Source organism: Pogona vitticeps, chromosome 4, assembly GCF_051106095.1.
Source record: "Pogona vitticeps strain Pit_001003342236 chromosome 4, PviZW2.1, whole genome shotgun sequence".
NCBI classification, from domain to species: Eukaryota; Metazoa; Chordata; class Lepidosauria; order Squamata; family Agamidae; genus Pogona; species Pogona vitticeps.
Window position 1 is genome coordinate 15,359,328 of NC_135786.1, and position 72,089 is coordinate 15,431,416.

At 42.0% G+C, this 72,089-nt stretch overlaps 1 long non-coding RNA gene across 1 annotated transcript; it reads left to right on the forward strand.

The window, feature by feature from the left end:
- The first annotated feature begins 8,573 nt into the window (after positions 1-8,573).
- On the forward strand, positions 8,574-53,042 carry LOC144588764 (uncharacterized). The gene is made up of 2 exons (XR_013544453.1): positions 8,574-10,443; positions 50,282-53,042. It is a non-coding gene; the product is annotated as an uncharacterized LOC144588764 (long non-coding RNA).
- The last annotated feature ends 19,047 nt before the right edge of the window (positions 53,043-72,089 follow it).

Below are 72,089 nucleotides of genomic sequence, written 5' to 3' on the forward strand. Positions count from 1 at the left end.
TGTAGAGTTTTGGGGCAAACGAAAAGGCTTGCAGCACTGGCTCACCTGTCTTGTGTTTTACAGCATGTTTTTCTTTGCCACTTAGCATAGCTTATAAAACTGTACTGATCTGGAAATAGGATTCTCTTTGAGCTGTTGCATGAGGCCATTTTGTGGAGAGGTTGAGCAAGTGGACTTGCCTTGCTTATTCAACAGTCCTTTTGCCTTCTCGAACAATTTGCCATTTCTTTTTCCTTTATTTTACAAAACTGAGGGCCCACTGACAACCCTCGCCTCGCACTGTGGTCCTAGGATCTCCTTTAAAAAGCACAATGCAAATTTTAGCGAACTCATGAGGCATGTGTACGAACGGACTGCTGTGCCGGGTTTTTGTGTGTGAGTTTTTCTGCTCTCCTGCCAGAGGTCTGTCCATTTTGTGGCAGATGTGGAATTGATTCTTTGGAGTGCCAAAGAATTGATTCGACATATGTGGATGCTCTGCTGCTTTAAAAAAAACAAACCTTCTTTCTGATACAGTGCTATACCAGATAGCAAGAATTAAAAATAAAATAAAAACACAACTCCTCTACCACATGTCTGCTGGCTCGCCCACCTGTCCATCTCTCAGTCACCTGTCCTTGCACCCTCCCACCCTCATCTATGCCCCCTCTTTCCCTTCCCACTCCATTTTCCCTCTCATCCTCTTCCCCCTTCCTTCTCTCCCTCACCCCCATCCAATCACCCACTGCCCAACACCTTGTTTTGACAGGCCATGTAGGTGGCAGCAGTGGCGTCGGTAGGCCTTCTCCTAGTTTAGGGATTGCCATGGCTGCTTCCAAGTGGCCTCAAGCAGCCACAGGGCCAACCATCAGCTGTTGGGTGCTGGCTGGGAAGTCGTGAGAAGCTGAGGAGCCAAATCCCCCAACTACTTCGTGCACTGCCAGAGCAATGCCAAACCGCTGACGGTCGGCCCCGCTGGTAAGAACACAAGAAGCAATTTAAAAACAATTTCACTCTCACGTGGTTTTGAATCACTCCCATTTGTGTTGCTGATGACAGTGATGCAAATCAGCCACCTAAATTCGCCCTGAGTTTAGTTTACTGAACTTGACTGAAAAGTATCATTTCATTATTGCACTATTGGGCCTGAGTCTGTAAGTGATGGTGGAAGGGAAATTTCCAAATAGGCTTTGATTGGGTTGTTCACAGAACAACAACATTGGTTCTATCTTCCTTTCATTCCTTGCTTTGTTTTTCTTTTTCTGTTTTTGTTGTGGTGGTGCCAATATTAACCGCCACCATCATTATGTGCTGTCAAGTTACTTCTGACTTATAGCAACCCTTTTTAGAGTTTTCTAGGTAGAGAGAAGTGGTTTACCATTCTTTTCTTCTGGGGGCATCCTGGGACTGTGAAGTTTGCCCAATACTTTTCTTAAAGGGATGCACAGTGAGGAAATGAAATCCCAAACTCTAGCTCCTGAGCCAGATTCACAGAGCTATCTAGGCAGCTAGTAGAAATCTGAAAACTGACAGATCGTGTCAGAGATGCTGGTCAAAAGGGGTCAGAATGTCTGTACACTCAACAGCTGGGTACAAATTGGGTTGGGGGAGTTGCACACATGTCTGAAAATGATTTGCATCTCAGAATTACTGGGTCCTTTTTGTGCCCTCTTCATTGCTTGAGCATTGAATATTTGGATAAGTGCATGGATAAGTGGGGGTGAGGAGAGATCCTTCAGGTCACATTCCAAAATTTTGGGTGAGTCCCCCACTTTGCTCAAACCGTGGACCACCCCAGATAAAAGAAGCTGGAACAGAGAAAAAAGTTATTAGTGGTGCTTGGAAGTGCAAAACTACATACGCCGCTGGGGAAGCACCAACCCTGTTATCTAGCACAAATTGCAGCATCCTCAAAATCTTGACAGTCATTTAATTAAAAAAAAAACACACAAAGACATTTCCAGCCGTTATAGCTCTTGGTAGAACTTCAAAGACTTGTTCACCCCTCCTTTGCCAGCTGCAATGAACAAGACGCCAGGTGTGGCACAGAAGAAGTCATGGGGGATGGTGTGTGAGAAATCATTATGTAGGACTAGTGTAAGAATGAGAGAAGAAGCTGAGGCTGCTTGTTCTCCTGACACTCTGGGGAATTGACTTGATGCCACATGATCATCATCATCATAGATATAGATATAGAGAGAATAGGGGTTGAATGTCCAAAGGGCTTTCCTGGAGTCATGACTCCAGGAAAGCCCTTTGGACATTCAACCCCTATTCTCTCTATATCTATATCTATGATGATGATCATGTGTTATCAAGTCAATTTATGGTGAACCTTTTCAGGATTTTCTAGGTGTAGAATACTCAAAATTGGTTTGCCAATCCCTTCTTCTGGAGGTACCCTGGGATTGTGCAGTTTGCCCAAGGCCACACAGGCTGGCTCTACTTACAGGAGGCACAGTGTGGAATCTGCAGCTAGCTCACTGAGATATCCAGCCATCTATATCTATATCTACTGAAGGAAGTCCTGGACCCTTTGTTCACAGCAGGAGAGGAAGCTGAATACCTTCCATACGCATTGTCTCCGACACATTTTTGGTATCACATGGCAGGACAAAGTTCCCAATAGAGTAGTCCTAGAATGAGCTGGAATTTTTAGCATGTATACATTACTAAAACAGGGACGTCTACATTGGCTTGGGCATGTTGTGAGAATGGCTGATGGTCTGATTCCAAAAGTTCTCCTGTATGGAGAATTAGTGCAGGGAAATCGCCCCAGAGGGAGACCACAGCTGCGATACAAGGACATCTGCAAGTGGGATCTGAAGGCCTTAGGAATGGACCTCAACAGATAGGAAACCCTGACATCTGAGCATCCGGCCTGGAGGCAGGTGGTGCATCACGGCCTCTCCCAATTTGAAGAGACCCTTGTCCAGAAGGCCGAGGCAAAGAGGCAGTCCCAAAAGCAGCAAAATCAGGGAGCTGGACAGGGGACAGATTGCATTTATCTTCAGTGTGGAAGGAATGGTCACTCTTGAAATGGCCTTCTCAGCCACACTAGACACTGTTCCAAGTCCTCCATACAGAGCACGTTACCATAGTCTCTTGAGACTGAAGGATGCCTAGTCCTATATATATATATCTATATATTTGGGTATTTCTGGGGTTGAGTCCTGGGGTTACGGATTTGTTTATAAGTCAAGAGATGCATTATGTGTTTTGAGTGTATTCTGTGTTTCTGCACTTCGTGTGGTTGTACAATGTAGGCTCATACAATTTCACTATGCACATGTTGTGCATTGACAATAAAGGTTATTATTATTATTATTATTATTATTATTATTATTATTATTATTATTATTATTATTATTATTATTATTATTATTATTATTATTATTGTAAGCAACATACCCTCTGCTGTATCTACTGACCTTGTGAACAGCAGAGAACACAGAAGTTGGTCACCACTGAAACTGTCCTCTTCCCAGTTTGCAGTGATAATGGCAGGATAGCATGTTTAGTTTTGTTTAAAGAAGCGCACTGGAAATGCAAAATGATTGTTCAGCTTTCTGGCAGGAGTTAGAAGGTTTTTAAAGTAACTCTGACAACCCTGGAAAATGGGGCAGTGTTGGAAGCATTAACATGTGAACCTAAAATGTTTCTCACTACAACATCCCATCAAACATGTGACCTCATGACTAGGGGCTCTGTCATATGATGGTGGAAAAAACCCAAGATCTCACACATTCTGAGGCCATTTATTGCTATTTGGAGAATTTCTTTTAGCAATGTTGCAGCTTCATTTTCAGACACTGCACTGGAATGAGTTTTGAAGATCCAAAAAGTCCTTCCTTCTGTCCTTCCTCTTCTTGCAAAGCTTCATGCCTTATGTCTTGAAACCAAAAACATCATCACACAGGAGTGAAAGAACAGAACAAACCAAATCTGTTGTCTTTCATTGTCTGGACTTCTAACAGGTGTACGGAAAGGGTAAGAATTTGACAGACTGCTAATTCAAGGACTCAGCCAAAACCACAACTCCTCAAAACAACAACAAATACAGTGCCAAGTCCTTCCAAGGCCCCGTCTATTGGCATTAGGAAAGGAGCTACAAACACTATACCCAAAAAAGCTCTTCTCTCTTTAAAAAATTCTCTGCTGATGCTGCTTTTGCTGGGCTGAATTTTTGCAACATGAAGCCATTTGCTTTGGCTTAGAGCTTGGCTTATATCTTTGAAAGCCCACACCCTGAGCACAAATTAATGGTGGAGATTACTCCCTGCCAAATGTGAACTTTAAAGAGATTTGTGATGTGGATGTTCTTTTGTCCTGTTCCTTGGGCCCCTGAGTGAGATAATATCCTGAGGGTCGTGATGAAGTATTATTGAAAGGAAGCAAAAAGTACAGCATGCTCTACTTCTTCCACATGTGGGCTTGAATAACTGCAATTTTTTTTTTCGGGAACTTTCCATGTTATGCCTGCTCTGAGCTTTAGAGTCTGCAAACATTTCCTTTATATGCAGCAACAGCGGCAGGGAGGGATTCTCAGAGAGCTAAGCCACGTGAAAAGTTGAAGTATGTGCTGTAGCTTTTGCTGGATGATGGCCACTTCAAGAGTGCCGATGGAGGATCACCTGTTTGAACGCCCTGACTTTTTTTGTTATCACTGCACAAGACTCCAGTAATGATCTTGTGGTAGTCGAGCAACTCAACATTCCACAAGGCAATTCTAAAAATGAGGGCACCACAAACAACAATTGTAACTTTTAAACTGGGCTTCAGAACGGCACCAAATTTGGCACAAGTATAGCAGACAGTTTGCTCTTGCTTTGTGCCAAATATTAATTTTGGACAAAGGGTTTTCAGGTTATAATTTTTTTAAAAGTACACCTGTTTTACTCCCTCCCATTCAGAAATCGCTGACCCTAAACATCCCCCAGATTTAGAACAGTTTATATGAATTGGTCACACTGACTTTTTTTTTTAACAAAATGGCTGCAAGGGGGATTTATCCACAGATGTTATTATCCAAAGAGTTAGGACACTCTTGGCTCCTGAAAATAGGTGCTCAAGATTAGCAGTTAAATTTATTTATTTTATTTTTAAAAAAATATTTTTACCCTGCTTTCCTCTTTAAAAGGGATCCAAGGCAGTTTATAACACTACAAGACAATGTTTGAAGCTAAAACAGTGAGTATACAAATACTAAAAAAGATCAAACAAATACCACTTTAAGAAATGGTGAAAACAATACCAAAAATCACATTCAAAACAATAAAATGGCAGGGTTCCAAACACCACTCCACACTAGGGCATTCCGTGTTGACCACGAGCACTGAAAACCGAGTAGACGTTGTCTAGAGGGGCGGGGTAAAAATCGAATAAATAAATAAACAAAACCGAAGATGAAAGATTGTGCAAAAGCACGCAACATCCCAGTTTGTTCTGCTTCTTTATTGTGAGGCCAGTTTGAGGTATTAAAGTCTCTTTCCCAATGCATCGTTGCCAACTCTGCAATTCTATTAACATCTTAAACAAAATTGAGGTGGAAAGAAGGATCCAAATGTTAATCGCGTTACTCATTATTGAACAGGATGGACTCAGTTAATGTCCTGAAAACAAAATTGTACAATCGTTCTGATCAGCCAAATAGCAGAGAGGAAGAACTGCGTATAACATAGCAACTGTACTTGGCAGGATTCACGTCCATAAATACACAACCTGCCACCTGCCTATTTGCATTTCCACTGAGCTTTTCTTTTTACTGAACAGTGTGCTGGGCTTGAACCAAACCCATGCAACCGAACACCTCCCGTACGTGGGCCAAGATTTTAGTTTTTCATCTTGGCTCGTCTTGGAAAGTTGAGCAACTCCCCAAGTTCAACGTTGTAGCAAACGTGTCGGGTTTCTTGCAGATCTGTGCCAGACCACATCTCAGCAAAACCCTCGCTTATAATTGACCCTAATATCATTCATAACTGTTCCCAGATTCATGCCTGGAGCCTGTCCAAAGGGATTGAAGAAGAAAAAGAGAGAGAGACTCCAACAAGGTCTGAAAAAACGATGCACTTTATACAATTCCAGGAGGGTTGCTTTGAGATGAGTTGAGCCAAAAGGTATATATTCTGAATGTCAGCCCTCCTGCCCACCCCCCTTCATTAATGTGCAGCACATTTTGCTTAGCACGTCCTACTGAAGAAGTGTCACTGAAAGGATGAGTGGAAGATGCACAGCTAGTGGCTTTGAACCCTTTTGGCTCTTTTCGGTTGTCCAAGAATGGAAACTTCCCAGGGAAATGTGCTTTGCAGATCAGATCAAGATGTCACCTTCTATTATAGTCTGGAACAATGGGGATGTGTGTGTGTGTGTTTGTGTGTATCACAACTCCCAGAATCCCTTAACCAGCATGACCAGTAAACATATTGGTGGAATAATTCTTGGAATTGCCTTGCAATTCCCCTCCCCCCACAAGTTGTGCCTTTGAGAAACATCCGAAATCAACTGCCTTGTCTCACAACAGAGATATTTCACGTTTTCAGCCTTCTGTGGCTATTTCAAATGGATTTGGGCATCAGCAGTGAACATAATGTAACACTTATCATGTTGGCCAAGAATGTTAAAAGCTAAAAGAACCCCCTGCCAACCCCTTCACTTTCATTGATAAGGCCTGTTAGCAGAGCTTCTCTGGCATTAAAATAAATTGAAATAAATGTCTTTGAAGTTCCTTCATTTACATAGTTTTACCGTCCCCCTCCCTCTCCCCTGAGACAGTCTGATGGCTCCTTATGCAGGGATAATGTTAAACTAGAGCCGAGCAGCCAATTTTCGGGAGAAATATAGATCATCTTGTTGAATGCTCTGGGCGTAAAATGCAGGATTTCTGCTTGACATCCCAGAGAAGTAACAAAATATCTTCAGGGGACTGATTTTCAAAAACTTTGCTCTCTTGTTTGTTCAATTTGAAGTCCTCATGGAGACGTAATGGCAGGAAGGTTTCTCGTGGCTCAAACCCCTTCTCAAGAAGATGAAGCATGAATGTAAAAAAGCAGTTCTAAAAATTTACAGATTCACCAAGGGCTGGGGAAGAAACTTGAGATTTTTCTCCTAAAATGATCCTCGTGGCGCAGTGGTTAAACCGCTGTACTGCAGCCAAAACTGTGCTCACGACCTGGGGTTCAATCCCAGGTAGCCGGCTCAAGGCTGACTCAGCCTTCTATCCTTCTGAGGTCGGTAAAATGAGTACCCAGCTTGCTGGGGGAGGGGGCAATATGTAGCCTGCATAATTAACTTGTAAACTGCCCAGAGAGTGCTTGAAGTGCTATGGGGCGGTATATAAGCAGCACGCTTTAAAATGAAATAAAGACAGTGTTCTTCTTGTGCATGGCCATATGATCAGCATGTAGGACCAGACAAAAATATGTTGAGGCTCTAAACTATGAAGGTTTTTTGGGGGGGAGGGGCAAACTTAGGAGGTGGCTTATACGCTGAAGCCCAGAACTGTACTTACTTAGAATTTGCATAAATCCAACACAATAAACATGGGGTCCACCCTTAAGATCCATGAAGGAGAGATGTAGAAAAGTCAGTTTCAGATAATTGCTCACTAGCCAATTGGTTCAAAATTGGGAAAGGAGTACGACAAGGCTGTATATTGTCCCCCTGCTTATTTAACTTATATGCAGAGTACATCATGCGGAAGGCTGGACTGGAGGAATCCCAAGCTGGAATTAAGATTGCAGGAAGAAATATCAACAACCTCCGATATGCAGATGATACCACTCTGATGGCGGAAAGTGAGGAGGAACTAAAGAACCTTGTAGTGAGGGTGAAAGACGAGAGTGCAAAAAACGGTCTGAAACTCAACATCAAAAAAACTAAGATCATGGCCACTGGTCCCATCACCTCCTGGGAAATAGAAGGGGAAGATATGGAGGCAGTGACAGATTTTACTTTCTTGGGCTCCATGATCACTGCAGATGGAGACAGCAGCCCCGAAATTAAAAGACGCCTGCTTCTTGGGAGGAAAGCAATGACAAACCTTGACAGCATCTTAAAAAGCAGAGACATCACCTTACCAACAAAAGTCCGAATAGTCAAAGCTATGGTTTTTCCTGTAGTGTTGTATGGAAGTACGAGCTGGACCATAAGGAAAGCAGACCGTCGAAGAATTGATGCCTTTGAATTGTGGTGCTGGAGGAGACTCTTGAGAGTTCCCTGGACTGCAAAGAGAACAAACCTATCAATTCTAGAGGAAATCAACCCCGAGTGCTCATTGGAAGGACAGATCCTGAAGCTGAGGCTCCAGTACTTTGGCCATCTCATGAGAAGAGAAGACTCCTTGGAAAAGACTTTGATGTTGGGAAAGTGTGAAGGCAAGAGGAGAAGGGGACGACCGAGGATGAGATGGTTGGACAGTGTCATCGAAGCAACCAACATGAATTTGACACAACTCCGGGAGGCAGTGGAAGATAGGAGGGCCTGGCGTGCTCTGGTCCATGGGGTCACGAAGAGTCGGACACGACTAAACGACTGAACACACACAGCCAAGCCTTAAGCATAATCAATCAAGAGGCTGGCTGATCATTCACAGTACAGGGACTGGTTATTGAAGTTAATAATAAAAGTAACTTGGCAGGCTTTGGTCTATTCATAGTAAAAAAAAATTCTCTCATTCCTTCCATCTCTCTCCCTCTTTCTCTGCCTACACACACATGCATGTGCAAGAAGAATCTGAATCTGAGAGAACAGAGTGATCTCTCTCTCTTTTCTCTGCCATGACACTTTTTAAAATCCTAGCTGAAACTGTAGAAGTCCTCATTGGACACAGGGGTAAAAGTGAGCTGATATTTCTCCATCATGTGATTGAAGCAGTTGGGTTGGAGAAGCCAGGAGTGGGAAACAGGGGGTATAACTGGAGATTTTAGTTCCTGAGTGCAGGTCTACACTCCAAGAGATGCCTAATTTATCCTATTAATTGAAGTCACAAAAACTGTGTGTGTGCTCTGTTTGTTTGGATCTAGCTGAGATCTGTGGCTAGTGTAATTATACAGTTTAATCACAGTGTGGCAGTAGACTTGGGTTTTTTTTTCTGTTAATTGATTTTAGGGATGTGGATTCAGAACATATTCAGATAATGAAGTGAACCTGGAGTACTTTCCTGTTTCTGAACCAATCTGAAATGCAGAAAGAAAGCCTAAAGTGAATCAAATTGGTGTTCTCCACACTGCCGTATTTTGCTTTGGCACATTGGAGGTTAAACTATCCAGAGCAATAGCCTTCTTTTCAGAGAATACAGAGGTGAATAACAACTGGGCAATATTCAGATATAAATCAAATTGGATGGGCAAAGCTCTCCTCCAACACCATACTTCAAATGAATCTGTGTTTCCCCTGTCAGCTTTCTTTACTGATTTTATTTGGTTATGTTTTGTTTTCTATTTGTTGTGGGGTAGAGGTTGGTGGGATTAATATTTTTTATTTTTATGTTCTGTGTGAAGACCGCCTTGGTTATCAATTGGCTCAAAGTGAATCAGTTGTGATGTGTAAGACCAGTCCTTTGGACCACGTTTAAGCAGATGATATTCATGGTCCCCTAGTTAATTTACTTTTTAAATCAATCTATTGGTTAACAAAAACAATCCTTGAATTAGAGACATCTTTATAGAATGGAGTGAAATGAAACAATGCCGGTACCTTCAAATACAATATTTCCTGCAGTGTCTTTTGTTGTCTTTTTGCTTCTGTTGCTTCATTTATTTTCCAATTCCCCATTTCCTGTTTAAAATAATATGAGCGGGGGAAAACCACCATCTTGAAATGTAATATTCCAAAAAAAGGCCATTTTTCCTATAAATTGGTTTTCAAATAAGTTTTCTCTTGCTTTCCTTATTTTATATTACAATTTCATCTTTACCATAATATTACATATTCTTAAAAACAAAACAAAATAAAAAAAACCCAAACCATCCTGATTTGACAATAATGTTTCCTGAGTCAAAGCAATTTATAGGATAAAAATTTAAAACCATAAAAAATGTAGTTAACTAGAAGTATAATTAATAGCAGCATAAAAGTTTAAAGTAGCAGCAACAGTTAACTGCAGTTTATGAAAGAAAGATATGCATTCATCCATGTAAAAGCAGCTACAACCTCCAAGTCTTTAGGCCTGTGTGAAAAGCTGGGAGGGGGGAACCATACATTCCTGCTCCATAGAATTACAAGTTGCTGTCTAACTGCTGAGGTGTGTTTGCTAAGCCTTCCATGGCAGGTGATGACTCAGCCAGAATAGTTTCTATGAAATATGGGGCAAATTCTTGGAATATGTATTAACGAGAGGAAAGGGGAAAGCTCCAAATCAAGAATCAATGCAGTTCTGGAGAAGAGAACAATAAAAGAAGAGGAAGAATATAAATGGAGAAAGAAGATTATAGCAAGAGGTCCCATCTGCGCTGGTGGGGAACACAGGTATATTGTATTTTGATTTGTGTATTTTATGTTTATGTTGTAGATAAATAAAAACTTTAAATTTTTTTTTAAAAAGGACAGCAAAAATGGGGCGAGGCTAGCCTCCTGTGGGAGGGAGTTCCAAAGTCTGGGAACAGCAACAGTTGCCTATAACTAGTTACTTCGGCACTCTGGGTGAAAATAAAGACGCTAGGTAAGCACAGATGTATGCTTTAATATCTGGAACAGACAAATCCAAACTGTACTCTTAATGCAAAGATGCACACATCCTCAGGCCATGCTTCCATACGCACTTAAGCATGCTCCGGGCATCTCAGCAAACTTTACTGATTATTTTAGTAAGTCATTTAGATCTTGCCCTTCAGTGATTCCACTCTCACGGAGCTTGCTAAATCAACAAAAACATTATAAGACGGTACGTAATTTAAATAAATCACATAATAGAAAGAATGTATTTTTTTTAAAAAAAGAGGAAAACAGCGGGGGTGGGGGAAAGGGAAAAGTCAGTGGAGATATAAACATAACATCATTAAAATGCTGGGTGAATAAATAGGTATTCTGCTTGGCCTCGGGAAAAACAGCCACCACTGCAATTTTGTGCATGCCTTTTCAGAAGTATGTCCTGTTGCTCTTCAGTTAGATTTGTTTCTAGATAAAGCTGTTTAGGAAAACTCCACCTAGACAATATAGTCTTGTACTGTTTACTTGGAATTAAACCCAATTAAACCCCACTGAGTTTGGTGGGGTTTACTCAAAGTTTATTTGGTATAGTTCACAGAGAGTCTGAGAGAGAGAGAGAGAGATGGGGAAAAGATTCATTAAACCCTGTGAGGTTTACATCTAAGCAGACAGTTAAAGGACTCTACTGTGTAAAAAGCCACCACCTGAACTACCCGTAGAATAATCCCATAACAAAAAGCCCCCCCTCTCCCCATTATTTGCCTAGAGATCCCATAGCCAAAAAAAGTAACTTTGCTCATCTCTGGAAAGGTGCTGTGCTCCACAGATACTACTTAGGCTTTGCTTCTGTCACAACGGTGGTCTGTTGCATCCTCAGACCACACACATTGTTGCATTTTTTCAGGAGGAGGGACGCAACCTCATTAATAGTATGTGTATATAATTATGCCTGGAATGGGCAAGGTTTATACAATTATGCCTGGAATGGGGAGAGGAATACACACACACACACACACACACACACACACACACGGACACACACACGGACACACACACGGACACACACACACGGACACACGGACACACACACGGACACACACACACACACGGACACGGACACCCTGGAAGTAAGCTGAATAATGGAATATTCAGGAGGCAGAAATGGTTTCTTCACGCAGAATTTTTTCACAAAGTGGTTGAAATCCTGCTGCGCAGTTACACAGAAGGTGTAACCTTTAGACTTGAATTGTCACAAGTTAAGAAATCTCCAAGTTGTACGACTCAGTATGCGACAGACAATGCTTATGAAGATTTCATAATCTTCAGCAATTTGCCTCCAAAAAGTATGCCTTTTGCCTAGCAGAGCAACAGGATTTCAACCAGTGCCTCGTTAAATGAGAGAATTAACTTTGCAAACTAGCTGGCTTTGTTTTGTAATTGGTAATCAGGAAGTAAGTACAGTACTGTATAGGTTTTGTTTGCAGCTATGACAGCTGAGTCATGAAAGAATGTCTAAATCCCACTGTTGAACCACTATATTTTGGAACTTTTCAGGACACATTGAGAGGCTGTGTAGTGTAGTGGATAGAGTGTCAGACTAGAATTCAGGAGACCTGTATTTGAATCCCCACTGGGCAATGGAAGGTCACTGGTAAGTGGCAATAGTAAACCACTCCTTGAACATCTCATATACCTTCAAAATCATACTTGGGTTGCTGCCATTTGGAGCAACTTGGTGGCCCTTAACAACAATAATAAGGGAGTATAATAGCCTGTAGTGATACAGTGGGGTCTCGACTTACGAACGGCTCGACATACGAACGTTTCGACTTACGAACCGCTCTCATAGGAATATATGGACTCGACTTACGAACTTAGATTCGAGTTACGAACTCTTTTTTTCCCTTTTTTAAAAAGCTAAGTCATCTTAGGTTAAAAGGAAAAAAGAAAAAATATCCCCCCCTAGTGGCAGAAGGCGGAATAGCAGCTTCCCTTTAGTTTCTATGGACGAAAAGACCAGATACGGATTAAATGGTTTTCAATGCATTCCTATGGGAAATGCAGATTCGACTTAAGAACTTTTCGACCTGAGAACTGCCTTCCAATACGGATTAAGTTCGTAAGTCGAGACCCCACTGTAGTTGACATCTTTTCTAACTTTAAAGGGAATTGATCAAATTCAGGGAACAGGGCTACTCATGTCTGCTAATCATAATGGTAGTAAATTACCTCCAATATGAGAGACAGAGTACTGTTTAACACCAGGTGCTACAGAACATTAGAATTGTAACTTCTCTCTTTGTGCCTATGGGCTTACCCTAGACCAGGGCTCTCCAAACTATGCCCTGTGGGCCACATCTGGCCCACCTTGCTGTTTTACCCAGCCTGTTCCCTTCACCTGGTGCGTGTGCGTGAGGGGGCTGGCATGTGGCAGTGGAAGTGCAGACGGGGGCATGCCCATGTGTGCAGGCAGGTGGGTGTCCATGCAGGGTATGTGTGCATGTGTCGGTTCCTTCAGCCCTTAACTATGTTGAAAATATATATGTGGCCCTCACACTCAAGACCCCTGCCCTAGACAATAAACTGGTAAGTGTGGGAACAGAATAGAGGACTAGAGAGGCTGTTAGTTTGACTCAGGATGGCTCCTCTTTTCCTCTTCTTTCTGCTTTTAATACCTCCATCATCTCTACCTAGTTTGGACTAAGCTTCAGTTTCTTGGACTTTCCTCCACCCGTTACCATGCTTCCGTGTCAGCCTGAGACATGTTCCTGTTAGAGGCATGAGAATACTCCACCTCTGACTGACTGTGCAATCTAGCGAAGTCGGTCAGATTGGCAATTGAAATCTTTCTTCACCACTGGCAGTGAAGCAGCACTTACATCCCCTGAAAGGATCAAGCTATTGTAGGGCATCCAAGCCAGGCATTCTGGACTACACTCCCTTGTTCTCCAGTGTCGCTGAAGGAACCGACAACTAGAGGACTTCTGTCCCCACTGTATCTCTGATCTGGTTCAGACCTCCCATTGCTGCATTTGAAGGGCAGGGAGGAGCTGAGATGTTAGAATCATCAGCTAGATATAAACAAGGTGAAAGAAGGAGCCTGAGGCAAGGGTGGGGCCGAGACAGCAGACATGAGAATCCTTAGAGATTGTGGGTGATGGAAAAGGAAGAAGCAATACTGACAGAAAGAAATATGGAGGACCCATTCTTCCCTACCAATCCAGTTGACACCTGGACCACAACTTCCAGAATCCCCCAGCTAACATGGCCACAGTGACTATGCTGCCTGAGGATTCTGGGAGCTGTCATTGAAAAAAAGTAACATTGCCATGCTCTGATGTGGCTGTGTTTTCAGACACGTTCCCCAATCTGATGGATATTTCAATAGGTTAGGATTGAGGCTTTCCGGTGAACGGTAATAAAAAAAAACAATGTTTAGCCGCATGGATAGGAAAGGCCAGAGATTCCAAATATATTAAATTAGCATCAATTTTCATTCTCAGTCGCTTCTGTGAAAAGTAACTGGAAATATGGGTTCAGTTGAGTTCAAGACAAGAGCTTTGGGCCATAGCTGGGTCAGATGCAAAGATTTAAAAGTGTTGATGAGCTGATCCTTCCAAAGGGGCTGATTAGTGCTGCAAATTGCAGAAGGATGTTTTAAGGTCTGATTTTGAACAAAATATTGCCTCAAGCTTTTCTAATGCAATATGCATTTGGTTTTTTTTTTTGTTTTTTTTTGTATAAGCGTACAGCTCTTCCATCAACAGGGCAACAAATCTGCACACAAGAAATTAAACTTCAAAAAAGGAAGCATGCTTGCCACTCTGATGCGAAAAGTTAGAGAAGTATGGAATTTGCTCCTGCATTTTGCAAAACAACCACACCAATATAGGGGACATCAAACAAGATCCTCTTAAGAGTTGGTGTTGGTCAATACTTACATTGCTTACAAACAGAGAGAGAATCAAGAACCTAGACAGTGAAGCAAACTAATAAATATACATGTCTCTCCCTCCACCACCCCAAGGGTTGATCCACAGAAGAGTTCTGATTAAAACAAGTAATCCAATGCTATGGCTTGTTTTCATTTTGAGGATGGGTCAATTTATGGCTTCGCTGATAGAAATACAGAACACAAAATGAAACCAGCTATGATATGGATAATAACTAAAGTGCTATGCTTGGCTTTGAACTTCAATTCATAGGTGGTGCACCTTGTAAAGCAATCAAAGGTCAGTCAAACCGCTGTCCTGCTGGTTTGAAAAGCAGGTCCGAGGGGGTGGGAGTAGCATTCCAATTTTTATCTCAGCAGCTCATTTCTAGGATGAGTTGCACTGCAGCCAATGACAACTTTGGCTTTCTCATGTTTATTTGCAAAAGCAACAGTGTCTCTGTGCTTCTCTGACTCTCCTCTTCTTGTCCTCTGGTACCAAGACCTCCCTTGGAAACAAGCAGGAGGAGGAATGAATGAGTTCCATTCTTAGGTTCTCCTCAAACCTAGAGCAGACAGAAGAAAATAATAATAGTATAGAGAACATATTATGTGATTATGAATAGTAGTTACGAGATTGTGGATGTGCAAATGACAGGCAGATCAATGATAAGGACTATGTGTCATGCCAGACCTCAGAAATATTACTTTGAAATGTAACATGCTAGTGTTACTTTATATCAAACTCATTTATTGCCATTTCTATAGTGATGGATTACATTACTAAGATAGCACTTATTTTTAAATTTCTTTTTAACCTCCCCAGAACAAAAATAGCCAGTATCTCCCAAAATGATCACCCTCAAAACAATACTGCTCACGATTCAAAAACTACAACCACAGTCTTGTTATCCTTAAATTGATGACAAGTGCTACTGTTGGCCTTTGTTGCTAAAAATATGTAATGTGTAATGTTGTTTTAACCTCGTATGCCCAAGCCTTGGTTGGCATATGTTGCTGCATTTTGAATTTTTGGTTGAATTCCTCTAGCTGAATAACTTTAAGTTTCCCATGGAAGACTAGTCTTTTCTCATTTACCGGCAAAGTTTCAAAAACTCACTCTGAGACACTGATGGTACAAAAAAATAAAAAGTGGTTCATTTACTTATAGACCAAGAGGAAACTGAAAAACACGACTGCTTCAACAATGGACTTCAATAGACTAGAGAGGGGCGAAAAAAGCACTTAGCAGATTGGAGGGGGGGCTCTCTTTGAATTCACAGGCAGGGAAGGAACGATTGGTTAATGCTGGATATACTGACAATAACGCCAGCCCAGAAAAGTCAGTCCTAGCCAAACCCACTAAAGGCAGCATGCAAGGCTGCCAAAACTCCAACACTATATGTAGTTGTGTCCAGAGTTTCCACTTTGCTGCTGTTCTGATATTTTCAAAGGGGGGCAATGTCCTTGCAAGCGTCTGAAAAGCATACAATCTATTGGAAAGAAAAGTAAGATTCATACAAGACTATAATTTCACTTGAATGATGGCTATATTGAGTAACATCACGATAAGCAGAATGAATTAAAATGATATATTTCTCCTTATATCCTTCTCTATGTCTGTACAGATGTGTGTGCTATAAAGGTTATTTATAAGGTTCATTTAAATTCCACATCTTTTCCCGGCTCATTTTTCCACTTTCTATTTTACAGTACTTACATGTAAAATCAATACTCTCAAACAGCTTTCCCTCTCTCAGAAAATAAAATAAAAAATTGCCTCGGCGAGATTTGTAACATGTTTCTGTGGAATCACTTTTCATGGGAATGTTTCAAAGACAAACCTGGTCTTAATGTAGTCAAAGATTCATGTCTAGTCACTCTGGGTTGTTTTCCAAAGTTTTAAATAAAAATTACAAGCACTCAAAAAGTCTTCAACATTATTTCATTGGCTGAGTCTCCTCCTCCATCTTTTCTTCAGTTTTCTTCTACTTCTGTAAAATTAATACAGTACTGGTGGCACTGCGCCATACAGTCATAGAAAACTGAAGTTGGAAGGGGCCTGCAAGGCCATCAAGTCTAACCCCCTGCTCAGCAGAGGAATGCAATCAAAACATATCTACCAGGTGATTATCTAAGTTTTTCTTGAATGCCTCCAGTGTTGGAGCACTCACCAACTCCTGAGGTAACTGGTTCCACTGTCGTACTGCTCTAATAGGAAGTTTTTCCCGATATTCAACCGAAATCTGGTTTCCTTAACTTGAGCCCATTGTTGCGTGTCCTACAATCAGGATGGTTGAGAACAACTCCTGCCCCTCCTCTGTATGACAGCCTTTCAAATATTTGGAAAGTGCTATCATATCACCCCTCAGTCTTCTTTTCTCAAGGCTAAACATGCCCAATTCTATCAGCCTTTCCTCATAAGGCTTGGTTTCTAGCCCCCTGATCATCCTTGTCGCACTCCTCTGAACTTGTTCCAATTTGTTAGCATCCTTCTTGAAGTGTGTTGTCCAAAACTGGACACAAGACTCAAGGTGAGGCCTAACCAGTGCTGAATAGAGGGGGACTAGCACCTTGTGGGATTTGGAAACTATGCTTCTATTAATGCAGCCTAAATTAGCATTTGACTCTCTCAACAAACCTGGAGTATCTCCTTTTCTGGGCAGGGACAGGAAGGTTGTCATTGTCACCACCATCATCCTCATAGAACTGCATGGATTATCAAGACCGGCCCCTGTCAAGGAGGCACCATGGCGCATCGAACTCCCACCACTGAGCTATCCAGCCGTCTCATGGCGTACTCCCTGCTGCAGCAGTTCATATAATTTTGCCCTCCCCCTGCAATTCCCTAATTAATAAAATGTTTCTGCCTTATTTACCACATACAAATGAGGTGGTAAATCTCCAGAGACAGTTGTGGGACAACACTGACATAACTGTTCAGCTCTACAAATCATTCTTGCTGGAAGACCAAACTCCAAAAGGACCTTCAACGGGATGAAACCGAGCCATGCAACTCAAAATGAGTCAAAAGAGATATAAACAAGCTGGAAGGTGTGTAGAGGAGGGTACCAAGATGGTAAAGCATCTGGAAATCAAGCCCTATGAGGAACTGCTGAGGGCATTCGCTTTTTAGCTTGGAGTAGACAGAGGTACTATAATAAAAATAATAGTTTTAGAACTGCACAGCTGGAAAGGACTCTGGATCATTGAGTCCTGTCCATGTTAGGGAAGCACAATATTTATTTATTTATTTATTGGACTTATATACCGCCCCATAGCGCTACAAGCACTCTCCGGGCGGTTTACAATTTAATTATACAGGCTACACATTGGGGAATCAAACTCCCAACCTCTGGCTCCAGAGCCAGATTCCTAAACTACTGGGCTAACCAGCACTTCTTTCCATGTGGAAAAATGGAGCAATCTTATTTCCTGCGGATCCAGAAGGTAAAGATGGAACCAATGGGTTCAAATGACAAGAAAGGAGATTCTGACTAAACATTAGTAAGAACAGTCAAACAGTAATAGTTGGTCAAGAGTAGAACAGATCACCTCAAGAAGGTGGTGGCTTCTCCTTGCTTAAAAGCACTTAAACAGATCTGGGATGACTGCCATAGATACTTTAGTTGTTGGCTGCCTGTATTGGTAGGGGTTGGATTAACTGACTTAATGTCTCTTCCAACAGTACAATTCTATGTTTCAGTGAAGCTTAGTGCAGCCTAAACCTGATTAAGGCTTGTAGTGAGTTATTGGCATTGTTATTGTGCTAACTAGTTGTTTCATAGCTTGGAAAAGTTAATTTTATATCTGCAACTCCTAGGATTTTCTGCCAACATTTCCAATACACATTCCAATTGAGGCATTCTGGGAGTTGCACCCCCCCCAAAAATGCAAAATTTGTGATCTCTGATTATTGTATATTTTATTTATTTATTTATTTATTTATTTAACTTATATGCTGCCCACACTACCCAAAGGTCTCTGGGCGGCTTACAGCATTTAAAATACAATAAAAAGGCAAAATAATAGGGCAAAATAATTAAAATGCAATTAAAATATATATTCTAAAAATTGCCATCAGACCTACAGCTGACTGGCTGAGGGTGGTGGGAGTATTAAAAAAAGATAGTTTTTCTCTATAGGCCAGTATGCAGCAATTTTTTTCTTGGCAGGCCACATCATGGGAAATAAGACAAGTGTTTTGTTTGTTTCTGAATCATTTAGCATTGTCCTACCCAGTGCCTCTTTGCCTTGAAAGAGGAGGAGGAGGAGGAGGAGGAGGAGGAGGAGGAGGAGGAGGAGGAGGAGGAGGAGGAGGAGGAGGAGGAGAAGAAGAAGAAGAAGAAGAAGAAGAAGAAGAAGAAGAAGAAGAAGAAGAAGAAGAAAACAAAGATGAAGAAGTTATATTATGTAAAAAATGTAACTTGCCAGCCTCCAAAAACCGGTGGGAACATCAGGTAGAGAAGGTGTCAAAAAATGAGGAAGTCAAGATCTTGTGGGATTTCCAGATCCAATCTGAAAGACACCTTGAACATAACACATCGACATAGTAGTAACAGAACAAAGAAATATCGGAATCATTGACATTGCAGTTCCAGGGGATGCCAGAGTTGAAAATAAAGAATTGGGAAAATTTACAAAATACAGAGACCTGGCAACTGAAACTATTCACTTGTGGACTTCAGTGGTCCCCGTAGTCATCTGAGCTTTGGGAACAATATCAAGAAATTTCATGCAGTACTATAAGCAGTTGCAGATCTCAGAAATCACACCATCAGAGCTACAACAAATGGCAATATTAGGAACAGCACACATCATGTACCGATATTTAACTGATAGTTAGGTTTTTGGTTAAAACTTGAATCTGTTGTATAATACCAGTCAATGTTTTTATAATTTTCATTGACTGTGACTGGTATTTTTGAATAATAATAATATACCTGGGTGCACAAAGAAATCAGTAATTAATCCAGCATACGGCAGAGTGGCTTGTCCTCCTTCTATAGAAACACTGCATTTAGGTAGGTATGTGTCATATGGCTGTCGACATTGCTTAGGCACAAAGGACAGGATCTGTCTGACTCTTTCAGACAAGCGTAGGAAAAACATTTGACATTCCCCAGCTCTTTTAAGGCATAATAAACTATGGCAGGCCATAACATTAATGGACAAAAAAAAAAGAAAAGAAAAGAAAGAAAGGGAGTTTAAAAAAGGAAGTGGATGAGTATGGAAAATCGCCTGGTACTTTATTCTAGACTTTAGTGTCTCTCATATTTCAACCCATTTCTCTCTCTCTCTCTTTCCTTTTTGCCCAGCTGTTGACTTGACTGTAGGAAAATGTGGCAGCTATTGCTCCGAGCTCACGCTTCCTTCCTCTCCACTATGCTTCTTGTAGATCGTCTGGTACAAATGTCTTTTTTCTTACATCGGTTATGTCTGGGGGGGATAATGCGGAGGAGACCACGGCAAATTCTTCATTCAACCAGACACTGGTGAATCGAGGCTGCGGCGAAGCAGCCTTTTGGAAAACATTCAATGCTGCTGTCTAGACAGAGAGAAGATATAAGGGCTCATCAAGGCCCCCTCCCCTTAAGCCCCCCGGAGCGTCATCATAGAGCTGTGTATGTCTGCTCATTAAACTGGAGGGCACTGCGTCTTCTTTTTTTAATGGAGCCGCCCCCCCCAGGAGGGCTTCCTCCCCGTCTTTCTGTGGAAATGTAGGTCATTTGATTGACATGTGTATTTTTCATCATCTTTACCTCAAGTGAGAGAGTTCTAAAGGAAAAGAGGGTGGGTGGAAAAAGCCTAAAACAAGCTGTATTGGAAGGCCAGGAAGACTTGAAGTAGAATATAATGGAATTTGTTATTACATAAAGATTTGTAAAAAAAAAAAACCCACTTAAAATAAGAGTGCATCTTTGGGGTGTTAAGAAAGAAAAAAAACTCTCCTTGCCTAAGTAGTTATAATGCAATGTTACAGGGGCAAGGTGCACCGAGGCATGATTAGAGCTACTGCAATTCTTGGCTTTTAAAATGCATGTTGGGATTAAACGTTTGTGACATTATGTTCAATATTCATATATGTGTGACTGTGCTAATGGGAATGCTAATTTGGGACTTGAAATCCTTAGCTGCTGCGAAGAAGTTGCTTCCAAACTCTACATCTCTTGGCAGCCAGATGAAAACTTCCTCGAGCATAAGTATGTCTCTGGACCAGACATCTCAAAGCTAAATTCAATTGTTAGTTCAATTAGAGTCGACATATTAATCAAAGCCCTTTTGTTTCCCCACCCCACCCCCAAGTAGTAGAGCAATTGCAGATTTCTTGGCAAATTGAGACTAATGAATAAAGTGCCAGTCACACTTGTGGCTGCACACCACATTGTACATGTGGCATACAATCAGGCATGTGGCTGAGATGTCATTAATTAGTCTCTGCTCAGCCAAGGAAAGGACGTGGTGGCACTGCAGGTTAAACCACAGAAGCCTCTGTGCTGCAAGGTCAGAAGACCTGCAGTTGTAAGATCGAATCCACGCGACGGAGTGAGCTCCCATCGCTTGTCCCAGCTCCCGCCAACCTAGCAGTTCGAAAACATGCAAATGGAAGTTGATAAATAGGTACCACCATGGTGGGAAGGTAATGGCGTTCCGTGTCTAGTTGCGCTGGCCATGTGACCACGGAAGATTGTCTTTGGACAAACACTGGCTCTATGGGTTGGAAATGGAGATGAGCACCGTACCCTCGAGTTGGACAGGACTGGACAAATTGTCAAGGGGAACCTTTACCTTTAACAGCCAGGGAAAGTTGCTTGTGTGTGTGTGTGTAACTAGTAGGACAATCTTGGAATATTTCACTTACCTGGAAAACCCTATTAGGCTCCCTATAATTTGGTTCCATTTTGACAGCTCATAACATAACAACTTTTGCACTTACACAGGGTATTTTATCCACTGTGCAACTGGTAGGCAGAGTGGATCAACAGAATGGTGATATATTTAGAGGCTCAGCAGACTGGTGGTACAGTGGTGCCTCGCATAACAAGCGCCTCGTATAGCGACGAATCCGCATAGCGATCCCTTTTCCGGGATCGCTAATGCGGAGGCATCACGTCGGCTCCAATGGGTGAAACTCGCATAGCGAAGATCGGTAAGCGTTTCGATTGCCGATCTTCGCTTTGCAACGCCCGAAAATCAGCTGTTCGGCGTCTCCAAAATGGCCGCCAGACGCCCGAAATGGCCGCGTGCAGCGTTTTCACGCCCTCCCCTCACTTACCGAGGGCGCGAAAATGGCTGCCGGACCCAGGAAACTTTGCTAAACTGTGAGTTTTCAGCCGATTTGGAACGCATTAAACGATGTAATGGCTTTTTACTTTCCGTTTAACAAAGTTTTCACATAGCGAAGGTTAATCCGGAACGGATTAACCTCGCTATGCGAGGCACCACTTTATTCTGAAAAGAGAGCAAATTGTTATCAATTGGTTACATTTTCATTGCCAGAAAGAGAGAGAAGTGCTTGTGGGACCCCTTATGTGGGAAAATAACTTGATTGATTTTGGGTGTTCATCACTGTAACTGAAATAGACCACCATTGGCTGCTAAGAGTTTGAATTCTTTGTTGAATTTTAAGGGAGGCACAGTCAATGGAGAAAGCAAAGGAATGATCAACCACAGGGTAGCATCCCGGCACTATAACTTTTTAACATTCACATAAATGATAAGCCACCCCAGGGCTTTCATCTACACTGATGATCTTGCCTTAACAGTCTAAGGGGAAACCTTTTTAGAACATTGAGTAACAGCTAACCTCTGCATTAGATCTTTCCTTATATTATAAAAACAACCAACTGAAACCAGACCCTTTAAAGACATGGCTCTATGCCTTTCACTTAAAGACCAGAGAATCAGAGAGGAAGCTCCGAGTCAGCTGGGAAGACATTGAACTACCCCGAAGTATTTGGGCATCACTGCGGATTGAACCCAGACCTACGAAAAAGCATTGTCCAATTACCAAATGGAAACTTTCCATCAGAAATAGCATACAGTACTTAAGAAACTGTCTGGGACAGACTGGAGTGCACGCCCACAAACAATAAGAGCAACAGCTTTGGCCCTGAGCTACCCCACAGCAGAATATGCTAGTGTCATATAGTATAAATCAGCACATGCTAAACAAGTAGTTATTAAAGAAACATAAAGGAGTACTACTGGCCGCCAGAAACCTACTTCGATTCGAAAAAAAATGATGATTTGGCTGACATTGCCACTCCAAAAGTCATATATGTCAAGAAGCTCTAGCAAATATTTTGTTCAACTTAATACAGCACAAAACCATCCACTTCATGAATCCCCAACCCCTAGATGACAGCTAAAATTGAGGAATAGCTTTCATGCTCTAAATACTAAACCAGGCTAAGCTAAATCTATAAAGAACAAAAACAACACACCTAGCCAAACGGATGAATGCTGAAGAGTCTCCTACCACAACAAGACTCTGGCTGGACCATCTGGAAGTCACTGAATAAACTTCAAAGCAAAGTAGGAAGTCTGAAGACTAATCAAGTAAAGTGGGGCTACTCAGACACAGGACAAATTTTCCATGACTGTGAAGAAATGCACTCAATGCAACACTTATGAGCATGCAACGTCTGCCTCACAATGTGTGCAAAAGAAGATCTAGCAAAGCGCCAAGAAAACACTATTGAAGTTTTCCCTTCTGGTCAAAAATAGTCTAATCATCTTAGCATTTTGTTTTTAATGTTAACTATATTTCATATACATGCATAATTTAAAATGGTGGAACACTCTGATACTAATAAAGAATAAAGAAAGTAAGTAAAAAGGGATTTAATGGGCGAAATCCTGTTGTGTGACTCCTTCTGGACACAAATGTACTTATATTAATGTATATCACATACATTTGTGACTCAGTGCACAACAGGTAACGTCTATGGTGATTTCTTAGTGACTTCTTATGCAATAGATAATGTCTGTGTTGGTTTCTTAACTTGAGTCAATTTGCCTCTGAACATTAGGCCATTTGTGTTACAGCAGCACAGCTAGGCAAGAGGAGTTGGGTCAAAACTGCTTTACAAGGCCTTCAGCTATACACTATAGCTATAAAGATTTATTTATTTATTTATTTATTTATTTATTTATTTATTTGATTTTTACCCCGCCCCAGCTAGATCCTAATGAATGCTTTTGCTACAGACTCTTGTGACTGTTTCTGCTACATACTTCCACTCCAAAATATTTTTCAGTTTTCCAAAAGCTATAGGACACATCTCTGTATCTTCTAATGTTTGACTGACTGTGTTTTTGTTTAAGGCATTCAAACGACTGAGTCAAGATTACTGGTAATACACTAAAGAGGAATTCTGTAATGTAAACCAACAACATTTAAGATGTCTGCTCTGGTTTTCCCCGTTAATTATATATTCCAAGTGAAATGCTTTTGATTTTGATTTTTGATACTAAATTCCCATCAGGCCCCATTCTGCAGTAAAGAAGACACACCCATCGTGCTGTCAAGGGAGGGGGGCATTTGTGTCACATTAATTCAAGCAGAAAAATGACAGAGAACTTTTAAAACTAAGCCAAGACATATGGATGTTTGAGGCGAAGGAACAACTGAAGGCAAAGCTGTGCGCCTCCAAAATATTATCATTAATCGTGGGCTGTGAAATATGATGATACGATGAAAGGCAGGAAGAACAATTAAGGCTGATACATAGCATATGACAATCATAAATTGCCCCACAATGTGGCTAATCTAATAGAGTAATGAAAGGGGATGTCACAGAAGACAGACGTGGAAAAGAAGGAACACATGAAAACTATTAATGTGACTGGGAATGGTTTGATTATCTTCATTTACTTTTTTTGGGGAGAGAACCTAATTTGTGTTATAAAAATATAGTAAGAAAGGGAGAAAGTAAATACAAGAAGAAAATAAACAGGCTGACTGAAGAGTTTGTTTCCTTTTATTTTATGCAAAGATGGAAAGTAATTAGTTACAAATAAATGAGATATATGGTTAATTCTTCTTTTGTAATAATGAAGATATCAGTACATTAGATGAAGTTCTTCCTTAATTTGACGAGGGATAAAGTAACTCCGTATGCGTCTAACTGTGACATTCTTCTTTTTATTATTATTGTGAGGTGTGACTTGGTTGAATGGTGGAGAAGGATCATCACATGGTTCTACAGCAGGTTTTTGCTGCACCTTGGGCTCTTTTGTGGGCATGGATCTGAGGCCCAATGGGTGGGAAGAGTCTCTATTGTGCACCACAGGTCAGCCACATGGTAGTATCCAGATTTTTAACCCTTAATGATTGTTTCCGTTGCTTTTGAGAGGCAGGAACACAAAGAGTAACTTTAGATACATTTTGAGGGGGTCCGTTGCATTAGCTTGTTGCTGTAAAAACAACTAAGAGTTGTGTGGCATGTTAAAGATGGGCGGGCTTTTATTTGGCTGAAGCGTTCATGTAGCCCAGGTGCATTTCTTCAGAGGTCTTCAATATGAAGAAATGCTTATTGCAATAGTGGACAGTTGAATTGACGTAGTAGTGAGAGATTTTCTGAATCATAGAAAGAAAATCTGGTCTTATTTTTATTATGAGATTCCTGAAGTACAGTGATTCTTAGCCTTGATGTTCTTGGACTAAAACTCCCAGAAGTCCACACTACTAACTGTGCTGGCTGGGGTTTCTGGGCGTTGCCATCCAAGAACATATGGGTTACCTCTCTGCTATTTGGCTTATTAGAGTGATTCTGCAAGATATTAACCAAGTTAATTTTCAAGACTAACTGAGTTCAATAATGATCAACGTGATCAACATTTGGATCCTCCTTTCCACCTCAGTTTTGTTTTAAACATTAATAGAACTATGGAGTTGGCAATGTTGCCTTGTGGAAGAGACATTTATACCTCTAATTGGCCCCACAACAAAGAAGCGGAAAAAACTGGGATGTTGTGTGCCTTTGCACAATTTTTCATCTTTAGTTTTCAGAGCTGGTGGTCGACAAGAAAGCTTGTAATACCCTAGTGTGGAATGGTGTTTGAAATCATAACCTTTAACTGCCCATCTGAAGCACCTCACTTCATGACATTACTCTAACTCTTTGAGAAAACAAAGATAAGAACATCTGTGGACAAAGGGAATCCTTTAGATTATAGATTACATAGTGGACAAGGCAACAAGTTCTGTCCAACTGAGGACACAGTTACATGGTGAAAATGAGTTGGAAGCTGGACTGGAGTTTTTAAAATTGGGTGAAGTCACATGGTAGTCATATGATATTTGGGTTGGTGTGTGCATCCTCTCAGGAAAACGTTTCATCTATTTTTAAGCTGTGTTGTGTATCAGTTGAAGGGGCTACACCGGCTTTAAAAATTGTTGCAATTGAGGCTTTGCCTTGTGCCTGCCCACCTGCCTTCACACTATCCACTTGCCACTGCTGCCGAGCTGTTATTTTAAATGTTTTTTTTGTTTCTTCAAAACTGTCACATTGCTGTCAGTATTACAGATGGAATAATAAAAAACAAAAACGTAGTCAGGGGGAGTGGGAAAGTACTTCCTACTTCGCAAACTTAGAAGCTGCTGGGCTTTGTCAAAGTCGGTGGTCGATTTCTCTTGCCTTCCCTTTTGCTAGCTGGTTATCTGGACCCTCACTCCCTTCCCCCTCACCACCCTGTGGGCATCCTCACTCCGAGGTTTCCAGGCCAGGAGAAGAAGTTGCTGTCACTTAAAAAATTATTGAAAGAGGAGCCTCTGTCTGACTTCCGTGGGCTGCAAACCATGTTACCTTTTTAGCTGGATTTGACCTGCACTCTCGGCCCGTTTACTTTGATTCCCATCATGCCCGTTTCCAGAGTCGACTGGCCGAAAGCAATATTGACCATCCTCCCTACTTTTGTCTTCCCTGCCCCATCATGACACCATAAGAACTCAGCTCATGATATCATAGGAACCACCCCCATATGCCATCACCAGATCTCTTTCTGTGGTTTCAGGTGTTAGCTCTATAACCCTGCTCAATGGGATGCTGCGTACCAGGCAGCTCTAGTTGCATAGGAAGGTACCCAGCTTTGAGTACCTATTCAGATCCAGAGCTGGCCCTATTAAAAATACACTTTATACATAGAATGCACAAAATAAGCACCTATATGGTGCATCAAACAATTTATTTATTTATTTATTTATTTATTTATTTATTTACTTACTTACTTACTTACTTACTTACTTACTTACTTACTTACTTACTTACTTATTTATTTATTTATTTATTTATTTGATTTGATTTGATTTGATTTGATTTGATTTGATTTATATCCCGCCCATCTGGTCTGGTCAACCATTCTGGGCGGCTATTTATTTGTTTATTTGATTTATAAACAAGTGACACAAAACTTACTAAAAGTCAAGGACCTGCAGGAAATGGAAAACTGCATACTATAATATAATATACTGTACTCAGTACCTCCTAGACTGTAACCTCCCGTCTCTCATTCTTTCTCTCTCTCTCTTGCTTGCTCACTTACTTTCTTCCTCTCACTCCTTCACACACATATCATTAATTGAGCAACATTAATCCATTTTAACCACACAGTCATTACTCAACTTGATACTAAATAAACAATAATGTATTAGATCAAGGGCCCTAAAGACTCATTAAGCGATCTAATTATTTTCACCCTAAAGGCCATTTAAAAAGAATCTTTGGCATGATGTTTAGAGAGGGGGATATTCAGATTTCGTTACTGTCGGTGAGCTTAATTGATCCTGTTCGGCACACGTCATAGGCACAAACACAGAACAAGGATGTTTTGGTTGAATGAGGTTTCTATTGAGTTCCATTTTTATTACAAGTTACAATTATTACAGTTAAGCAACTTTGCTACTGTCTGCCCCCAGACCAGCCCTACCATTAGGAAGAGTGAGGAAATTTCCATAGTTAGCAAAAGCTGAAGGGCAGAGAGCAGGGGCAGGGTATTGGAAAATAGACCTGCATGTGCCATGTAGCCTCCCTGATGCCCCTTACATGTTGGTCTATTACCCTCAGGTATGCTATAGATTCTCTTAATGGAATGGCTACAGATGCCATTTTGTCCTTCATTTCGAACAGAAAAAGGCCTTGGGCAGGCCCTGATTGAAAATGGTGGAACTCTGTGATCTTTTATTCACACAATTTACCAAGTGTTTGCATTTATTTATGTATTTTACCTAATTTAAAGGTTTTTAATTCTATGCATTTCTTCATTTTCATTTTTTAAACATAGAGTCTTGTGTGCCCTTTATTCCTTTTCAATGTCCTATAAAATTCACAGATGGGCATTCCGGAGCCAAAGTATGTTTCTTCTCACAACGAGCCTTCAGAGATGGCGAAAATGCTATTTTTGTTGAGACTGAAGAGCTCAATGGAGAGCTTGTCTACACACATGTTTTGGAACAGTCTAAATTGGGCTATATAGGAGGTTCATTTTGTACAATCCTTGCATCCAGATAGCACAGGGACCTCAAGCAACCCTGTACGTCTGTACCAGCCTACTGTCAATTTTCTCAGTATCGTGAAGTGGCTTAGGAAGAATATTGGCAAATTAAACACTTCCTCAGCTCCATGAAGGCACTGAGGAAATGAAATTTTTAAAAGTGTATTGGGGCACTGCATATTTGTGACATGACTTTAAAAAAAAACAAATGGAAAACTTCCTGAAAAAGACAGCAAGGGATGAACAGGGGAATTTTAATTTTTTAATTTTTTATTTTTTGTTTTCTCTTAAAGGTCTGGTTGAGAACCAGTCAAGAAAAGCAAAACTAAATTAGCTTTCCTATTTTGGTCTCTCCCAAAATAAACTACCCTGGTGTATCTATGACTATAGAGATTGTAGAGAAAATGTGGACTCAGAAGCAGTCACAACTGAAAAAAAAAAGTTGGATGATTTTTGATGGTTGTGGACAGATTCTAACTTTGTCTTACGACCTGTCATGTTAGTCACATCACTTACCTATTGCACACCCCACACATTAGTCTGTATTCCCTAAATAAGATTTTGCTGAAGCAAACTTGGTGTACGTGTAAAACATGCAGTAAAGTATTTGCAAGGATCTGGAGGGGTATTTCCCTTCTTTCCTGGCCGGTGACGGTCTGAACCACCCTCCATAAACACTATTCCCAACAGCCTGACATTTTTTTTGCTTCAAAATCAGAAGATCAGAAGCCCCGCCATCTTATTTGACCCCCAACAATTCAATCAAGAGTGGCTGTGAAGGTGGCAGCTTGTATACAAAAAGATGGGCCAGAGAAGACAGGAGCAGGTATGGTTGGCTGGGGCTGTAAAGGAAGTGACGTTGCATGTTGACTAGGTTCACCAGAACATCCAGTGCAGTGAGGTTCCAGCCATACCTGAAAGAAGGCAGCTTTAGTGGAATGCACTTCTGAGAAGTGTATTATTATCTTCGGAACCCCTAGTTGTTGGCATGCTGGCTAAAGGATTCTGGGAACAATAGTAAAAAAAAGAGTGACCTTTCCAAGCACTGCTGAATTATCCATATAAACAAGCACTGGGTTCAAATAATGGAACCTCACTAGGTGGTGGTTGTTGTCACATGCTTTCAACCCGTCTACCACATATGGCAGCCCTGTGAATAAATGACCTCCAAAATGTCCTGTTCTTTAAAGCCCTGCTCAGCTTTTCTAAACAGTAGGCTGTGGCTTCCTTTATGGGGTCGTCCATCTCCTATTTGGTCTTCTTCTTTTCCTGCTACCTTCAGCTTTTTCTGGCATTATTGTCTTTTCCAGAGAATCTTGCCTTCTCCTGATGTGCCCAAAGTAGGACAGCCTCAATTCCAACATTTTTGCCTCCAGAGAAACTTAAGGTGAGGGGAAGGTAGCACCAGGGTAGCACTGGTACAGCCATCTTTTAAATATCTCACATACCTCTGCTAGCATTGGTGTTAAGTCAGGATCAACTTAACAGCACACACACACACACACACACACACACACACACACACACACACACACACACACACACACACACACACACACACACACACACACACACACACATCTGTACTGTACTTTTTAATAAGTTAGTGAGATGCTGAGAAAGGCAGAATGTTCCTGGTCAGCCTTTCCCAGTATGGTGCCCTCCAGATGCATTGGACTAGAAGTGCTGGCAGAGAGTTCTGGGAGTTGTAGTCCAGTGCTCCCCCAGTTTGGGGAAGCTCCAAGCTCTGGACTTCCTTAATGTGCCATGAAAACCTGGGATGCAACCGTTCACTTTTCATGTCACTTTGCTGCTTTGGTTACATTCTGCATCACGTTTATTAGGGGACTGTACGATACCAGCGCATAGCTGCACATGATGGACCTAACCTGTGGCAGTCATGTCTGGACAGAAGCCAGGAAGGCTTGCTTTTGTTTTGGGGATTTCTAAAGTTATCTTTTCTTGCTGCCAGATGTCCTCTGTGCAGACACTCCAAAGTAAATACCGATGAAAAAGGCAAAACACAAAACAGGAAGTGTCTCAGGAAAGCACTGTGCGAGACTTTCTAGAGGCCAGAGGATGTCATGAAAAATTTGTGTAGAGCTTCAGCAGTGATTTTAGGGCTTTGTGGCTCACATCTTCATAGCAATCAAGCACATGTGCTGTGACAGTCTGTGAAACAACATCAGAGATTGTTTCTTTTCGCACTTTCAATATCCGCCCATCAGCTCTTCTCAGGAGAACCCTCTGTTAGGGTGGAAGGATTCTGCTAATGGAAGATTTGGTTTCTACAGGGAGTTTGGGAGCCCTTGAGTCTGAACTAGGGACGTGAACATTTCTCTGAAACCCACCCCCAATCTCTGTCCTTGTTTTGAATCAGAATGTGAGATGCCCCTTCCCACCTCAGACTGGGGCACATGGTAATGCATTTCCAACTGAAGTGGGCTTGCAACTAAAGTGGGTTTGTGTGCATTTGATTAACGAGGCACATTCTAGCCATTCATATTTTAAAATGTGCAGGCTTTTTTTTTAACATACATGTTATATCTTGGAGAACACCTTTGGACCTCCCTCTTCATTGCTGGGCCAGGAAGTCTGCCACTGGAAGCCTCCTTTGGTGTAAAGGAGAGCTTTGCCAGTATTGCAGTTCCACCAGCGATGCTCCATTAGTGGGAACAGAATCACAGTCTGGGAAAACTTTTGCATATAACAACTGGTTTGATTTTTGTGACTGTTATGGTTTCTGTTCCGTTCTGATTTCAACTTGAAAATGTTTCGTCCTTCTCACCTAACAAAAGACATTCATAATTTCTCTTTTCTTTGTATTAAAATTAAATATATCTTTCCATTAATTGTACCTGTAAGTGTCGTAATGTCATTTTCGCTTATGCTCTCCTACCCACTGGGGCAAAAAGGCCTCACTACCACAAGCAGGAAATATATAAATTGCTGTTTATTACCAGTTAATATAACACCGCCTTTATATATTGCACAGTGTAATATTTCAAAGAACAAACTCACAATATCACAGTTAACCTTCCCCAAACTGGACCCACTTTGTAATGGTTAAAGCTATTTTTTAAATCTCACTTCTGAGATTTGTAATTACTCATTACAATTATTGCTATTCATTACTTTCATACTGCATGCTTTCTCCAAGCTGTGTTTGGAGAACCAGATGTGGATGGTTCATGTCTCAAGATGGGATTGCTTATGAGTTCTCATGTTGTCTGTGGTCTTCCTGACTGGAAAGACACATTAGAAATGCTCATTCACACATTAATGCAGATGTGCAGCATTAATCGGAGTATCTGGTCCAGCTTAATAGAAGATGGTGACTCTAATGCCATACTCCAGGTTTGAGTCTGAACTTTAAATAAGCTATCCAATGTGCTAAACCTATTTTGAGAACAAGGATCAGCATATTGGAGACCTCCTGTAAAGTTCAGACTAAAATTGGCAGTGGTTTTGCTTTGCCATTTTCCATTGGCATAACCAATTTTCTTTAGTTTTTTGGGATGGCGTAAAATTGCTTCCTGAAGTTTGCATTACTTGGAGCAAGTGCGAGTTTTAAATCTTTCTGGGGATAGTGGTGACAGAGGTACCTTAAAATCTGATGTGACCCAGCTAGATTCTTATACGGGGGGGGGGGGGGAAGTGAAGAAAAAAAGAAAACAGAAAGAAGTTTTGCTCCTGGCTCTCTTGATGTGTTGCCAGGACAGGATCCTTCTCGTTGGGATGCTACATTATGCCATAGCATCATTCCGAAAGGATTCTTGAGATAGAAAAGATTGTTGTCCCTACTTTGGCCAAGGACAACATAGAGATCTCATGTGGTAGCAATAAATGTGATCCAGCTATCCAGCAGACTCACTTCAATTGCTAAATATGGGCATATTTGCCATGTCTCCTAGAATTATAAATAGTGGGGGGATTTAAGGCCTATTTAGTTGCGAAGGGGTCGCATGGAGTCCACCCTTGTTGAGGGGCAAATGCTAACCTCACCCCTTCTGCCATTGCGCTGAACATGCAAGAATGACTGTCTGAAAGAAGGAGAGGCTGCTGTAACCAGGACTTCATATACCACCTTAATAACTAAATAGGACTACAATTTACAAGTTGTTCTGTCATTTTATCTACTGATTATAAACTGTGTAAAATGTACACACCTCAGGTAAACATTCTGTGAATTTGAGCAGAACTAATGAAGATGATTGGTATCAAAGCTACCAACATGAATTTGACCCAATTCCGGGAGGCAGTGGAAGACAGGAGGGCCTGGCGTGCTCTGGTCCATGGGGTCACGAAGAGTCGGACACGACTAAATGACTAAACAACAACAACAATTAAGATGATTAACTTTGTAGAATCCTGGATTCCTAGGGAGCCATTCCTATTGTTTTTCTAACTGACTTAATATCTGGAGCACATGACGTGTGTTAGAATCTATGTTTGGCTTTTCTTTGATAACTTAAAACATTTCTGGGACTCTGCTAATTTACTTGGATAATGGTTGCTGGGAAGACGGGTATTCAACCTGCCTACCTTGTAGTAATCAGTGATGGACATGAATTTGGGCCACCTAGATTCAAGGTAACCCCGGGCCATGAAATTATCAGATGATTTTGGCCTCATCATTATTTCCAGGGGTGTTGTGAGGGAGAGAGGAGAAGGAGAGAGGAGAAGGACATCTGTATACACAAATTTGTGCTCATTAGGGACAAGGTAATATCTAAATAGAATTAATAATGAGGCATGTGCTCCATTTTAGGACAAATGAGCCAAAATGAACAGAATTGGAGTATGTGTGCATTTCTGAGGACACCATAGGATAGAACAAAAAAACTAGAGAATTTAACTGGGCAGACTGGCACACCTTATATCTCTTTTGTGTTAAATCTAGCCTTCACGTGTTGCAATTACAACTGGGGAAAGATAAATAAAATTGTAGGAAAATGAAAGAGATTATGTTTAAAAATTAACTTTCCTTATTTTTTTCTGCTACAAAGTCATTGAATAAATCTTCACAGTCACAGCACCACTAATTTTGGGTCCAATCAACAGGAAGGTTGTGTTCCGAAGGAAAGCACAGAAACAATGTGGAGAAGAGCACGGTCCCTGCATTGCCCTTTTAAGAAGAAACAAATATCCCTGTCACTGTGCGAATTGCCCTTTTAAAGCTTCTTGCTCACTCTCTTCCTGGTAGCCTTAGGGTGGAAGAAAGAAGGGGAAATATAAAAGTAAAAATAAAACACCTTTCTAGAGCAAGAGGGAACCATAACTGGAGAATTGGAAATGCTCAAATACCATCATGAGATAAAGTAAAGATTGAGCTGGAGAATCTCCAAAAGAACACAGAGGGTCAGTGCCAAACTGTGGGTACAGAGCGGGGTCAGGGGCTTCTGCACTACCCTATTAATAATTTTCCAAACAAAGGTGGTAATAGTTGGTTGTTGTAGGTTTTTCAGGCTGTTTGGCTGTCTTCTGGAGGTTTTTCTTCCTAACATTTTGCCAGTCTCTGTGACCGGCAACATCAGAGGACAGGAGCTAGAACTCTGTCTGTGTTCCGGCACAACACAGCCAACCTACAACAACCATCGGATCCCGGCCGTGAAAGCCTTCAAGAATACAAAAGTGAGAATAATTGATTATCAAATCAAGAGTAAATGGCATCTTTGAGATATTTCAGTGTGAAATCTGCATTTCACTTTGGAGAGAACTGTAAGAACAGCACATTCAATCACATACATATACACTTACCACAAATTCAAAAAAATGCCACCCAGAGTTTGTTATAAGATGGAAGAAGAAGGGTATATGCATCTAGATCTCTTGAAGCACATGTAACTAGGCCTCAAATATAGAACTTCATCAAGTGTTTTAACAGCATACCATTCACCTTTTAAAAAAAAAATTAAGGCTAAAACTAGATGATGCACTATCATACTCAGCCGCCCAGAGTGGACATGTGTCTAGATGGGTGGAGTATAAATAAATAAATGAATGAATGAATGAATGAATGAATGAATGAATGAATGATAATAAATAAATAAATAAAATCACTTTTTTTGCAGAGGTCCTCTTCCAAGTGGCAGAAATGTTTATCTGAGCATACAGTTTTCTTTACTTATGTATTTAGTGGGCTTTGCTTTGTCACTGATCATTCAAAGGTAAACACAAGCTTAATTTGCAAGTCTGATAGCAAAGAGTTTTTTATCTGAAGAAATCCCCTTGTTGGAGGGGGGTGAAGAGTTAACTGAAGGTGTGCAAATTCCCCTCAATATCTAGTTTGATCCTGAATGCCAGCAGCACTTAAAAAAACACAACCACCATAAGTAATGAGGAACATGAAGAAGTCAAGTTTAATAGATACAGTGGGGTCTTGACTTGAGAACTTAATCCGTATTGGAAGGCGGTTCTCAAGTCAAAAAGTTCTCAGGTCAAATCTGCATTTCCCATAGGAATGCATTGAAAACCATTTGATCCGTATCTGCTCTTTTCCGTCCATAGAAACTAATGGGAAGCTGCTATTCTGCCTTCGACCACTAGAGGGGGATATTTTGTTTCTTTTTTTCTTAAGTCAAGAAAGGTTCAGGGAAGGCAGGGAAAATACAGTCCAGGCAGTACTAGGCAGCATGAAGACTCCCAATCCACTCTCTAAACGCTGGGAGGAGTGAGGAAGCAGACAGGCACCCTTTTCACTGGCCAACAGTTAACTGAAAGTTCAAATTTTGCACTTTCCCTGCCTCCCACGTGGGTTTTTTTCAGTTCTTAACTCAAATCTAAGTATGTAAGTCAAGTCAATATTTTCCTATGAGAGTGGTTCTTAAGTCAAAATGTTCTTAACTCAAGCCGTTCTTAAGTCAAGACCCCACTGTATAAGCAATAACACTCCAAGAACAGGGAATGTGAGGCCCCTGTTTCAGAAGTTGTGAAACTGTAACTCCTATCACCTCTTGTGACTGACTCTTCTGCCTAGACCTGACTGCAGTCCAGCAACATTCAGAGGGCCACATGTTTCTCACCCTTGCATTGCATGACTGGTCTTACAACTGGAGCATTTCCCTGTCTTATGAGTTTCAGACATAATGATCAGTTCAAAACCTTGGACCACACACAGCTTTCTTTCCTGTTATGTTCTAGATGTTCCCAGATTTCTCCCTCACTCTTTCTCGTTTATGGTAGACCTATGAAGTACAACTTCTTTTAAAACCATCTCTTCCAATGACTGGCTTAACTGGATTGTCTCCCTCTCTCCCCCTTTTGGTGTGGTTTCAAAGCACAGGATGTTTCTAATAGAATGCGTTTTGTCTATTATTTGTGTCGGTTTTGCTTTGGTGAACCTGATTGTTCTGCAGTGTTTTTCTCAGCTGCATATTCAGATGCAGAACTCTTTAAAGATCAGACCTTAGTTCAAGGAAAGTGCACTACCCAGCGAGTGATGACTAGCAAGCTTTCATCAAGTAAGAAACTGAGAACATGATTGCATAAAGTGTGGCATTCATTGGTTCTGGTAAAAATTATTCTGTCTGCCACTTCTGTGCATCTGACTAACTTCAGATTTAAACAGGCCAGCTAAAAACATCCCCTCCGTAATCTTTGTCCAAGACTGCAAGATGAAATGAAAGAAATTCCAAAGCTAATTTCGTCACAGTTCAGTATGAATTCCAGGTCTTTGTTGGCTACGTGATCTTACAAAACACAATAGGAGGCTTAAACAGGGACCTCTGACTAAATGGCTCTGATAGCCATGGGTTCTGACAACTGCTACCGCTCTCTATAGAGAATACTCTTTCAACCCTCTCTCAGCATCATCTGCTTCCTTCTCATTCACCATCTCAAAGTATTCGGCTTCTACTTGCACCAATGACGAGAAACAGTGGTTGGAATCCAATTGGTGTCAATATTTGGCTTGTGCAACTTGCTGTGGTTAATTGTGGCCAATTAATGAGGTGCCAGGGCACATGTCAGTTACACAGTTGGGAACATGATCAGATATACTATCAAGACACACTCCAGCACCTTGTTATTATATGCAATCAAATTGTGTCTGACCTACAGTGACCCTATGAATGAATAACCTCTAAAATGTCCTGTCCTCAATACTGTGCACAGGTATTGTGAACTCAAGGCTGTGGTTCCTTATGGAGTCATTCCATCTCATATATGGTCGTCCTCTTTTCCTGCTGCTTTCAACTTTTCCTACTATTATTGTCTTTCACTGAGTCTTGCTTTTTCATAATGTGCCCAAAATGTTTGTTTCAAGAGAAAATTTAGTCTTGGTTTGATCTAGGATACACTTGTTCATCTTTCTTGTGTCAGGTCAGAAAGTCTGACACTTGAACACTTTCCTAAGAGCTATACAAACTTTTATAGATCTTTTGGAAAAATAAAAAACCTGTGTTCATTATAGCTGGCATTTATCTCTGAAAGGATTAATTCCAGTATGAAACCACATAACCATTTCCAATCTTATCAATGTTCATCTGGATATCAGTGTTAAAGTTGATTTGTTGTTGGAATGATTCCAAGCAACCTAATTCTACAAGCTGTATTCATCTTCATTGCTTCTATATTTCATAAGCATGAAATGAAATCCTAAAGTTACTGAAAATATGTAACTTTTAAAGAAGTTATAGGCACATTTCAGTTACACATAAATCAGTCTTACAGCAATGAAAAACTGTAGGAACAAATGCTTAAATAGAAATGCATTCATGTAACTTGTGAAAAGCTGAATGTATGATTGCCATAAAAATTCTTGCAAATTCTTGCAAATAAGAAATATTCCAAAAGCAAAATATGAGTTGTAGGCAGAACTTGACCAAAAAGTATGTTTCAGTCATAAGCTTTTAGCTATAAGAGTTACAGAAAAGAACTTAAATCATATCACAATCTGAAAATACAGGTTCTTATAGTCTTAAGAGACACATTGGAAAAGCATAGAGTACATCACTAAAATACATCATTAAAAAGTAAAAAGCATTATAGCTTTGAGCAATCTTTAGCCTTTTAGCATATCTAGACACACATGAAAAATACTATATTAGGTTTTCTCATCCAAGCCATTACCATTTGCCAGTTTACATCTATGGAGGAAAATCCACAATGTGTGTCTTGTCTCCTAGCAGTACATGTTATCTCCTCTAGCACCACATTTCAAACAAATTTATTTTTCCCTATCATTTTTCATCCCTGTACAACTTTCATACACTTACATGGTAATCGAGAAAACAATAGTGCAGATGACACAATCATGACCTTGATCTACTGAACCAAGTACAGTGGTGCCCCGCATAGCGACGATAATCCGTGCAGCAAAAATCGTCGCTATACGGATTCGTCGCTATGCGGATTTTAAAAGCCCATAGGAATGCATTGAAACCCCTTCAATGCGTTCCTGTGGGCTTAAAACTTACCTTTTAAGCAAAAATCCTCCATACGGTGGCCGGTAAGTGAGGAATCCATCCCTGTTTTAACCGGCGGCCATTTTGGAACCACCGATCAGCTGGGGGGAAAAACATCATTATGCGAATCCCCCATAGAAAACCTCGTTATGTGATCGCAAAAGCGACTGCAAAAACATCATCGATATGCAGATTCGTTGTTAAATGGGGTGCCCGTTATGCGAGGCACCACTGTATATAAAATAGTTAACAATTTGAATTACTTTGTTGTCAATATTAAAGTTATGTATGTCTTCTGTAGTAATGATTTTGTCTTCTTAATGTTCAGCTGCAGTCCTGCTTTGGCTCTTGCTTTTTTCACTTTACTAAAAGTTGTTTCAAGTGAAGCTTCCCCTGACTTTCCTCTACAATCTCTCTACAATCTCTCTTTCAGACATCCCGGTTATACACCCACAAAGTGAGTCCCGCAGGAAAGTGCCTCTTAGTAGCTGGCTTGAGGAAACTAAATCTTCACCAAACCTGGAGGGATTGTAGAGTCATGGGAAGCTTCCCTGCAGTTTTGGTGTCTCTAGGTGACTAGGGGGGCATTTTATAGCCCAACAAATAGATGGATAAAAATTGCTAAAAATTCATTGATTCGTCTTTGTTGGGGCATTGATTTGTACAAATACAAATTGACAAATCAGTGATTTTTTAAAATGAATTTGACTATTCATTTTTAAAATTTGTGCCCATTTCTAATCTTAAATTATTGAGGTCTCTTCCACCCATGTTCACTCCTCCTTCATCTGAGTCTACTCCAGCCTTCTGTACGATATGTTCTGCAGATTGAACAGATATGGAGAGAAAAATACACTATGATTCTCTAGATCCTTTCAGTCTAGAGAACTTCAGTAAGGACTGGTTATGGGACAGAGATAGCTTTAACTGCCTTGCTGGATGAACTGTGTCAGAACTGGACAGTGTGTCTGCATTGATTCTGCTTGTCCTTTTAGCAACATGGTATCATTCTGCATCATCAATCTGAGATAGGACATAGAGACATAATTTATATATATTGGCTCTGGCCCTCCTCATAGGATGAGCTCAAAATGTGATGGAGGGGAGACTTTTGTTCATTGTCCTATGGGGGCCTTCAGGGTTTTTTATGTCCTCCATGCTATTTAGCATATACATGAAGTGTGTGGAGATGTTGTCTAGAGTTTGGGAATTCAGTATCCCTAGTATGTGAATGACATCCAACTCTATTCCTCCCCCCTCCCCCCAATCCAAAGAAACTGTTTTGGTTCTAAATCAGTGTATAGTGTCAGTAAGAGAGTAGATGAGGAAGAATAAATTGAAGCCAAATCTGGACAAAAAGAGGCTTCATGGTTCTTAGCTGAAGGGAGATCAGGGGATAGAGATTCAGTCAGTGCTGGATGGAAAACTCAGTTTCCAGGTTGTGCTCCTGGATTTTTTTTTCTTGAGACAGGATGCCCAGTGGTCAGGAGTGCAACCAGCTATGCCCATTCTTTGATATGTCTGATCTGGCCATAGATGCTTTAGTTAAATTTCATTTGGATGATTGTGACTTGGTCTGTGTGGGGCTGCTTTTGGAAAATGTTCAGAGATGTCAGTGGGTCCAAAATGCTGCAGCTACACTGCTGCTGTAACATGTTTGGTGTTTGTTGGTGTGTTTCTGCTCACAAGTATTTTTGTTTGCTTTATTTTCAATCCATAAAATTGCATATGACTTGGATCCAGGATTTTATATCCCCATGAGCCTCAATGGGTTCTAATATCTTTGAAAGAGGTCAGTCAATAGGCCCCACCCACTTCACTTAGTGCTACGTTCAAACACAAGAGAATAACTTCTTATGATTGATCTCAGGCAGTAGAACTTCCTTCCACAGGCCAGGCTGACCTCCTCCCTGCTCTCTTTAGACTGGCAGTCAAATATATTCAGGGAGGCTTTTAGCTCATAAAAAGCCTAGATATTGCTGCAGTACAACTCCCGTAATCCTTCACTTCTGTCTATGCTAGGGATGCTGGACATTGCAGTCTAGCATCTGGAGGGACATGGTTGGCCATTTCTGATTATAGAGGAAAACGTAGGGGGACTGTTAATGAAATCCCAAACTGCCTTGAATTTCTCCAGTTTTACAGAAACTATGACTCCCATTGCTTTGCATAATTAGTTAGGTAAGGGAACTATTTCAAGGTAGTTTTGTCTTGAAATAGCTCACATAGCTTAATAACTAATTTTAACTTGCCTCTTCATGGTTTGCTGCCTTGTCGTGTAGAAGGTGCTTGAGTAATTCAGAGAAGCTACAGGCTATGCTGTGCAGGGACACCCAAGAAGGACAGGTCATAGTGGAGAGTTCTGACTAAACGCGATCCACCTGGAGTAGGAACTGGCAAGCCACTCCAGTATCTTTGCCAAGAAAATTCCATGGACAGAAACAAAAGGCTAAAAGATATGACACTGGAAGATGAGCCCCTCAGGTCGGAAGGCATCCAACATGCTACTGAGGAAGAGCGGAGGACAAGGACAAGTAGCTCCAGAGCTAATGAAGTGGTTGGGCCAAAGTCGAAAGGATGCTCAGCTGCAGACACGCCTGAAAGTGATAGAGAAAATACAGATGATTCACCATGACTGCTAAGAAAATGTGGAAAATCCATTTGTGGCTGCATATTCTTAAACAAAACAGCAGGCCATCTGAATTTCGAGCAGTGTGCAAAACAGTGCAAACAGTACAGTCTTGCACACAAGTAGATAATTTTGTTGCTCCCACCAGTGCAAAGGAACACTGCTGAGAGTGCTAGGAAATTCCTTGCTAGCAAAGAAAGGAATGTTGCAATTCTCTGTCCTTTGGACAAGGTAGGATTTTCTTTCCTGCTCTCAGCTGCAAATGGGTATAATAGACAGCATTCTTTTTCACCTCCAGCACATCCTGGGAGGTAAGTTAAAAATAGTTATTAAGCAATGTGAATCATTACAAGCCAACTTAACAACAAATGAAGCATGATTATTAAGTGGGAGAACAGACTCAAATCATAAATAAATATCTCTGGCATTATTCATCACAACAGGTAACATGTCTAGACAAAACTTGTTGTTGTTTAGTTGTTAAGTCATGTCCGACTCTTTGTGGCCCCATGGACCAGAGCACACCAGAACTTCCTGTCTTTCACTGCCTCCCGGAGTTTGGTCAAATTCATGTGGGTAGCTTCGATCTTTGACCACATCCAGTTTACCAAGGTTCATAGAGCTTACATTCCAGGTTCCTATGCAGTATTTTTCTCTGCAGCATCAGATTTCCCTTTCACTTCCAGGCACGTCCACAACTGAGCGTCCTTTCAGCTTTGGCCCAATCACTTCAATAGCTCTGGAGCTACTTGTACTTGTCCTCCGCTCTTCCTTAGTAGCATGTTGGACGCCTTCCAACCTGAGGGCCTCATCTTCCAGCCTCTGAGCAGGCTCCTGCTGAAAGAAGCATGACTTTGAAGGGCCAAACACTTGTTCAGCTGATAAACGAACCAGCATGAACTGCCAAACTGGAAGTTTGTGCCCATCTCTCCCTAATTATTTTCCATGCTGCCTAAAATCAATGGAAGTTGTAATCTAAGGACACCAGATCGGAGGAAGGCTTCTGTATTCTTATACTTTGTCCCGTACTCTTCTGCTAGTATCTTTTTGACTAATCTTGCTGCAGTTCCAAGAGTGAACTAGTAACCTTATGGGTCTGTTTTTGAACAAAACTCTGGGAAGAAAAAAAGGAAAGCAGATCATTCAAACTTAGATATATCAGATGTTTCTGGCAGTTACTTTCATCCTTCTTTTTATTTCCCCCACTAGGATTATTTCTTTTTCACTGCTTGCATCATCAAATCATTTTAATAAGGTTATGCATGTGCAAATGCAGCCTGTGCGCTAGCACCCTAGGAATATGGCATTGCCTGAAATCTTTATTATGTGTTTACTGAATTTATTTCACTTTGGAGGCCTTTTATTTTTCCTCTCTCTCTCTCTCTCTCTCTCTCTCTCACCTCCGTGCTTTGTGGTAGCCTGGAAAGGAAAAATGGAAATGAAACAACAATAATACCAAGTTAGTTCTGCCATAAAAACCTGGCTGAACGATTGTTATGCTTATAAAGCCAAACAAATATTACAGAGGCTTACATAATGTTGCATCTTGGCATCATTGCCCCTTACTGAAGAAAAAGTCAATGAATTGGAGATGTGTAGCTAATAAGTAGTGTTTCTTTAAACAAATATATTAAAAAATCTACAGCGTTCTTCCAGTTACACTGCAATATCTGCTCGTTTCACTTGTACCTTGGCTTTCCTGCAAGTCACTCCAGACTCTACACAAGTGTATAAGTCTAGCCTCACAACAGCTCAGTGAGGTAGCTTAGTGTAAAAGAGAGGGGCTGCTACAAAGCAAGCAAAAGTGTCCTTAAAGCAAATGCTTCATTTTAAAGAGCTGGTACAGAGTAAGAGGCGATACCCAGTATGGTGTAGTGGATAGAGTGATGGAGTAGGACTCAGGAGGCCTGGGTTCAAATCCCCACTTAGCCACACAGACTCACTAGGGCTGTGGAACAGCTAAAACCACGCCTTAAATATCTCACTTACCTTGAAAGCCCTACCAGGGTCACTATAAATCAGTTCCAACTTGATAGTATATAACAACAACAAATAGAGTAACAGAATGTTGGACTAGTACTGTGGAGACCTCGCATCAAATCCCCTAGTCGGCCATTTAACTCATTGGGTGATCTTGGGACAGAAAACTATCCTGGTCTAATCTACCTCACCAGGATGTTGTGAAGAGTAGGAAAGCTTCAAAGACAGTCCTATCAAGTGTCCACATCAATAGTCCAATCAGGATGTTACTGAGCTCCTGTGGCTAGGTCTTCCCCAGAAATTGTGCGATTGTTGTACTATTGTCACAACTCAGGAGTCCAGCAACAGTCTGAACACAGACTTGAAGGCAGTGGATCTAGAAGAGCAAACACTTAGCACAGTATCCAAGCCAAAGCTAATATGGCCTAGCACTTTACAAGTGGCAAGGGCCGGCACCCTCTTGCTGCCACCCACAAAAACTGAGGCCTCCGTGCCTGCAACAATCTTGGGACATCCTGGGTCTGGATCCAGCGCTGGGACTGGCCAACTCTATTCCAGGAGCTTGATGTTCCTAGTAGCTGGTAAATTGTCATCAGCAGTATCTATGGCAGAAATACCAAGATTCAGGCCAAGTGTATGTCCTTCTAAACCTTCTTGCTTGGTGCAATATAGTAGAGCCTGGAAAGATTAGTTCTGTGCCAGCAGTATAAGAGTCCCCAGTTCAGCTCCAGCTATTATTGGAGCAAGACACTCATTCAGGAACTATCCTTGGTGCTGCTTGTAGTTGTTCCATTTCAAAGTGAATACAACAAGAGATAGGCAATGACTCCATGGCCATATTTACTTTTTAAGTATCCATCAAGAAAACCAGATCCAGAAGAATCCCCAAGCTATGAATCGTATTTTCTGAGGGGAAAGCTATTCCATCATGTGTTGGCTGAAGTTTTACAGTAGGAGTAAGAACTTTTCCATCTTTCACGCACATTCCAGGACGGAGTGGCCATGTATCCTACTTTATGTAGGGCAGTTCTCTGGTATGAAGATACTGGCTGAAATCCTGTTACCTTGTTACACATGTGGAAGGTAAAAGGTGTAGCATCCAGTCATTCTTAGCTGGCAATTAACAAGTCACTGCTGGGCTTCTCATGGGTGTGTGTCCTTGCTGGCTCTGGGCGAACTCAAGAATCTCAGCACAGACTCATTAATTGCTGGCAAGGAAAGACTGGATGTTACATCTTTTGCCTTCCTCGTGTGTAACAAAGAAGTAGTAGGATTTCAGCCAAGGAATTGTAATAAGGAGCAGAATGCTTGATCAGCTCACCAATAACAAAATGAATGGACACACTGGTCAAAGCCTGTCCACGTAGGTTAAGGGTACCATATTTGTATTTAAATGGCAGTGTTTTCTAAATGAGCATCTACACATATACCTAAGCAAATTTCTCACTTACTGCATTTATTTATTTATTGAATTCATACCCTGCCCATCTAGTCAACTGACTACTCCGGGCGGCTAGCAGCATATATATAAACAATTTAAAATATAAAAACAAAGTAATTATTAAAGTATTCACGAAGGCTTTCACAGCCGGGGTCTAATGGTTGTTGTGTGTTTTTCAGGCTCTTTGGCCGTGTTCTTAAGGTTGTTCTTCCTAACGTTTCGCCAGTCTCTGTGGCCAGCATCTTCAGAGGACACCACTCAGAGCACAGAGTGCTGTCCTCTGAAGATGCCGGCCACAGAGACTGGTGAAGTGTTAGGAAGAAAAACCTTCAGAACATGGCCAAAGAGCCCAAAAAACCCCACAACAACCACTAATTATTAAAGCATTATTATATCTCTCACTTACTGCAAAAAAGGAATTGTATGTAACACAGAACTCTCCTCCTAGTTTCTTCTAACACTAAAGATGGTAAATGTGAAACACTGAGAATATTGAATTAGCAAGAAAGAGTCCCCTTTTTCTGCAAGAGAAAATAATGACATTATCTACGGGAGGGATGACTGCATTAGAAAAAAAATCCAGATATATGTTTACATCAATGAGCTGAATCCAGTATTAGTTCTATTTAAGGTAGCTATGTTGAAATGAATGGGACTTGCTGTATTTGGTTTGAGTGGGTCCACTCTTCATAGGAAGAACCAGTGTGGTGTAGTGAATAAACTGATAGACCTGGTTCAAATCCCTGCTCAGCCATAGAAATTCATTGGAGGTGGCAATGGCAGAATAATTTCTTAAATGATTTCCACACACTGTGAAAATCCTAATAGGGATAACCATAAGCTAGATGCGAGTTGACAGCACTTAGTACAATATTCCACATAGAACTAATGTTGGACTTAGCCCAGATCACTCATCAGTGGTTCAGCTAGAGTGACTAAAATAAGTAGGAATTTTCTCTAGGCGGGAAATATTTATTCTTCTAGATATTTAAAGAAATTGAATATATAAATTAGACTTTTAAATTAAAAGCCTAGAGAGAAACTGGATACTTCTGTAAATGAAGTAACACATATGCCTGTTGAGTTTGAATGGGCTTCTTATTTCTTTTAGCTGAAATTATCAAAGTACTCAAGACAGGTTCTTGCAAATACAGTGTGACAAACCCAGACCTACTGGGATATGCCACACGTTTACTAAGCTGCCACCAACCATTCCCTTTAAGAAGTCACACAGACCAGGGATGGATTTTCAACCAATAAAAGAATAAGGTTTATTTAAAACAACACACAGGGAAAATAAAAGGATTATGTGAATAAGATATAGTAACGTGGCTTAGTTTCACTCATACATACACACAGTTTGGTTCACACAGAACCCTTAACTTGAAGCACAGACCCTGAACCTATCAGTTCTGGCTAACCAACAGACACCTGAACCTATCAGGTTGGTACTCTGACACACAGTAGTACCCTGTCTGACACACAGACTCCCACACCAGCTTCTTCTTCCCAGCTGCTGCTTCGTCACATCCCAGCGTCTCCTAAACTCTTCACACACGCTTCACATATATATACAGTACAGCCCCTCCTCCTGATGTCCCGCCTTCCACTCCCCATAGGATGGAACTTTCCCTCCAAACCCATGACAGACAGGTAACATCAGTGCTGTATGTAACACCTCCCCTCTTTATAAGTTGTTTTGTAGGGGGAAAGCTAAGGTGCTTTTTCCCAAAAAAACAACCTGGATAAAACACACAACAACAGTTATACATACCATATCATACTTACTTATACTTACATTCTAAGTTAACCATAGCAATTAGGCATTTAAACATTTACCATATACATTACAACAATTTACCTTTATTCATACAAACCAAATTCAAAAACCAGGTACATTTAACCTTTTGTCATCAATATATATACATAGTCCATGTTCTTTCGCCGTCTTCATTCTTCAGGTCTTCTTGACAAGGCGTCAGCAACACAGTTCACTGACCCTCTGACCACCTTCACTTCAAAGTCATAGTCCTGTAGGTTTAAAGCCCACCTCATAAGTTTGCTATTGTGGGTTTTCATTGTCTTTAACCATTGCAATGGTGAATGGTCAGTGCACAGAACAAAATGTCTTCCCCAGATGTAAGGCTTGGCCTTCTGGATCGCGTAGACTATGGCCAAACACTCCTTCTCCACGGTTGCCAAATGTCTCTCACCTTTTTGAAGTTTCCTACTCAGGTAGGACACTGGATGCTGGTCACCATTCTCATCCTCCTGGCAAAGAACCGCTCCTACCCCGCTGTTAGACGCATCGGTGTAGATGATGAACTCCCGGTCGAAGTCTGGAGCCCGCAGCACTGGATAGTTGATGAGCGCCTGCTTCAACCTCTGGAACGCCTCCTCACAGTCGCTGGCCCACGGGATGCGGTCATCAGCCTTCTTCCTCGTCAGATCGGTCAGCGGAGCCGCAATCTCGCTAAACCTCGGGATGAACTTTCTGTAGTAGCCCACCAACCCAAGAAATGATTTGACTTTTTTCTTGGTGTTGGGTCTGGGCCAATCACGAACTGCTTCTATTTTGGCCTCTAGGGGTTTTATCACTCCTCCCCCTACCATGTGACCCAAGTATTTTATTTCTGGGCTACCCAGCTGCAGTTTGTTTTCTTTGCAGGGCCTAGGCCAAAGCACTCCCTCCCCTGGGTTAAAGTGCCTCTCCCTGCCTTCCTGGTCATCCCAATCTTTCTTTCTGACCTTTTGAGCTTGCAGGGTCTCTGCTGCTAGCTCTAGGTTTCTCTTTAGGTCTTTCCTTAAAGAGTCTATGTATGTCACAACGTCTTGTGGGTCATCCTGGGTGATCTGCTCCCAATTTTGTTTGATCAAATCAAGGGGCCCTTTCACCCTTCTCCCAAATAAAAGTTCAAATGGACTGAACCCGGTACTGGCTTGTGGCACTGATCGATAAGCAAACAAAAGGGATTGCAGCTTCTGGTCCCAATTGTTTGGATTCTCTGCCAAGTAAGCCCTAATCATGCGCATTAGAGTCCCATTGAACTTCTCAGTTAACCCATTACTTTCAGGATGATAGGCAGTGGTTTCCTTGTGCTTAATTCCACAGATTTGCCATAAGCGTTTCATGAGCTTTGATGTGAACGATGCGCCCAAATCTGTGATTATTTCTGAGGCAAATCCCATCCTGGACATATACCCCACCAAGGCATCTGCCACTGTGTTAGTTTCAATGTTAGTCAAGGGTATGGCTTCAGGGTACCTCGTGGCATGGTCCACAATGGTGAGAATGAACCTGTTCCCCCTCTTTGTGGCCTTGGGCAAAGGTCCCACAATATCCACCCCTATGCATTTGAACGGAGTGTCAATCACAGGCAAAGGGCACAACTTTGCTTTGGTCCTGTCGCGGCTATTCCCCTGCCTTTGACACACATCACATTGTTTACAGAACTCCCTGATCTGCTTCCCTATGTCAGGCCAGTAAAAATTCTGTGTGATTCTCTGCTGTGTTTTGTTCACCCCTAAGTGTGCAGCAAACATGTCAGAGTGCCCCCTTTGTAAGATCATGAGGCGATACTTTTCAGGTACCACTAGCTGACTTCTGATCCCATCTCCCCCTTTTGAGATATTCCTCAGGGTCTCTCTATATAAAATCCCCTTTTTCTCCAGAAATCTCACTGGGGTTTCAGGTGTTAGCTGGGCGTCAGTCACCTGTTCAAAACACTTTTGGAGAGTGGTGTCTGCCTTTTGCTCTTGTCCAAATCTGCTGTCTGTGGTTAAGGTTTCCACCACAGCTTCTGAACTCCCCCCACCTGCTTCCGTCTCTGGCTCATCATTACCCCCTTGAACTGTCTCCGTGGTGGCTTGTGAACGTGTAATCACTAGCACCCGTTTCACATGTTCAGCCAGGTCATTTCCCACGAGCACGGCTGCTGGCAGAGTCGATGAAATTGCTAGCCGCCAAACTCCCCTCCAGCCTTGAAAGTTGACAGGTACCTCCGCGACTGGCAGAGAGATCACCTGCCCTCCAATCCCTGCCACCTTCATGCTCTCATTTGGGATTACATACTCCCTAGGAATAATATCTGGATGGCACAGGGTCACCTGGGAACAAGTGTCCCGCAGCCCCCTATACTGACGGTCAAGTATTCCTACGTCCACCCCTGCTGTCTCAAACAACTGGGAATCTGTCCTCACCAACAGGCAGCGCCTGACCTCTACAAGAGGACCATTTTCCTCAGCCTGATCAGCAGATGTAGCTGTTCCAGATTGAGTCGCCATGGCAACAGGCTCCCTCAGTGACAATGAGCCTTGCTCTTTCTGGACACAGAACACAGCTTTTGGCTTGGTTCCACTCGACTCCTGAGGCACCATTCCTTTTAGCTGCTTTAATTTCTCACACTCTGAGATTAGATGACCCTTTCCCTGACAGAAATAACATTTTCTAGTGTATTTTGATTCTCTCTCATCTTGTTTTGGTTTTCCCTCCAAAATCTGAGGTCTTGGTTTCATGTCTGAGGGCTTCCCTTCACCATGGGCCCCTCCCCCTTGCTGGCTTTTCCCTGGTCCCTGAGAGTACTTGCTGTAGGTTTCTTTGGGTTTACCTACAGATTTCCCCTCACCCAAGGGCTTTCTTATTTGCGAAATAAAATCTGCGATCTCGGCTGCTTCTACCACAGATTTTGGTTTCCTTTCCCTGACCTGGAATTTCAGTTCCCCATGCAGGACTGAATAGAACTGCTCCAGCGCTATCAAATCTTTAAGCTGTTGAAAGGTCTCTGTCCCCTCCTGAGATACGTAGCCATTTCTCAAGCAGCCTCACCAATTGGGCCCCCACTTGGGTAAAAGTCTGCTCTGGCTTCTTGGTGATTGACCTGAATCTTTGTCTCAGCTGTTCCGCATTTATCCCATGTCTTGCAAACACCAGTTTTTTAAACTCTGCAAAATCTTTCATCAGTTCCTCAGGCATCTCGGCATAGACCTCAGCCAGGCTACCACTGATTAAAGATCGCATGATGGTCATCTTCTCAGTTTCCCTCACTGAGAAGTCCACAAACGCTCTTTCCACTAAGGAAAAGAACACCTCAGGACAATCTCCCTTGTGGTACACAGGGAATTTCTTCAGGTCAGCTTTAGACAATTGGCCTCCCTCAGAATCCCTATTGTTATTATTGTTCTGGTTCATCAGTTCCAATTTTCTTAATTCAAACGCCATTTTCTCTCTCTGCAGTTCCCTCTCCATTTCCATTCTCTCTCTCTCTAATCTTTCTTCTTTTTCCAATTGCCTCATCCTCAGTTCATGCTGTTGGGCTATGAGCAATTTTCTGAGCTCTGGGTTCTGTTCTCCCGTGCTGTCACCTTGCACTGAGCCAAATTCATCCTCAGAACCTTGGTCAACCTGGGGGTCTTTCACTTCACCCATTTCTGCCATCTGGCTTCGAGTCAAGGGCATAATCCCCCCTCAGAACAGGCTGCTTTAAAAAGTCAAGCCTCAAAATAAAACGACCACTTTTTTCCTCTTTTGCCTCAGAACCAGCTTTCTATAGATTGCTGCTGTTCTTCAGCACTTAACTTGCAACAGTTGCGAGCCAGAGCCTACCCCCCTCTGCTGGGCCTCTCAGCAGGCAGGCTAGATCACTGTTGCTATACAGTTTTGCCTCAGCTTTTTTCCCGCCAAAAACAGGCTTCCTCAGAGCACCCTAATCTAGTCTCCCCAGTTGGCACGTTCTTCCACTAGCGCACCTCCCCGTGAGGTACACCTAGAAGATTACCTACGCGCCTCAGATTGTCCCTGACTAGACCCCCCTTGCTCTGGGCACACTTGCCAAGGCTTTGCTGGACTGCTGGACAACTGGACCAGTCGTATCCCACACGCTGGACACCAATCAATGTGACAAACCCAGACCTACTGGGATATGCCACACGTTTACTAAGCTGCCACCAACCATTCCCTTTAATAAGTCACACAGACCAGGGATGGATTTTCAACCAATAAAAGAATAAGGTTTATTTAAAACAACACACAGGGAAAATAAAAGGATTATGTGAATAAGATATAGTAACGTGGCTTAGTTTCACTCATACATACACACAGTTTGGTTCACACAGAACCCTTAACTTGAAGCACAGACCCTGAACCTATCAGTTCTGGCTAACCAACAGACACCTGAACCTATCAGGTTGGTACTCTGACACACAGTAGTACCCTGTCTGACACACAGACTCCCACACCAGCTTCTTCTTCCCAGCTGCTGCTTCGTCACATCCCAGCATCTCCTAAACTCTTCACACACGCTTCACATATATATACAGTACAGCCCCTCCTCCTGATGTCCCGCCTTCCACTCCCCATAGGATGGAACTTTCCCTCCAAACCCATGACAGACAGGTAACATCAGTGCTGTATGTAACATACAGGACCTTAAACTTCCACTCATCAGTACACCTTCACTGCAGCCAGTCTTAAAACTCAATTGTTCATCCTGATATTGAGAAAAGAGACATTGGGATTACCTGGATTTCTATCACGTCAGGAATTAAGTCCAAAATAAAGCAGAATTATTCTGGGCAGTGTGCTTTGGGAAGTGTGTAACAGGACTTGAATCAGCAGAACAGTTGAAATATAAATGACTATTTATGCGGGGGGGGGGGGGAGACATTGTCTAATTTTAATTAGAATCTAATTTTCTAGTAATTCCTGCTAATATGAAACAAAATTCCTAAATACTTTATTAATAATGTATACTAGTTATGACTCTTCTATTCTGAAGGAAATCAACCCTGAGTGCTCACTGGAAGGACAGATCCTGAAGCTGAGGCTCCAATACTTTGGCCATCTCATGAGAAGAAAAGACTCCCTGGAAAAGCCCCTGATGTTGGGAAAGTGTGAAGGCAAGAGGAGAAGGTGACGACAGAGGATGAGATGGTTGGACAGTGTCAACGAAGTGAACAGCATGAATTTGACCCAACTCCGGGAGGCAGTGGAAGACAGGAGGGCCTGGCGTGCTCTGGTCCATGGGGTCACAAAGCGTCGGACATGACTTAACAACTAAACAGCAACAACAAAGCTATGACTCTAAGTTTGGTAAGATCTGAATAAGAAAACTCAGCTTCCAAATATTTGCCCAGGATTGGTCATGGCCAACTTTTCTTTTTGAAAGTACAATAAGGGAACAGTCAGTTTTAAAATAAACATGATGCATTGAGAGAAATTGACATTTATTTCAAGGCTTTGTGTTTTAAAAAGCCCAGAGTGATAAATATTTGTTCTGTTGCAAATGTACTGTAACTTGGTTAAATGAGTTGCATAATCATGATATATATGTTTGTTTAGCAGGATTTGCAGGCTTTTGGGATATTTTAAATAGCAGCTTGTAACTTGCTTTCTAGTATCATTTCTAAAGAACAAAATGTAAATGTTGGGTTAGGTTGCAGTCCTAGGTATACCTAGCAGGAACCATGAATGGAGCAATTGCCCTCCTGTTTCCTTTAAGACACATTATGTTCACACACACACCCAGAACTAGGTTGTGTTTCTTTGCTTGTTTGTTTGCTTGATACAACTGAGATGGGCAACTTCAGCTAGTCTTGGGTCAAGTTCTTTTCCAAAGACCCACTGTGGCTTCTCCACCACCATTTTCTGCTTAATTTCATGGCCTCCAGCCATTTCCCATCAAAATTCAACAAAATGATTCCCTCACTGAATTTTTATTTTATTTTATTTTATTGGAGCAGGTTGCAAAAAAAAATGACCTGGTGGAAGGGACACTTATATTTCCCACTCCTGCTTCATAGTAGAAAACCACCACAGCAAGCAATCTTGCTTCCATGTCCATTTGTAATGTTTACAAAGATTGTTATATATGCAATTTTCCCTTATACACCGTTGCACACACTCTCTTCTCACATACGCCTTTTTTGTATGCTCTTTGCCGTAATGCACAGATTTTTGCAGACTGCTTTCCATACCTTGTGCCTATTAGGGGGAGGGAATAACATTGCAACACGGAGGGAAATATAAAAATCGAAGGATAGTTGTGTACTTGTTCAGGAAGTGAGCATTAGGTTCACAAGAATTTCTCTTGCATCCTTGTTTGGGCTTATGTGTCATTAAATTCAGTCAGACTTACTTCAGAGTAGATGAGTGTAGGTTTGTTTGGATCTCCTAAATTCCATTGCCAGGCAGCAAAGACATCCCAGCATTCCTCCACTTGTATTACCGAAGGCAATATTCTGAAACAGGGGCAGCTCATAGCCCGTGGCTGCCAGCAGAAAAGAGATCTTGCTGTCAAAACTCTGAGGAGGTGTTTCCACTGCTCTGTTATGGACCATCTATGTTCTGAGGTATGTCCCTTTCAAATGAGGTGAAGCAGGAAGCCATAAGAAAGAGGGCCGTGCCTCACCTCACGGTCAGGGTATGATCACGCAGAGGAATAGATTGCGGTTTGGACAGCTTGCAGTGTGGTCCAGTGCTATCTATGTCACTGCAATTACACAATATGCAGGGAAATGTGCTCCAGTCTGATGCCAATCTGTGCCCAAGCAGGACCTTATTGGTCTGCCTCTTTAGATTAGGCATCCTTCAGTCTTGAGAGACTATGGTAACATGCTCTGAATAGAGTACTTGGAACAGCATCTAGTGTGGCTGAGAAGGTCAATTCGAGAGTGACAATCCCTTCCACACTGAAGACAAATACAATCTGTACCCTGTCCAGCTCCCTGATTTTGCTGCTTTTGTGACTGCCTCTTTGCCTCAGCCTGCTGAACAAGTGTCCCTTCAAAATGGGAAGCCATGAGGCACCGCCTGCCTCCAGGCTGAATGCTCAGATGTCAAGGGTTCTGATCTGTTGAGGTCTAATCCTAAGGCCTTCAGATCCCACTTGCAAGTACAGTATCCTTGTATTGCAGTTGTGGTCTCCTTCTGGGGTGCTTTCCAAGCACTAATTCTCCATACAGGAGATCCTTTGGAATCCCACCATCAACCATTCTCACGACATGTCCAAGCCAATGTAGACGCCGCTGTTTCAGTCTTTTACTTTTCAGGGCTATGCTGGGCTGGAGCAGTTCCCTGACAGACAAAGAGTCACTTAAAGTGCTATTGCTCCCATTACAGTGGCCCTTTTCAACGTGATCCGGCATGTGGCTTTGTAGCTCTCTGATTGACAACCTTCGATCCCCATGTGTTTTTGTACTTTACAACACCCAGAAATCCTTATTATTATTTAGATTGGTGCGTGTAAATTTTCTTCTTGAAATGGGGAAGTGAGAGAGACTTATGATCATGAATATATACTCAGGAAACAATTCTAGTGTGGTAAGTAAAAAATAGATGGCAGAAGATCTCCTGTGATGGTGTCAGCTCCTGTTCCGTGTCTTAAAGTCCCTAAAAGAAAACTGGAGAGTTATCATGTTTTTTTCTCCCCATCCATGCAATGCTGGTCCCAGACTTTGGGAGACCCACTGCCAAATTTATGCCTGTCCTCTCATTTTCAAGTCCCTCAATATCCATCCCTCAGTATCAAACGCCTTCCCTACATCATGTCTGCTTCCATCTCTTGAGGGGTCCATGCCACAAGACCCGGGAGCACAGGGTCTCTTGTTTATTTATTTATTTATTTATTTATTTATTTATTTATTTATTTATTTATTTATTTATTTATTTATTTATTTATTTATTTATAAATACATAAATACATAAATACATAAATGGATAAGAGACCATGTGCTATTTTCTCCAGAGGTTGTCCAGGGCAGCTATCAACAATTAAAATGGCACAAAAATAATAGGTTTAAAATACTATACAAAGCTTTATTAAAACACAATTAAATATCAACCAAGATTAAACCCATGATTAAAAATGATTTTTGGAACATTTTAAAGCATTCCCGATTTGGTGACAATTGAAGAGAGGGAAAGCCCTCTCTTCAGTTGTCACCAAATGAGCTTGGGAAGGTGGTGGACATGAAAGAAGGGCCTCCCCAGAAGATATTAAAAACTGAGTAGACTCACAAGGAGTGATAAGATCCTTCAAAGAGCCTGGAGCCAAGCCATATAGGGCTTTATAGGTACATAATAACCAGCCCTTTGAGTTGAGCCCAGAAACAAACTGGCAGCCAGAGAAGCGGTTGTACAAGGGAGCCTGGCTGCAGCATTTGGAACCAGCTGAAGTTTCTGAACACTCTTCAGAGGCAGCCCCACATAGAGTTCTGAACCATTGGTTCTTCAGCAGCTGCCAAACCAGGTGCGCGTCCCTGTTGGTTCTGCTGAACCTCTCGGTGGCTTTTGATACCATTGACTAAGGTATCCTGGGTTCTCTCTTTCAGATGGGCCTTGGATACACCATTTTACAGTAGCTCCAGTCCTTTCTAGAGGGAAGAATTTAGGAGACAGTGCTAGAGTATTCCAGCTCGACACCCTAGCTATTGGTCTGTGGTGTCCCTCAGGGTTATGCTTTGTTACCCATGCTCTTTAACATCTACATGAAACTGCTAGGATAGCTTGTCCACAGTTTGCGGTTTCGGTGTTACCAGTATGCAGATAACACCCAACTCTATCTCTAGCCTTTCTAACTAATTCCAGGGAAGCTGTTTTGATTCTAAAGTGGTGTCTGGCATCAGTAATGGATGAGACTGAAAAATTTGAAGCTTAATCCAGACAAAACAGAGGTGCTCCTGGTCAGTTGAAAGGCCGATCAGGGTATATGGACGTAGCCTGTGCTGGATGGCATTGCACTCCCTCTGAAAACACAGATGTGCAGCTTGGGGGTGCTCTTGCATTCATCCCTGAGCTGGGATGCCCAGGTTTGGATGGTGGCCAGAAGAAGGCTCTGTGTAAAAGGAATAGTTATCTATTGACCACTCAAAACCAAGTCACTTTCAAATACTTTCAATTGCAACTGGCTGAGCTCATAGGGAACACACAAAGGGAAGTGGTGGCTGTGGCATGTGATGTCATAACCTCTGCTAAACAGAAAGCACTTGGGACTTTGATTATGTAAGCCTTCCTTCACCACTGGTATCACTACCATGGGGTGCATTGGATCAAAATGGGCTTAACCCACATTAGGTGCTCTTGAGAGTCCCCTGGACTGCAAGGAGAAGAAAACCATCCATTCTAAAGGAAATCAACCCTGACTGCTCACTGGAAGGACAGATCCTGAAGCTGAGGCTCCAACATGAGAAGGGAAGATTCCCTGGAAAAGACCCTGATGTTAGGAAAGTGTGAAGGAAAGAGGAGAAGGGGACGACAGAGGATGAGATGGTTGGACAATGTCATCGAAGTGACCAACATGAATTTGACCAAACTCCGGGAGGCAGTGGAAGACAGGAGGGCCCTGGTCCATGGGGTCTGGTCCATGGGGTCACGAAGAGTCAGACACAACTAAACGACTCAACAACAATGGGGTTAGGCTCTATCAAGGGCGATGAGACCAAGAATAACAGCTTGGAAGATTCCCGCACTGGGGAGTGGGGGTGGAATATAAACTTCGTTTCCATTTCAAAGTGCTTCAAGAGGCTTCTGTCAGCTTCATCTTGAAAGTGTCACTCTAAACTGTCTATCAAGAGTAGGCTTGACAAGATTTGGGAATTGCTCATTATGGGTAAGAGCATAGAAATCAAAGCCTCTATTCACCCAAACTTTTAAACACAGTTTTCTTGACAAATGGTTTCCATTTCCATTTATTACCTATGTAGGTTCAAAGAAAGGAATATAGGTAAGATAAAGCTCCATTTTTAATTTTTGATATTATGAGTAATACGCAGTTACTTGAATGTCATAACTGACTTATGCACACTGGATAGTCATTTGTAATGGTCATGGTGGTGTGAATAGATGGTATAAATTGCCAAGGTTATATATAAGTAATATCAGTAGTAGTGGTTGTCTTCTTCCCTTTGAGGTTGAGAAATCAGCTTGGATAGTATTACCCTTGTTGTTGCAATGTTAATAATATGCATGTGTTTTTTTAAAGAAATCATTTAAAAGAAAGCTGAATTAGTGAACACAGAATAAGCAAAAAGAATCTCTGGTTAGATTTATATTATGCAATCTATAATCATAGAATCATAGAATAATTGAGTTGGAAGGGGCCAATCAGGCCAACGAATCAATCTGACAGATAGTTGTCCAATTTTCTCTTGAATGCCTCCAGCGTTGAAGTGCCATTTGTAATGAAGTCCCAAAGTAATTAGTTCCATTGTTATACTTCTCTAACAGTTAAGAAGTTTCCCCTGATATTCAGCCTAAATCTGGCTTCAACTCCAACCCCCCACTCCCTGCAGGAATCCAAATCAAAGCAGATCTGACAGACAGTTGTCCATTTTCTCTTGAATGCCTTCAGCGCTGGAGCGCTCACCAGCTTCTGAGGTAATAGGTTCCATTGTCGTACTGCTCTAACAGTATGTTTTTCCTGATACTCAGCTGAAATCTGGCTTCTTGTAACTTGAGCCCCTTTTTATGTGTCTGGGTCTGGGATGATCCAGAACAGATGCTACCCCTCCTCTGTATGACTATCTTTCAAGTACTGTATTTGAAAAGTACTATCAGGTCTCCCCTCAGTGTTCTTTTCTCAAGGCTAAACATTCTTAGTTCTTTTGGTCTTTCCTCACAGAGCTTGGTTTCCAGTCCCCTGATCATCTTTATTGCCCTCCTCTAATCTCGTTTCGGTTTGTCAGCATCCTGTAAGTGCATTGTCCAGATCTGGACACAGTACTCAAGATGAGGTGAATAAAGCAGGGCTAGTACTTCATGGAATTTGAAGACTATGCTTATGTTATTACAGCCTAAAATAACACTGAGGTTTTTTTGCAGGCACATCGCACTCTATGTTCGGTTGCCAGGTCTCACAATGCTGGCTGGAATCTCATGAACTGCTATGTTTCTCTGGGTCTCCAGCAAAGAAACAATCTCACATTGAGCAACACGGAAGGAAAAAGAAAAACTGATCTGTGCATGAGAGATGGCTTCAAAGCAGGAGTGGACAAAGCATGGCCTGTGAAGTACATTGAGTCTCCAAAGGCACATACAAGATCCCAATATGTCTAACCCCAACCCCCACACCCCAAATACTTAAATTTAAAAAAATTCAATTAATTTGTTTAGAAGAAGAAAAGGGCTCAGAAAATCTCCCTACTCCCTCTATGGGACAAAGGGGTCAGTTTTGACACACATAAGCCCTGAGTTGTTTTCTTGAATGTATGAGAATGTGATGTGCATCCAATGGGAAACAAATATACTTCTCTTCATGTATTTTTCACACATTTTTGTGTGAAAGACAATGGTTCTTCCGAAGTAACAGCTGCCACAGTGGTTACATCATGTGAATTTTCCCATGAGATATTTTTCATGGTGGGGCTAACATGCACCTATATTCAATTCCATAGCCAGAATCCTATTGGGATTTTACTCTGGAGTGCGTGGATTTTCACAAGTTGTGCTGGCGAATTGCAGCTAATTAACCAGGCGCTGCTTAAGCGTCTGGTTGCATGGTAGTCACATGACCCAACTGCACAAGTAGGCAGGTAACCAGGCATGTAATTAGCTGCAATTGGTTGGCACAATGTACACAACTCCACTTATTTTGGAATAAAATCCCAATAGCATTCATTAATCGATGACTGCAACTAATCAAATAATTCTCTCCTTAACCTCTCCCCCCTGGATGAGCGATATGGTGGTGCTCTGAGGCAGAAGGACAGGTTTCGATGCAGAAGAAAGAGCAGCAGGCCCCCCAAAACATGGTAAGACACTGGAGTAAATGAAGTAACGCATAGTGCTGTCCAAAGAACACCCTACATAAAACAAAGCAAAACAAAACAAGTCTAGAATCCAAAATTATCTAGCAACGCCACCCATGTTTCTGTGAAAGAATAAGCAAATATTAAGCAGGGTGTCTTCTGTGTTTTGATTTTCCAGGGTATTTTTTCATCTGTCTACAGAACCGTCTGGGTGAGCTGTAATGAAGGAGAGCCATCTTTGGTCAACACAGCAGGGGATGTTCTCTGTTCTCTCCGGCAGGGGCCTCACAGTGTCCTCTCTAAAATCATGGGAAGGTGTTTTTTTTTGTTTTTTGCTCAGCATTCTTTCGCCCAGTTTGTTTTCGTTAAGAGGAAGAGAACAGGAAAGGTCCAGAGAGAAAGAAAGCTGGTCTTATTATTTCAGCTGGTGAGGACGAGGGGGAGGCGAACCTAATAAAAATACTCTGGAAGGTAAAGTCCTGAGAATTCACATTGCAATCATGTTAAGCATGTGAAATATTTTTACTAGGACAGGTTTGTTTTTATTCCCTGGTTTAGATTTGGAAGAGGATCGTTCAGCCAAATACAAGGCAAAGTGGCCCAGAATGTAAGCACAGATAGACCACAGACATTGCCATGTTCTGGGCTTGTTTAAAATACGGCAGGGTTGAAGGAGATATTAAATTTGCCCCACTCATAGTTGGACCTGCTGGAGGAAAGCATGCATATGAACAGATAATCACAATTCCCAGTCTTTCTGAATCGTTTGTAAGCTACCAGAAGTTGGGCAATGTATATTTTGTGATTTTTCACAAGCATAGGAAGTCACTGAGTTTAGAATTCAACATCTTAATTTCTTTGTGCATGGCAGGAGAGGAAGCTGAACACATTCCATATGCGTTGTCGCCGACGCATTTTTGGTATCACTTGGCAGGACAAAGTTCCAAATAGAGTAGTCCTAGAATGAGCTGGAATTTTTAGCATATATACATTACTGAAACAGCGACGTCTACGTTGGCTTGGGCATATCGTGAGAATGGCTGATGGTTGGATTCCAAAAGATCTCCTGTATGGAGAATTAGTGCAGGGAAATCGCCCCAGAGGGAGACCACAGCTGCGATACAAGGACATCTGCAAGTGGGATCTGAAGACCTTAGGAATGGATCTCAACAGATGGGAAACCCTGACATCTGAGCATTCAGCCTGGAGGCAGGCGGTGCATCACGGCCTCTCCCAATTTGAAGAGACCCTTGTCCAGCAGGCCGAGGCAAAGAGGCAGTTATGAAAGCAGCAAAATCAGGGAGCTGGATGGGACAGATTGGATTTGTCTTCAGTGTGGAAGGGATTGTCACTCTCAAATTGGCCTTCTCAGCCACACTAGATGCTGTTCCAAGTCCTCCATACAGAGCACGTTACCATAGTCTTTCGAGACTGAAGGATGCCTAATGAATGAATGAATTCTGTTTTCAGTGGGCTGCTTGTCCTCATGACTGCAGAGTTAGGTGCAATATGCAGGAGCTGTCTACTAAAAAGTCCTTGAATCAGATTTCCTGCATTCAGAAGTGACATCTATAAGAAACCTAGCTAGCACCAAAATTGTGCCATCATTTCCCAGAATTTTAAAATCGTATGGATTGTAGAATTCAGATGAGCTGTCTACTCATAGATGGGGCCTTTGACCACCCTCAATTTACGGATTAGACCCTCAAACTCATCGACAGATTAGGGTCAATTTGGTTTTTAGCTTCTAAAATGGGTTTAGGATTTTTCCATATCTGTGAATATAGTGCAGTAATTAGGTTTTATATTATATACTAGATTATTTGGAAAGTGCATCAAACTGTGGTATGTAAAATATACCCATGTATCGTGAGGAATTGGGACCTCATAGTTCTTGATTAAACCAACTCCCCAAAATGTACCTACAACCACTTATATTGCTTTTAGATCATATTCTTAACGTACTGTAAAAGCATTAGTCAATAAGATGCTTTATATTGCTCTGATTTGAGACTGTACAGCATTTGACATGAGTTAACGTTGTATTGTATGCATCTCCTGCTTAAATTGTTGGCCTTTTCAACTGTGCTTCAGAGACCTTAGTTCTCAGTAGGCATGTTATTGTCTTGGCCAGATATGTAAAAATGGACAAGATTTGGGTATTTGCACAGAAAAGAGCTGCTGTTCACCTCCCAGAGTAAAGAAACACCAAAACAGATCTATTTTATCACATTCAGAATTCATACACTTAAAAATATAGTAAGGAATTTGAACTCAGAAAACAGGAACTAAAAAGTAATACAGTAGACTGAGCTGGTGTCAAAGGAGAAAATGAGTAATAGCAGAACACACACACACACCCAATAAATTGCAAGACCTCCACTGGATGCTGTAACTGCTAAGGCATTAGACTGTGGACACACACACACACACACACACACACACACACACACACACACACACACACACACACACACACACACACACACACACACACAGAGAGAGAGAGAGAGAGAGAGAAACAGTTTATCAGCCATTTTAAAGGGTTGTAGGACATAGCGACTTGAACCACTGTTTAGATAGCCTTTTTGTGTCTTTGAATATTAAAGTTTTTCTTTGTTCTTTTACTCAGTGAAGGGTACAATCAGATGGCTGCAAAGGTACACACCTCAACACACCAGAAAGAGTTCCTTTAACAGGTGCAGTCCCTTAAAATGATCTTTCTGTCTGGTGAGGAATTGCCCCAGCCTGGCCAGCCTCAAAAGGAGAAGTACTGGACATGGATTGGGGTTTGACTGAAGTGCATTTCTCTGGATATTGTACAATTGCCAAGAAATAAATTATGATCTACAGTATTTCCTTACGTGACCACACCCTTAGTTTACCAAATTATACTGAAATATTACATAGGATATTGTGTGTATGAGAGCAGAAGCATGATTATTGTGTACTCTAGTATTGTTTCCCAGCCTGGGGGTTGTGACCCCCGAGGGGGCTGCAAAGTGTTTTCTGGGGGCTTGTGGGTTGCACAGTTGTATGTGTTGTAGCTCTTGTGAAATAATATTTTCCTGGACCTTTCAGAGCAGGACATTGAAGTTAGCATATATGCATATGTATGAAAAACAGGCCCGGGGTGGGTGGGGAGAAAGACTCTAGTTTCTGAAAAGGGATGACTTTACCTCATTAAAAATGCCTTTTAATGGAAACATGGTGTATGTGTGTGGGGGGGTATTGCAGGTTACTTGGCCACTATAACAGGGAGTTGTGTCTCAAAAAGGGTTGGGAACCACTCTTGTATAGGCATTGTTAGTTAACAATTCACCATTTGTATCCCTTGTTGTGTACCAGTCATGTATGTTAGTGCACAATGAGGTATACAAGTAGCAATGTATTAACTGATAGCAATTTGCCACCATGGTTTACACAAGAAATGGGGACAAATTTTAAAAATGGCAATTCGTTTTGATCCGTTATTCGTCAAGGTTAACAGATCAACGAATACGAATATATGAATATTCTTTGACAAATTGATGGAGCAATCTGTTGATTCATCTGCATTTTAAACAGCTATAACACTGGCCCCCAACCACCTAGAGACATTGGATTTGCAGGGAAGCTTCCTCAGACGCTTTTCTACACCTCCTGAAAGTGTGGTGAACTTTGGATCACAGGCCCCCAAGTTATATAGGCACAAATAGGACCCCCCAGGAAAGGTCCCCCCAGGTACTTAGAGACTCTGGAATCACAACAGAGCTTCCTGTATCTTTCCCCAACACGCCTGCCAACTTTGGTGAAGACTGTATATCGGACATCTGAGTTATTCACTCACAAATTAGGTCCCCTCAAGAGAGTTTACCACACAGAAGCCCATTCTGCCTACTGGCTGCAAGTCAACTGATCAGAAGCCAATAGGCAGCCACCCCACACACACAGCCAGCCAACCCAACAGCCTACCCCCACAACCCCTTCCTTTCCCTACCTTAGCCCCCACCCCACTCCCACCGACACCCCCTTACCTTAATAGCTGTTGCCAAGGTCCCCATCAGGCCTTTGCAGCCCCAGCGTGTAAAAAGGGAGACTGGCTGCCCTTTGCAAAGATGGCAGCTGTGGCTTCATTTACGGTAGGGAAGCTGCAGCTGTCATCTTTGCAAAGGGCAGCCTGGATTGCCTTAAGGCAGGCTAAGGGAACCACTTTCTGGTGGTTCATGCTGATGGCCAAGCAGATGTTCTGTAGTTCGGCACCCGCCCCCTCCAACAGGCACCCAACTCAGAAGAAGCACCCTGGCTTCCCTGTCCCATCTCCTCCAGGCACTGCCTCTGAGTGTCGATCCAGTTGTTCAGTGGTTTGTGCCCATCTCTAGTTACTGCTATATTTAAGGTGCTGTGGCCTGACGAAATGATAGAGGAGGACTACATGGTTCAAGTGCTGGCTTGTGTTGCTGCCTCTTCCACTGCTATGGGTGTTCATGTAATGATGAGATAGAGGTTTTATATCACAAACTACATTATTTTTAATTAGTAAATTAGTAAAAAAAATAGCTATTCCAGTTGCTCTAAAAGTCACTGTAAATAAATTGTAGCTCAATACTTTTCAGGGCCTTGGGGCATAATCATAACCGAAACAAAAACTTTTAAAAAGCTTTCCCAGCTCTACTTGACACAATTCTCCTGTTTGGGCAGGTAGCAAAACCAGAAGTTTCACAGATTTTCTGACAAGCAACTCACCATTGGCTAATGGTTTTCACTTGACTGGAGGTAACACAACATGTGCAGACCTGTTTGAGGGAGAGATTAGAACATGACAGCTTAAAAGGGTCCTTGTTTGTTTCAGCCCATAAAAGGTCAAAGAGAGTCCTGTGCAGCTTTCAGTGAACCATGGTGCCAGAACCCAGGAATGATATAGTGTGGTTGTCAGTAGGTTTGCCCCCGGGTGGGAAGTGTCACTGAGTTTTCAGTGGGTTCAAGAATTACAAGACATGTTGTGTGTTGTTATGTGCCATCATGTTGCCTCTGGCTTACGGCAACCCTATGAACAAATGACCTCCATTACCCCAACCCTAACACTGATCCTCGAAACACTAGAATTTTCCCGGAGTGCAAAAATACCTAGAATTCACTCAGTGCAAGTTTTAAAATTAGAGACAGATATGAACCAGTGGTTTAGCAGTTCACACCAATTCATTTATTGGTCAAACAGGTGTTTGGTGCTTCAATGCTCCGTCTCCTCCGGTGGGTGCCCACTCAGAGACAGTACCTCTGAGTGGGTGTCCGCTGGACGAAGTGGGGGTTAAAAGAATCAGCAAGTGAGTGGCGAGAAAGCTATCAGCCCGAGACCTTGCAGAGCTGCTGCCAGCCAGAGCGTGCAGTGCTAAACTAGGTGGGCAAATAACAAGAACTGCTATGAGGTTGTTTCCTATGACATTAGAATTTTTAGGGTTGTCATGACACAGTCAGGACAGTCGGCAAGAAACTCTTTGTTCTTCTTCCCATCTAAGAAGATCATCATTTCTTAGAAATAACAATGTTGTGGTGTTTGAGTGGTTCTTTCTTCAAGTGCTTCCTTGGAAATGTGACCCAAACCATCAACCTCAATGCTTCTGTGAAGTCAGTTTCGATTATGCGTCTTACTTTGTGTACGTATTAAGCTTCCGTTGCACGCCGGCTTGCTGAATAGAGCAAACAGCAGATTCATCTAGCTCATTTCAAAGGTTTTTAAATCCATCTTCTTTAAGCTCAAGAAACCTCCCATTCAGCCGTTAGGTGTTGTTGAAACCCCTCTGCCCGTAATTCTTAATGACATGTGTGTCTAGCCAGAGCAATTCTCTTCATTCAATTTGCAGGTTTTCCAAGTCAGTCCTTTCAGCATTCAGGCTGAAACCGTTTGTTTATTTTTCCATTTGGAGGCATACAAGCTTGCTCATACTAAATGATCCTGAATCTGCAAGTAAAGCAAGTAATGCATGTCAATGGATTGGTGATGCTTCTGGTTTGGGCTAGAAGGGACAACTAAAGGGCAAGGCGAGGGCTGAAATCTTGGTGTAATGGCCCATATTAAATGTTCTTCAAAAAGCATCAGATGACGAACATGAGAAAGTTGTCTACTGAATATACGTATATCCAAAACATAGTTGGCTCGGTGGTCACATGCACAATGTCCCAGGTCTAATCCTGAAAGTGTCCAGGTAAGATTAAACCCCTGGAGAGCTACTTCCAGTTAGTAGTGACAATACTGGGCTAGAGGCACCAGGAATCTGATTCAATATAAGGCATGTTCTCATGTTCCTTAACAGTATGTGTCTTGGTGTATGTACAGTGAGGTCTTGACTTGAGAACTTAATCCGTATTGGAAGGCGGTTCTCAAGTCAAAAAGTCTGTAGGTCAAGTCTCCATTGACCTACAGTGCACTGAAAACCGATTAATCCCGTAACAGGCCGTTTTTGTTCCATTTTGGTTTTTTTCTGGTCTGTAAGTCAAATCTCAGTCTGCAAGTCAAACCTAAATTTTGCGGCCAGAGAAGTCTGTAACTCAAAAAGTCTGTAAGTCAAGCCGTCTGTAAGTCAAGGGTCCACTGTAATAAACCAGAACCAACAAGTATTTACTAAAATGTAGAAATCAAGGTTTACGCATGTGCAAATACTGATATTTTCATGTTTCTTTGATATAGCAAGTACTTGCAAATCTTTTTTTCAAACTATGAGTGCACCCACTATTATCTGCATTATACATGAGACAATATGACTCACCAAGATTCATGGCAGTTAAAAGGGGGGCTGAATTCAAAGTTCTGTCGCTAGACCACCATGCAGCTGTTCCTGAGCTCCTCTATCTTATTTAATCAGTGGAAAGGATTTCCTTTCATTGAAAGAGGAGAATTCTGAGGTCCAATCAACAAGATTCTGTGTTGAGGTAGAGTTTCTAGATGAGTTCCAGATATGTTCTAGAAACTATTTTGTCCATTTGGGAGATAGAAGCTTTTACAAGCATGATATAAAAGAGGTGACATAGACTTCTCTTTGGTGCTGTCTAGAGATGGACGGGCTCCTTCACAGATTGCTGCCTTGTCGTGGCGAAGGGGCTTGAGTAATTCAGAGAATCTATGGGCTATGCCGTGCAGGGACACCCAAAATGGACAGGTCATAGTGGAGAGTTTTGACTAAACACGATCCACCTGGAGCAGGAACTGGCAAGCCACTCCAGTATCTTTGCCAAGAAAACTCCATGGACACAAACAAAAGACTAAAAGATATGATGCTGGAAGATGAGCCCCTCAGGTCGGAAGGCATCCAACATGCTACTGAGGGAGAGCAGAGGACAAGGACAAGTAGCTCCAGAGCTAATGAAGTGGTTTGGCCAAAGCCGAAAGGACGCTCAGCTGCAGTCGCGACTGGAAGTGAAAGTAAAGTCTGATGCTGCAAAGAAAAAATACTGCATAGGAACCTGGAATGTAGGATCTATGAACTGGATGTGATCAAACTGGATGTAAGCTGGATGTGGTCAAAGAGAAGATGGCAAGAATAAACATTGACATCCTGGGCGTCAGTGAATTAAAATGGACGGGAGTGGGCGAATTCAATTCAGACGATTGTCATATACACTATATTATTGTGGGCAAGAATCCTGTAGAAGAAATGGAGTAGCCCTCATAGTTAAAAAAGAGTGAGAAAAGCTGTACTGGGATACAAGTACAATCTCAAAAATGATAGAATGATTTCAATATGAATCTAAGCCAGACCTTTTTGGGCAGTATAAAAATCAAAGAAAGAAAGTAATCCCAGTTTATGCACCAACCACCAATGCTGAAGAGGTTGAAATTGACCAGTTCTATGAAGACTTAAAACATCTTCTAGAACTCACACCAAAGAACAATATTCTTCTCATTATAGGGGATTGGAATGCTAAAGTACAGAGTCAAGAGATAAAAGGAACAATAAGTAAGCTTGGCCTTGGAGTTCAAAATGAAGCAAGGCAAAGGCTAATAGAGTTTTGTCAAGAGAACAAGCTGGTCATCACAAACACTCTTTTCCAACAACACAAGAGGCGACTCTACACATGGTCATCACCAGATGGGCAACATCGAAATCAGATTGACTATATTCTCTGCAGCCAAAGATGGAGAAGCTCTATACAGCCAGCAAAAACATTGTACAGGAGGCAGCAACAAAAACAATCCTAAAGAAAAGGAAATGCATGAAAGCAAAATGGCTGTCCAACGAGGCCTTACAAATAGCAGAGAAGAGAAGGGAAACAAAATGCAAGGGAGATAGGGGAAGTTACAGAAAACTGAATGCTGACTTCCAAAGAATAGCAAGGAGAGACAAGAGGGCCTTCTTAAATAAACAACTGCAAAGAAATAGAGGAAAATAATAGAAAGGGAAAAACCAGAGATCTGTTCAAAAAAATTGGAGCTATTAGAGGAACCTTTTGTGCAAAGATGGACATGATAAAGGGCAAAAATAGTAGCAGAAGTCATCAAAAAGATGTGGCAAGGATACACAGAGGAGTTATACCAGAAAGATTTGGATATCCCGGACAACCCAGATAGTGTGGCTGCTGACCTTGAGCCAGACTCATTCACTCATCCTGGAGAGTGAAGTCAAGTGGGCCTTAGAAAGCATGGCTAACAACAAGGCCAGTGGAGGTGATGGCATTCCAGTAGAACTATTTAAAATCTTGAAAGATGATGCTGTTAAGGTACTACACTCAATATGTCAGCAAGTTTGGAAAACTCAGCAGTGGCCAGAGGATTGGAAAGATCAGTCTACATCCCAGTCCCAAAGAAGGGCAGTGCCAAAGAATGCTCCAACTATCGTACAATTGCAGTCATTTCACACACTAGCAAGGTTATGCTCAAAATCGTACAAGGTAGACTTCAGCAGTATGTGGACCAAAAACTCCCAGAAGTACAAGCTAGATTTTGAAGGGGCAGAGGAACTAGAGACCAAATTGCTAACATGTGCTGGATTATGGAGAAAGCGAGAGAGTTCCAGAAAAACATCTGCTTCATTGACTACACAAAAGCCTTTGACTGTGTGGACCACAGCAAACTATGGCAAGTGCTTAAAGAAATGGGAGTGCCTGACCACCTTATCTATCAGCTGAGAAATTTATATGTGGGACAGGAAGTAACAGTTAGAAGTGGATATGGAACAACTGATTAGTTAAAAATTGGAAAAGGAGTATGACAAAGCTGTATATTGTCCCCCTGCTTATTCAACTTATATGCAGAATAAATCATGCGAAAGGCTGGACTGGAGGAATCCCAAACTGGAATTAAGATTGCTGGAAGAAATATCAACAACTTCCAATATGCATATGCTACAACTTTGATAGCAGAAAAGTGAGGAGAGCGCAAAAAATGATCTGAAGCTTAACATCAAAAAAACCTAAGATAATGGCCATTGGTCCCATCACCTCCTGGCAAATAGAAGGGGAAGATACGGAGGCAGTGACAAATTTTACCTTCTTGGGCTCCATGATTACTGCAGATGGAGACAGCAGCCACAAAATTAAAAGACACCTGCTTTTTGGGAGGAAAGCGATGAGAAACCTAGACAGCATCTTAAAAAGCAGAGACATCACCTTGCCAACAAAGGTTCACATAGTAAAAGCAATGGTTTTTCCTGTTGTGATGTATGGAAGTGAGAGCTGGACGATAAAGAAGGCTGGCCGCCAAAGAATTGATGCCTTTGAATTGTGGTGCTGGAGGAGACTTTTGAGAGTCCCCGGGGCTGCAGGGAGAACAAACCAATCAGTTCTAAAGGAAATCAATTCTAAGTGCTCTGTAGAAGGACAGATCCTGAAGCTGAGGCTCCAATACTTTGGCCATCTCATGAGAAGAGAAATCTCCCTGGAAAGGACCCTGACATTGTGAATGTTTGAAGGCAAGAGGAGAAGGGGACGACAGAGGATGAGATGGTTGGACAGTGTCATTGAAGCTACCAACGTGGATTTGACCCAACTCCGGGAGGCAGTGGAGGACAGGAGGGCCTGGCGTGCTCTGGTCCATGGGGTCATGAAGAGTCGAACACAATTTAACGACTAAATAACAACAAGAACAGAGATAGGCAGGAACTGCAATTTGGCTGTTCTGCCCAGTTTGGTGCAGTGCCTGCACAGTGTTCTTAGGACACTGCATACTCCCCTCTCCTACCTTCTCTGTGCACTTGCCCATTCCCAGGGCAATGCACATTTCCCTCCCCGCTTCCTCAGCGTGACTGCCTATTCACCAATCGCAGCACATGTTTCCCACCTCCACCTCCTAGGAGGGCTGCCCACTCAGACATGGAGGCGGGACGGAAAAGCCACACAGTGCTGCCTTTGAGTGGGCTGCTGTCAGAAGAGGTGGACGAGTGAAGCATGTGCTGGGATTGGTGAGTGGACCATTGCACTGAGGAGGCAGGGAATGCTTTGGCCAGGGAATAGGTGAGTGCACAGAGGAGAAGGAAGTGTGTGGTGCCCACAGAATACCTGTGTAGGCACCTCATCAAAATGCACCAAATCGCCAAACTGTGGTTCATGCCCATATCTACTGCAGTCACAAAACTAAAATGTTGTGAGATACATCCTGGAATTTGCCTGAATGTGAAAGGGCTAAACATGTGTTAGGCGGGGCTCTTCATGCAAGCCCTGTTCTCGATGTCCCTGCACACATTTATGCCTCTTCAGATGTCCACATGTTGGCTCAAAGGTCGAAAGAGGTTTCTAAGTGCATCTGGTGGAAAAAGCTTGAATGCCTCTGCACAGAACAGACCCTTGTCTCATCAGGCAACTGTTTCAGCTGGACATTATAAGATGCCTTTTGGAATGACCACAAATGTCATTTCTTACATGACCCAAGTTTGAAGGAACATGAACTACTCACCTTACTTCTGTCTGTGAAATGGGGGAGAGATGTTGCTGCCTGAGCACATCCATTTTAGAACCTAGGAGCCTCTCACCATTTCCAATGGTCAGCTCTTATAAGAAAGGGGGAAATTATTCACAGAAAGGATCAGGAACTGTAACTGTCATCCAGCTTTGTGAGGGCAGATGATACTTCTTTGTTCAGTAACACAAACACATCTGAAGCAATTAGAATTGTATGAGCAATTTTCCACGAACAGCAGTATATCACCACCGCAAGATATATTTTTGCCAGGGGAGGGACAAGTTCCCTTTCTGGAGGTCAAGATAGGATCACTTTCTGGAGGTCAAACCTCAAGATGCCATCTAAATCATGCAAGCCTGGCTCCGTGTGCTCCACAGATGTTCAATGTACCCACCTGAAACTGCCAAATGTGAATCAGTGCTGTGCAATGCAAAGCAAAATATTTTTTGTAACACCATTATCCAAGAAACAACATGGATTTCAAGTGGATGAGTTATGCTCAGGGTGTCTGGGAAGAAAGTCAAGTCCATGCTATGTGACTGAGTAACCGAGATGATTGTCATTGTGGTTAGACACATCCGACTGATTAAAGGCAAACTCTGAATGTTTCAGAGATTCGTAAGCATCAGGAGGTGCTTCAAAGTGGTGGATGATGCCCTACATCCTGAGCTCTGCTGATTCATGCAAAGCCTTTAACGAGGCACTCTGCTAACCCGACCGAGGTGGTGAATCAACTTAGCTTCAGTCACTGCCACCCACCCACTAAGCCATTGCATCTTCCTTTCCTCATTGTTACAAAAGCAAATCAAACAGCCAGCAAAACAGAAGAGAAGTATGGCAATGCATTTATTAAACAACACAGCCACAAAAAAATGAAACAGCAACATCTGCATTGGCTCAGGCATGTCCTGAAGATCTCCTGTATGGAGAATTAGTGCAGGGAAATTGCCCCAGAGGGAGACCACAACTGCAATACAAGGACATCGGCAAGTGGGATCTGAAGGCCTTAGGAATGGACCTCAACAGATGGAAAACCCTGACATCTGAGTGTTCAGCCTGGAGGCAGGCGGTGCATCATGGCCTCTCCCAATTGGAAGAGACGCTTGTCCAGCAGGCCAAGGCAAAGAGGCAGTCCCGAAACCAGCAAAATCAGGGAGCTGGACAGGGTACAGATTGTATTTGTCTTCAGTGTGGAAGAGATTGTCACTCTCGAATAGGCCTTCTCAGCCACACTAGATGCTGTTCCAAGTCCTCCATACAGAGCATGTTACCATAGTCTTTCGAGACTGAAGGATGCCTAACTAACTAACAAAAAGATGTGGCACTGAATGTTATAGCCTAAGCCACAGAATACTTTAAGGTCCTTGCCTTGCAATCACACCATTGTTGCAAAGTCTGGACAAATACAAAGAGAACTGTAGTTTTTGAGAAGGATGTGATCTATACTAGAAGAGGTCCAGTGAAAGGACACATATGTGTGTTTAGTCGTTTAGTCGTCTCCGACTCTTCATGACCCCATGGACCAGAGCACGCCAGGCCCTCCTATCTTCCACTGCCTCCCGGAGTTGTGTCAAATTCATGTTGGTTGCTTCGCAGACACTGTCCAGCCATCTCATCCTCGGTCGTGAAAGGACACATATAGATGGTTATAAAGTCACTGCTCAGTGGCAGATCACATGCTGTACACGCAGGTTTGTTTCATTTTTATATCTCAATCTTTCTATCATCCAAGTTGTGTTCAAGGCTCTAGAGCCAATCCCTAGCAAAAAGGGACACAGTAGCGAGTGATTTTTTTAAAAAAGGACCCTTTTCTAAGACCCTGGAAAGCTGCTGCAAACCAGAGCTGACAGTAGTGAGCCAGATGGGCAAACAGTCTGAACTTGATGTAAGGCACCTGTTCTGTAATTTTATTTATTTATTTATTTATTTATTTATTTAATTTATATGCCGCCCACTCTACCCAGAGGTCTCTGGGCGGCTTACAATAATTAAAATTCAATACAATAAAATGATTAAAATACAATTAAAATACAATTAAAATACAATTAAAATTGCCATCAGTTGTTATTTCAGTTGTTATAAAATTGACCCACAGTTGTTATTTCAATTAAAAGCCTTCTGGAACAGGAAGGTTTTGACCTGGCGCCGAAATGTCATCAATGTCGGCGCCAGACGGATTTCAGTTGGGAGGGCGTTCCATAGTCTGGGGGCAGCTGCCGAGAAGGCCCTTTGTCTACAAGCCATCCCTCTTACCTCTTTGAGGGATGGCTCTTTCAAAAGGGCCCCCTGGCTAGATCTTAACTGCCGGGTAGGCTCATATGGAAGGAGGCGGTCCTTCAAGTATCCAGGGCCCAAGCCATTTAATGTAATGCCAGGTTGGAAACCATAGCATAGTTCCATGCAACACTTCCTAAGCTACGAACCAGAGTTCAGTTCCTGGGCTGTAAATGGCCTCTTTTGTCATATCTCAAGATCACTGATCAGAGATAAGGGAAGAAGCTTGTGGGCTGGATGGGAAACAGCTGCAGGCCTGAAGCTCACTAGACAAGAAAATCCTAATTCTCCCATTGGTACACACCACGAGAGGTGTGAACAATTTCCAGTCCTCAAAGACTGGAATTCCCCTGTTCAAATCTTAATTTACTTTATAGTGTTGCCAGTAACCAATTGTTCCTTCTCTGCCTCTGATTTTGAAGAAAGCCATGCCTCTCTGCTTAAGTGTATTTTCCCCTCTCTTTTAAGCGTGCTGGCAGTTAGTGTGCAGTTACGCAGTTAGAGTGCAATTAGAATGTGGTCTGCAGCAGTCTGCTGGGAGCAGGCTGTGAGTCTGTTGAGGCCTGTTGGTGTAGACGTTTTTGTACATATGCTGTTTTGATCTATGGAGTAAATGAAACCTCTTTATTCTTTCTGTTACCAATTTCTCAGAACGAGTTACTGAGGCTGTAAGTGCCAGTTGATGAGAAGCAAAAAGGGTCTTCTGCTCTGACATTTCCTGTGGTTCTGCTGCACAGCTAGAGGGGGGGGTTTTTTAGCCCAAATTCAAAACTCTGCAACAAAAATATAGCAGTAATCTCTCTCTGCTCACACATCCTTTATTTCTTTGGTACTTTACAGTCCTTTGACAAATACAGCCATCAGGAGAGATCAGCCCTACGAGCAGAGCTCACATTCTAAATTGTTAACAAAAACTAAAATGAGGCACTGTTTAGAATAATATGTATAGTATAGATGTTAAAATAACACTATATAAGCTATGTAAATCAACTGTCAGTTGTCCTTGATATATATGAGATACTGTATATGGGGGAAATCTGTAGTTTTCCTTTTGTATTTCTGCCTATTTCAAAAGTAATACAAATTAGAGAGAGAGATCGAGAGAGAGAGATCAGCCCTGCGTAAGAATGTCAGGATACGCAGCTAGAAAAAGGCAAGCTTATCTTAACAGACCGTCCAAAAAATTCTAATGAGAACAGACCCAAGATGGCAAATTTTCTTTTTAGGTAAGAGAATGTGTCAGCTTGCTGATGAGACCTCTTAAGTCATGGGAAAGAATCCTGCCTTTCCATATAGAAACCTTGCTGAAATAACTGGCAGGTTGAACTTACCTCCTTGGAAGCTGAAATCACTAAAAGCTGGGAGTCTCTCCTTATCCAGTCAATCACTCTCCCCGCCCCTCCATCTAGGATTTCTGCAGAGATCCCTGTTGTTGTTGTTTTCTTTCCTTCCTAAAGTCTTGTGTGAGGCCGAAAAGGACTTGGGTTAGCTTGTCCTCAACTGAGACCCCCTTAGATGTAAGATTCGGGGCAGGCTGCTCATCTCTGAACTTGCACGGTCTCTCTAATGGCTTCAAGCAAAAGGAGACGGTTCCCCCACCAGCAGGACTCTGATGATAATTGCCACCTTTCTCCATCGGGAGCCAACTTTGGATCAAAATAGGGTATAAACACAATCAATAAGTAAAATTAGAAATCTGT